The 69850-nt window shown below is 45.6% G+C and overlaps 1 protein-coding gene and 1 long non-coding RNA gene across 2 annotated transcripts; both read right to left on the bottom strand.

The window, feature by feature from the left end:
- Positions 1 to 29310: 29310 nt before the first annotated feature.
- On the bottom strand, positions 29311 to 30786 carry LOC141060224 (uncharacterized). The gene is made up of 3 exons (XR_012222681.1): positions 30611 to 30786; positions 30032 to 30146; positions 29311 to 29424 (listed from the first exon to the last, which is right to left on the bottom strand). It is a non-coding gene; the product is annotated as an uncharacterized lncRNA (long non-coding RNA).
- Positions 30787 to 37223: 6437 nt separating this feature from the next.
- On the bottom strand, positions 37224 to 56255 carry LOC141060288 (uncharacterized). The gene is made up of 4 exons (XM_073556504.1): positions 56243 to 56255; positions 55927 to 56024; positions 55638 to 55728; positions 37224 to 38305 (listed from the first exon to the last, which is right to left on the bottom strand). Exons 1-4 carry the CDS (start codon positions 56253 to 56255, stop codon positions 37284 to 37286), a joined length of 1224 nt encoding a protein of 407 aa, XP_073412605.1. The 3' UTR covers positions 37224 to 37283.
- Between the last annotated feature and the right edge of the window lie 13595 nt (positions 56256 to 69850).

Here is a 69850-nt window from a genome sequence, read left to right as displayed (position 1 = left end):
TTGGTCATTGTGATTGGTGGGAGTCAGACAGATTGGATCCCCATAGATCCAGAGAACAGGACTCTGAAATATCACGATGAACAGTTGTGGCCTCCATCACTCAGTTCTTTGCCTGGATCACAAAGTTATCATTCATGAACAAAAGTGTCTAAATGATAGCAGTATGCCACCTGCTTCAAGCTAACAGCGGCAAACCATGCAGCCATGATGGGACCCGTGAGTGTGTGGGGGGGGTGTCAAGCAACATTGCCCTCCCTGTGCTGGTGGCTAAATTTCACCAGTATCTGCATCCGAGGCCAATACAGTGGAATTCAATGGTAGAACTGTATTCAGTCTGTAGATCTGAGTGTCAGCACAGAAGGCACAATGATGAGACTAGATCGCGCCTGCACAGACGGGTGAAGGGCATTGGAGGAATTGGGCTGCGTGAGAACATTTTTAAACAATTTTGTCAGTCAATTCTTTTGGAATGGAGCCAGCATGCTGAGTAGGAGCAATGATACTGTGTGTGCTGTGGATGGAATTGTGGGGATCACCATACTGTGTACATAGTTATGGGGACATCATGCTATGTGTGGGGGCCTCAATTTTGTGTGAGGGGACTGTGTGGGTAATCAAACTGTGTAGGGAACTGTGGGGGAATCATACTTTATATTGGAGGCAGCTGGGACCATCATACGGTGTGTAAGACTTTGGGGGCCATCACATTGTGTATGGGGTACTGTGGGGGCCATCATACTGTTTTGTGGGGCTGTGGAGGCATCATACTGTGTGGGGGGATGTAGAAGATTCTTACAGTGTAGGGGCCTCATAATGTATGTGGGGGAAGACTGTTGGCATCATACGGTGTTGGGGGCACTGTGGGGACAACATACTGCGTTGGAGGGGGCTGTTGCAGTATCATAATGAATGGGGTGTGCAATGGTCACATCATACTGTGTTAGTGGTTGTGGGGGCATGATATTATGTTGTGGACACGGTTGCAGCATCATACTGTGTTAGTGGTTGTGGGGTCATGATACTATGTTGTGGACACGGTTGCAGCATCATACTGTGTTAGGGTCACTGTAGAGTCATCCTAGTGTGCACGTGTTGGGTATTGTAGGGGCACATTGTGTGAGGAGTTCACTGTGGGGGAATTGTACTGTGTGTGGGAGGGGGAATTTTTGAGGGAATCATACTCAATGAAGGCCATGGAAGGCATATTGTACGAGTGAGAACAATAAAGGGCTGACTGGCGGTATTACTAGCAGATCCTGTCATCACACGCACTGAGCAGTGTCCCATGCACAACCTCCATTTGCCAGCTCACCCCGTATATGCCATGCACAACCTCCATATGCCAGACCACCCTGTATATGCCACACACAGCCTCCATATACCAGCTCACCCCGTATATGCCACACACAACCTCCATATGCCAGCTCACCCCTGTATATGCCACACACAACCTCCATATGCCAGCTCCCCCTGTATATGCCCCGCACAACCTCCATTTGCCAGCTCACCCCGTATATGCCATGCACAACCTCCATATGCCAGACCACCCTGTATATGCCACACACAGCCTCCATATGCCAGCTCACCCCTGTATATGCCATGCACAACCTCCATATGCCAGCTCACCCCTGTATATGCCACGCACAACCTCCATATGCCAGCTCACCCCTGTATATGCCATGCACAACCTCCATATGCCAGCTCACCCCTGTATATGCCACGCACAACCTCCATATGCCAGCTCACCCCGTATATGCCACACACAACCTCCATATGCCAGCTCACCCCGTATATGCCATGCACAACCTCCATATGCCAGCTCACCCCTGTATATGCCATGCACAACCTCCATATGCCAGCTCACCCCTGTATATGCCACGCACAACCTCCATATGCCAGCTCACCCCTGTATATGCCACGCACAACCTCTATATGCCAGCTCACCCGGCATATGCCACACACAACCTCCATATGCCAGCTCCCCCTGTATATGCCACGCACAACCTCCATATGCCAGCTCACCCCTGTATATGCCATGCACAACCTCCATATGCCAGCTCCCCCTGTATATGCCACACACAACCTCCATATGCCAGCTCCCCCTGTATATGCCACACACAACCTCCATATGCCAGCTCACCCCTGCATATGCCACACACAACCTCCATATGCCAGCTCACCCCGTATATGCCACACACAACCTCCATATGCCAGCTCACCCTGTATATGCCACGCACAACCTCCATATGCCAGCTCACCCCGTATATGCCATGCACAACCTCCATATGCCAGCTCACCCTGCATATGCCACACACAACCTCCATATGCCAGCTCACCCCGTATATGCCATGCACAACCTCCATATGCCAGCTCCCCCTGTATATGCCACACACAACCTCCATATGCCAGCTCACCCCTGTATATGCCATGCACAACCTCCATATGCCTGCTCACCCCTGTATATGCCACGCACAACCTCCATATGCCTGCTCACCCCTGTATATGCCATGCACAACCTCCATATGCCAGCTCACCCCTGTAAATGCCACGCACAACCTCCATATGCCAGCTCACCCCTGCATATGCCACGCACAACCTCCATATGTCAGCTCACCCCTGTATATGCCATGCACAACCTCCATAAGCAAGCTCACCCCTGTATATGCCATACACAACCTCCATATGCCATCTCACCCCTGTATATGCCACACACAACCTCCATATGCCAGATCACCCCTGTATATGCCACGCACAACCTCCATATGCCATCTCACCCCTGTATATGCCACACACAACCTCCATATGCCAGATCACCCCTGTATATGCCACGCATAACCTCCATATGCCAGCTCACCCTGTATATGCCACACACAACCACCATATGCCAGCTCCCCCTGTATATGATACGCATAACCTCCATATGCCAGCTCCCCCTGTATATGCCACACACAACCTCCATATGCCAGCTCCCCCTGTATATGCCACACACAACCTCCATATGCCAGCTCACCCCTGTATATGCCACGCACAACCTCCATATGCCAGCTCACCCCTGTATATGCCACGCACAACCTCCATATGCCAGCTCACCCCTGCATATGCCACGCACAACCTCCATATGCCAGCTCACCCCTGCATATGCCACGCACAACCTCCATATGTCAGCTCACCCCTGTATATGCCATACACAACCTCCATATGCCAGCTCCCCCTGTATATGCCATGCACAACCTCCATATGCCAGCTCCCCCTGTATATGCCATGCACAACCTCCATAAGCAAGCTCACCCCTGTATATGCCATACACAACCTCCATATGCCAGCTCCCCCTGTATATGCCATGCACAACCTCCATATGCCAGCTCACCCCTGTATATGCCACGCACAACCTCCATATGCCAGCTCACCCGCCATATGCCACGCACCACCTCCATATGCCAGCTCACCCCTGTATATGCCATGCACAACCTCCATATGCCAGCTCACCCCTGTATATGCCACACACAACCTCCATATGCCAGCTCACCCCTGTATATGCCACGCACAACCACCATATGCCAGCTCCCCCTGTATATGATACGCATAACCTCCATATGCCAGCTCCCCCTGTATATGCCACACACAACCTCCATATGCCAGCTCCCCCTGTATATGCCACGCACAACCTCCATATGCCAGCTCCCCCTGTATATGCCACACACAACCTCCATATGCCAGCTCACCCTGTATATGCCACACACAACCACCATATGCCAGCTCCCCCTGTATATGATACGCATAACCTCCATATGCCAGCTCCCCCTGTATATGCCACACACAACCTCCATATGCCACGCACAACCTCCATATGCCAGCTCACCCTGTATATGCCATACACAGCCTCCATATGCCAGCTCACCCCTGTATATGCCACGCACAACCTCCATATGCCAGCTCACCCTGTATATGCCACGCACAACCTCCATATGCCAGATCACCCCTGTATATGCCACACACAACCTCCATATGCCAGCTCACCCCTGTATATGCCACGCACAACCTCCATATGCCAGCTCCCCCTGTATATGCCACACACAACCTCCATATGCCAGCTCCCCCTGTATATGCCACGCACAACCTCCATATGCCAGCTCCCCCTGTATATGCCACACACAACCTCCATATGCCAGCTCACCCTGTATATGCCACACACAACCACCATATGCCAGCTCCCCCTGTATATGATACGCATAACCTCCATATGCCAGCTCCCCCTGTATATGCCACACACAACCTCCATATGCCACGCACAACCTCCATATGCCAGCTCACCCTGTATATGCCATACACAGCCTCCATATGCCAGCTCACCCCTGTATATGCCACGCACAACCTCCATATGCCAGCTCACCCTGTATATGCCACACACAACCACCATATGCCAGCTCCCCCTGTATATGATACGCATAACCTCCATATGCCAGCTCCCCCTGTATATGCCACACACAACCTCCATATGCCAGCTCCCCCTGTATATGCCACACACAACCTCCATATGCCAGCTCACCCCTGTATATGCCACGCACAACCTCCATATGCCAGCTCACCCTGTATATGCCATACACAACCTCCATATGCCAGCTCACCCCTGTATATGCCACACACAACCTCCATATGCCAGATCACCCCTGTATATGCCACACACAACCACCATATGCCAGCTCACCCCTGCATATGCCACGCACAACCTCCATATGCCAGCTCACCCCTGCATATGCCACGCACAACCTCCATATGCCAGCTCACCCCTGTATATGCCACGCACAACCTCCATATGCCAGCTCACCCCTGTATATGCCACACACAACCTCCATATGCCAGATCACCCTGTATATGCCATGCACAACCTCCATATGCCAGCTCCCCCTGTATATGCCATGCATAACCTCCATATGCCAGATCACCCCTGTATATGCCACACACAACCTCCATATGCCAGCTCCCCCTGTATATGCCACGCACAACCTCCATATGCCAGCTCCCCCTGTATATGCCATGCACAACCTCCTTATGCCAGCTCCCCCTGTATATGATACGCACAACCTCCATATGCCAGCTCACCCCTGTATATGCCACGCACAACCTCCATATGCCAGCTCACCCCTGTATATGCCACACACAACCTCCATATGCCAGATCACCTCTGTATATGCCACACACAACCTCCATATGCCAGCTCCCCCTGTATATGCCATGCATAACCTCCATATGCCAGATCACCCCTGTATATGCCACACACAACCTCCATATGCCAGCTCCCCCTGTATATGCCATACACAACCTCCATATGCCATCTCACCCCTGTATATGCCACACACAACCTCCATATGCCAGCTCCCCCTGTATATGCCACACACAACCTCCATATGCCAGCTCACCCCTGTATATGCCACGCACAACCTCCATATGCCAGCTCACCCTGTATATGCCATACACAGCCTCCATATGCCAGCTCACCCCTGTATATGCCACACACAACCTCCATATGCCAGATCACCCCTGTATATGCCACACACAACCACCATATGCCAGCTCACCCCTGCATATGCCACGCACAACCTACATATGCCAGCTCACCCCTGCATATGCCACGCACAACCTCCATATGTCAGCTCACCCCTGTATATGCCATGCACAACCTGCATATGCCAGCTCCCCCTGTATATGCCATGCACAACCTCCATATGCCATCTCACCCCTGTATATGCCACGCACAACCTCCATATGCCAGCTCCCCCTGTATATGCCACGCACAACCTCCATATGCCAACTCACCCCTGTATATGCCACGCACAACCTCCATATGCCATCTCACCCCTGTATATGCCACACACAACCTCCATATGCCATCTCACCCCTGTATATGCCACACACAACCTCCATATGCCAGATCACCCCTGTATATGCCACACACAACCTCCATATGCCAGATCACCTCTGTATATGCCACACACAACCTCCATATGCCAGCTCCCCCTGTATATGCCATGCATAACCTCCATATGCCAGCTCCCCCCTGTATATGCCATACACAACCTCCATATGCCATCTCACCCCTGTATATGCCACACACAACCTCCATATGCCAGATCACCCCTGTATATGATACGCATAACCTCCATATGCCAGCTCCCCTGTATATGCCACGCACAACCTCCATATGCCAGCTCCCCCCGTATATGCCACGCACAACCTCCATATGCCAGCTCCCCCTGTATATGATACGCATAACCTCCATATGCCAGATCACCCTGTATATGCCATGCACAACCTCCTTATGCCAGCTCCCCCTGTATATGATACGCATAACTTCCATTTGCCAGCTCACCCCTGTATATGCCACGCACAACCTCCATATGCCAGATCACCCCTGTATATGCCACACACAACCTCCATATGCCAGCTCACCCCTGTATATGCCACACACAACCTCCATATGCCAGCTCACCCCTGTATATGCCACGCACAACCTCCATATGCCAGATCACCCCTGTATATGCCACACACAACCTCCATATGCCAGCTCCCCCTGTATATGCCACGCACAACCTCCATATGCCAGCTCCCCCTGTATATGCCATGCACAACCTCCATATGCCAGCTCACCCCTGTATATGCCACGCACAACCTCCATATGCCAGCTCACCCCTGTATATGCCACACACAACCTCCATATGCCAGATCACCCTGTATATGCCATGCACAACCTCCATATGCCAGCTCCCCCTGTATATGCCATGCATAACCTCCATATGCCAGATCACCCCTGTATATGCCACACACAACCTCCATATGCCAGCTCCCCCTGTATATGCCACGCACAACCTCCATATGCCAGCTCCCCCTGTATATGCCATGCACAACCTCCTTATGCCAGCTCCCCCTGTATATGATACGCACAACCTCCATATGCCAGCTCACCCCTGTATATGCCACGCACAACCTCCATATGCCAGCTCACCCCTGTATATGCCACACACAACCTCCATATGCCAGATCACCTCTGTATATGCCACACACAACCTCCATATGCCAGCTCCCCCTGTATATGCCATGCATAACCTCCATATGCCAGATCACCCCTGTATATGCCACACACAACCTCCATATGCCAGCTCCCCCTGTATATGCCATACACAACCTCCATATGCCATCTCACCCCTGTATATGCCACACACAACCTCCATATGCCAGCTCCCCCTGTATATGATACGCATAACCTCCATATGCCAGCTCACCCCTGTATATGCCACACACAACCTCCATATGCCAGCTCCCCCTGTATATGATACGCATAACCTCCATATGCCAGCTCACCTCTGTATATGCCACGCACAACCTCCATATGCCAGCTCCCCCTGTATATGCCACACACAACCTCCATATGCCAGCTCCCCCTGTATATGATACGCATAACCTCCATATGCCAGCTCCCCTGTATATGCCACGCACAACCTCCATATGCCAGCTCACCCTGTATATGCCACGCACAACCTCCATATGCCAGCTCCCCCCGTATATGCCACGCACAACCTCCATATGCCAGCTCCCCCTGTATATGCCATGCACAACCTCCTTATGCCAGCTCACCCTGTATATGCCACACACAACCTCCATATGCCAGCTCCCCCTGTATATGATACGCATAACTTCCATTTGCCAGATCACCCCTGTATATGCCACGCACAACCTCCATATGCCAGCTCCCCCTGTATATGATACGCATAACCTCCATATGCCAGCTCACCCCTGTATATGCCACGCACAACCTCCATATGCCAGATCACCCCTGTATATGCCATGCACAACCTCCATATGCCAGCTCACCCCTGTATATGCCACGCACAACCTCCATACGCCAGATCACCCCTGTATATGCCACACACAACCTCCATATGCCAGCTCCCCCTGTATATGCCACGCACAACCTCCATATGCCAGCTCCCCCTGTATATGCCATGCACAACCTCCTTATGCCAGCTCCCCCTGTATATGCCACGCACAACCTCCTTATGCCAGCTCACCCCTGTATATGCCACACACAACCTCCATATGCCAGATCACCCCTGTATATGCCACACACAACCTCCATATGCCAGCTCACCCTGTATATGCCACGCACAACCTCCATATGCCAGCTCCCCCTGTATATGCCACGCACAACCTCCATATGCCAGCTCCCCCTGTATATGATACGCATAACCTCCATATGCCAGCTCACCTCTGTATATGCCATCCACCACCACCATATGCCAGCTCACCTCTGTATATGCCATCCACCACCACCATATGCCAGCTCACCTCTGTATATGCCATCCACCACCACCATATGCTTCTTCCCCCCTGACACATATCATCAACCACTTCTCATATTTTTGCTTCTGTACAAAAAACAGTATTCCTGGCCCTTCACCTCTGCAGCCCTGATAGTTACCAATGGATGATGTCACCACCCCACTCCTGTCGTTGCTGCAGCACACCTGGTATACAGCAGGTTGTCTTGTCTCCAGCAGCTCATCGGGTCTCCAGCAGGCATCAGCTCGTCGGGTCTCCAGCAGGCAGCAGCTCGTCAGGTCTCCAGCAGGCAGCAGCTCGTCGGGTCTCCAGCAGGCAGCAGCTCGTCGGGTCTCCAGCAGGCAGCAGCTCGTCGGGTCTACAGCAGGCAGCAGCTCGTCTGGTCTCCAGCAGGCAGCAGCTCGTCGGGTCTACAGCAGGCAGCAGCTCGTCGGGTCTACAGCAGGCAGCAGCTCGTCGGGTCTACAGCAGGCAGCAGCTCATCAAGCCTCCAGGAGCTCGTCTGGTGTCCTGTCCTGATCTCCTGCAGCTCCTTCGGTAGGCGCAATGTGACCATCTAAGACCTGTTATGCTGGAAGTGAACAGTACAGCATCCGAAATAATAGGGCTGGCATTAGAGTGTAAATGGAGCTCAGCGGATAGCACTGGCCTCTAATAAAATGGCGCCTAGCCACAACTACAGCTGTGAATTGAGCAGCCCACAGAGGCATACCCAGTTCACAGCTGATGCGGCTGCAATGTTAGAGATAGGGTCGGCATCCGATCGCTGTCTCCTATGCCCAGGGACTGCCGTATTTGAGGATGGAAAGTGTCGTTCAGCAGCCATTACAGACCTGCAAGGTAAAATGGCAGCGCCCAGTGGCTGCACTAAAACAGTATAAAAAAACATAAACAGAACAGAGTCAAGCTTAGGTGAAAACATCTTTTTAGATAATCTTCATTTTTACGATAAATCAAAAATCACGGCACCTTCCCTTTAATCTCATTTCAACCTTGATAGTGACACTCTCAGGATACATGTTACTCTATGATAGCACTTTTGCACATAGCCACTAGATGGCGCTACATTTGCCTGAATTTTTATATCTACACATGGTTTACACAAATTATATTTTCTTGTGGTAACTCTATACTATTTACCATTAGAATCTGTGTATTTCTGTAATTATCTGTATGTATACATGATTGATTACAGCTTCTGTCTCTGTAAAAACAATCCCCTTTAACCCCTCCCTTTGATGTCGGCTCCAGCGCTGAGCCCACATCTTTTCTGGCACTTTCAGTAAGCGTGCCGGAAATCCCGCTCATCAGTTACCCCATCACATGATCATGGGTCAACGATGGGTTGGCATGACAACCAGAGGTCTCCAGCAGAAGTCTATGGTTGTCACTGCCGGGTTGCTATGAGCACCGCCCACTATCCGAAAATGCATGGACCAGGGATCGTCCCGCCGAACTGCCGCTCTCCTTTTAACATGGGCAAAATGCTACTCAGACAACACAGGGTGAGCGTAAAACAGTGTGGGCAATGCTTTATTGTACCACAAAACAGGCAGATAACACATAGAACAGTCCCAGCACAGGACCCAAGATGGAGCACATTACAGAGTCTCACCCTTCCACTGACTCACCGGGATAATAGCAGCTGTGACTACAGATCTTCCAGGGTCACTACCTCACCTGTGGCACACACAGAGAAGAGGTAACAACAAGTGTAGGAAGATGACAGTCCATACAAGGCCAGTTGATCCAATGATCACAATCTGGCTTCTCCAAACGTATCCATGGTTCAGTGATGGTCAGCTGAGCAGATCTGTATTCTTCCAACCGAGGCTGAAAACCCCTAGGTTGTTTCCTATACAATTATATATCCGTGTCCCTCGTAATGGAGCCATGATGTAAAATGGCTACTGTCCTGTCTCGGGTCCTTTTGGGATGTATGGATGTCTTGGCAGAATCTCTCGGGCTGTTTCTCTCTCTCTTTAGACAGAGGCATGTAACCTATTTTTAGACTTAACAAATGTCCCTCATTCAGTATTTACATAAAGGGTAAGAATGGAGATGAGATTATTATAGCATTACTTGATTATTTAAACTATTTGCATAGTTTTTCCCTCTCTGCTTTAGAAGTCAACAAACTGGCTCCATAACACAATGTATAATTAGCATATCAGCAAACATCACCAGTGATCAAGAATAAGCGCACAATAAAAGTCAATATTACTAGCTGACACAAACAAAAGTCTGTTTTCTTGACCAACTAGAAATCAACACTTAACTTTGAAAGTCAACATACAGATTACATAGTAACATAGTTATTAAAGTTGAAGGAAGACTTTAAGTCCATCTAGTTCACCCCATATCCTATCCTAACTTGCCCTAACATGTTGATCCAGAGGAAGACAAAAAAAAACCCATGTGGCAAACAGTAAGCTTCACATTGGGGAAAAAAATTCCTTCCCGACTCCACATACGGCAATCAGACTAGCTCCCTGGATCAACGCAATATTAAGGAAACTAGTGTATATACCCTGTAATATTATACTTTTCAAGAAAGGCATCCAGTCCCTTCTTAAATTTTAGTAGGGAATCACTCATTACAACATCATATGGCAGAGTTCCATAGTCTCACTGCTCTTACAGTAAAGAATCCGCGTCTGTGAGTGTGACGGGGTATTCGACAGAACGACAAGGGACAACATGCCGAAGGACGATCCAACGAGATTTATTAAGACAGGAAGCATACAACATCCAAATATCCGTAATGTTCTTAGAGTCCATGAGAAGTCCACAATAAGTCCGCACAAGAAAAACAAATCCGGGCACCTCACGATAGTCCTTGTGCCGGATGCGATAACAATAATCCTTGCAATAGTCCACAGGATTCCACACAATCCCACGGATGTCACGCGCTGGCCTCAACTCCGTTCATGACTCCTTCCTTGTCCGCACTCAAATCACACTGATCTTAAAACAAGAATGTATTGTCAGGGCTACTGGGATCAGCCCATCTGAAGGGGGGTAGAGGTCACACCTACTATTCAATGGTTTGGTCCATCAGAAGATTCTAGAAATGTAAAGGCTCCACTTAGTCTACAGGATGTGTATTGTAGGTTATCTTCTGCTTAGGAAAACAATAGCCAAAATCCCACTACCTGTTGACATAAGCCTAAATTAGATTATGGTCCAGGTACAATCCAAGACATTGCAAAGTATTGGGGGAAGGAGACATGGTTTACTTTTTCACAGTTAGAGTGATCAATGAGTAGAACAGGCTGCCACGAGAAGTTGTGAGTTCTCCTTCAATGGAAGTCTTCAAACAGAGGCTGGACAGACATCTGACTGGGATGATTTAGGGAATCCTGCTTTGAGCAGGGGGTTGGACCAGATGGCCCAGGAGGTCCCTTCCAACTCTACGATTCTATGGTTAATTTACAGCAAATACAACCAGAGAAAATTTAAATGACATATTATACAAAATATAGGACAAGGCAAAACTACAAATCATGACAATCCCTTCCCCTCCCAATTTGTGCACGTACTAGGGACCTCTACAGGTCGCTTGTTAAGTACACACAGGCATGGCTGACCAGACTCAGGGCTCCTCCTGCCTGGACAGTCCATCGGCATTCTGGTGTTGGCTGCCTCTTCTATACTGTATGGTAAAGTTATAGGGCTGCAGAGCCAGGCTCCATCGTAGTATGCGTCCATTGTCCCCAGAGACTCGGTTCAGCCAGGTGAGGGGATTGTGATCAGTAATGACAGTGAATTCTCGTCCATACAGATACGGCCTTAGTTTCCTAAGGGCCCACACTACAGCCAGACATTCTTTTTCAACAGTTGCATAGGCCACTTCTCGGTCCAGCAGTTTCTGGCTAATGTAGGCGATGGGGTGTTAGTCCCCAGCTGCATTCACCTGGCTGAGGACAGCTCCCAGTCCATAAGCAGAGGCATCCGTCTGCACGATGAATCTCCTCTTGTAATCTGGAGCAGCCAGAACAGGGTCGCAGACCAGGGCGTCTTTTAGCCAGTTAAAAGGCTCATCACAGGCTGGAGCCCAGATCACCAGCCGGGGCATCATTTTCTTGGTCAGGTCCGTAAGAGGCTTGGCCACAGTGCTGAAATGAGCAACAAATTTTCGGTAATAACTGGCAGTGCCGAAAAAAGCCATAACTTGTTTCTTAGTTTGGGGTACAGGCCAGTCTCTAATAGCCTGGATTTTGGCAGGTTCAGAACAGAGCTTCCCTCCTCCTACTCTATGCTCTAGGTACTGGACTTCACCCATCCCCAACTGGCATTTATCGTGTCGAATGGTTAGGCCGGCTGCAAGAATCAGGTCAAGAATAATAGCTACTTGATTCAGATGTTCCTCCCATGTCTGGTTGAAGATGGCGATATCATCCAAGTAGGCACAAGCAAAGTCACCACATCCCCGGAGGATCTGGTCCACCATTCTCTGGAAGGTTGCCGGGGCATTCTTCATTCCAAAAGGCATGCTTAGAAATTCATACAGACCAAAGAGGGTTATAAAAGCGGACCGTTCTCTCCCTTCCTCCGTGAGAGGGATTTGCCAGTATCCCTTACTGAGATCAAAGGTAGTGACATATCGGGACCCAGCCTGTCGGTCTAGAAGTTTGTCAATACGAGGCATTGGGTAAGGATCGCTGACGGTATGGTCGTTTAGTCGTCGATAGTCCACACAAAATCGAGTACTCCCATCCTTCTTGGGTACTAACACCACAGCAGAGGCCCAAGGGCTATGGGAGGCCTGGATGACCCCAAGCTGTAACATCTCCTCCAGTTCGTGCTGTATGGTGTTTCGAACAGATTCAGGTACCCGGTAAGGAGCCTGTTGTATGGGACGATAACCTGAGTGTCCACATGATGTTGGGTGATGGTGGTTCGACCTGGTTGGGATGAGAAAGCAGCCCATCTCTGTTGAAGCACTCCCAGCATCTGGCTTTTCTGCAAGGAATCCAGGTGATCTCCCAGAGGAACCTGTTCCACAGTGGATGAGGCTCTCGCTGCTTCCACGAGATCAGTTAGGGAGTCCTCATCCTCTTGACCGTCCTCTGAAGCTAGCCGACAGCTTGCTATCATTGGAAGGTTCCGGTCATGGTACTCCTTAATCATATTCACATGGACAGTTCTTTGCCTTAGCCCCTGATCATCTAAAGCAAGAAGATAATTGGTATCATTTAGTTTTCTGAGAACCCGGAAGGGACCCTCCCATGTTGTCTGCAGATTATTCTGCCGGTGAGGAACAATCATTAAGACCTGTTGTCCTTCTACAAACTCCCGATAGCGTGCTTTACAGTCATACCAGGTCTTCTGTCTGGTTTGAGCCATACGCACATGACTCTGGGCTAAACTAGCGAGTTGAGCCAGGGTTTCTCGCAGCTTTAGGACATAAGGGACAACAGGGGCTCCTGTATCTTCAACTTGTCCCTCCAAATATTCTTTTAGCAGGGTTAAGGGTCCTCGGACCTTTCTTCCATAGAGTAGTTCAAAGGGGGAAAACCCGGTGGACTCCTGGGGAACTTCCCGATAGGCAAACAAGAGATGGGGTAGGTACCCCTCCCAGTCTGAATTTCTGTCAGTGAAGGCCCTCAGCATATTCTTCAGAGTGCCACTGAATCGTTCACAAAAGTCCATTTGTTTGGGGATGATACGGGGTCGTTCGGATCGCTCGTACTCCACAGGTGCGCCACAGACACTGGACCAGCTCTGACATAAACTGGGAGCCTTGGTCTGACAAGATCTCACTGGGGAATCCTACTCTGGTGAAAATGGTAACCAGGGCCTCGGCCACCTTGGCTGCAGAAATACTTGACAAGGCCACAGCTTCTGATTATCGAGTGGCATAGTCCACAACAGTGAGAATGTACTGCTTTCCTGATTTACTTGGTTTAACCAGAGGTCCAATGATATTGACAGCCACTCTTTGAAAGGGTTCTTCTATTATAGGGAGTGGTTGCAGGGGTGCCTTTGGGTGATCTCCGGGTCGCCCTCTATGCTGACATATGTCGCAAGTTCGGCAGAAATGCGCTACGGCTTGGGAAATCCCAGGCCAACAGAAAGATTCAGTCAATCGTCTCTCAGTGCGGGTTTTGCCTTGATGGCCAGCAGTAGGAATGTCATGAGCAAGGTGTAATAGGGGAATTATGTATTTCTGAAGAACAATCAGCTGTTGGTTATAAGTCCAGGGCTTATCTAGGGAGTCAGCATTGGTAACTCAATACAGAAGTCCATTTTCTCTGATAATTCTTTCCCCGTTCTCCCCCGTTCTCCCCCAACTGCCCTATCTCAGCTCGAGTTCTGAAACTAGCTAGGGTGGGGTCAGTATCTACCTCTTGTCTAAACTGAACTTTATCCCAAGTAACACTCACATTGTCCTCACACGAAGAATCACTCACCGGCTGTGACGGCAGTTCTGTTGGCCTCATTTCCATGGTTGGGTTGTACATGTCCACATTTGCTGCTCTCTCGGCTTGACTTCTGGTTAAAGCACCGACAAAGTGGCAATGAAGATTTCCCACATCATTTCCTAGAAGAACATCTGCAGGGACTGAATTCAGCCCTTCTCCTGGTGAGGGTGTCTGTAGATAATGAACAGGCAAAGGCGCCTGTAGCTGTCCTGCCTCCGAACACCGGGACATTGAAATTGCAGATGCCCAGGCTGCCCACATCTATAACATCTGCGCTCTGGGATTCTTCCTCCACGTCGTAGTCCCGAAGGTGGAGCGGGAGTAATGCGAGGCATAGTCACGCGAAGGTCACCATGAGTTGATGGTCTAGTGGGGTGGTGAATATTGGAGGCCGAAGGACCAGGGGCCGCCAACGTTGGGGGGCTGGTAGTTTTTTTCTCACTGAGTAGTTGCTTTTTCTACTGAGGCTTGATGGTGAGAGCCTCATCAGCTAGAGCTGCAGCTTCCTCCACAGTGGCTGGTCTCCTTTCACGCACCCATTCCCGGATCTCAGCGGGGCACTTGAAGTAAAACTGCTCTTTTAGGATGACTTGGAGGAAGGTCTCCCAAGTTAAGGCCTCCTCTCCCTCCAGCCAGCGATGACATACTTGTTTGAGTCTGTGGGCATACATCTTGAAGGACACTTCCTCATCACAGGCTAAAGTACGGAACTGGGTCCTGTAAGTGTCTGGGGTCACAGCATAATGTTCCAGAATGGTCTGTTTAATCTCCGCATACTCACAGTTCCACCGAGGGTCCATAGCTCTATAGGCTGCGGCAGCTCCACCCCCTAAGAGCCCCACCAGATGTCGGACTCGCTCCCTTTCCGGGACTTCCATTAATCGTCACTGATGCTCAAAGTCTTGGAAGAAGCCCTCAATGTCACCTGAAGCCTCATTAAACAGCTTGAAGTCTTTGTGGGACACACTGGGGAGTTCCCTCATGGTGGGTGCTGGGGTTACAGTCTGACTGGAGCTTCTAGCTGCTTCCACAGCGAGCTGCCTCTCCAGCAATGCCCTCTCTTGAGCTCTATGAATGGCCTCCCTCTTATCTTCTATGGTAGCCTCTTCTCCCAGCAATGCCAACTCCTCCTCGTACCACACAACCCACTGACTTTTTTGGGTATTTACCTCCGGCTGCAGTCTTTCCTCCGTTTGCTGTGGGGATCCTTTCTCAGTGTCATCTTGCAGGCGAACTCCTTCCAAAGCCTCAATCAGCTGCTCCTTGGAGAGTCCCTTGTAGCTGACTCCCAGTTCACAGGCCTTTGTTTGTAGGTTCACCGCAGTCCAGTTCTTGCACTCTGCGGTGCTGTTTCCAGATTTTGATGGGCCGTTGTCCTCCATTCCTTCTGCTCTGATCACAGCGCTGCCAACCAGTTTGTGACGGGGTATACGACAGAGCGAGAAGGGACAACAGGCCGAGGGACGATCCAACGAGATTTATTAAGACAGGAAGCATACAACATCCAAATATCCGTAATGTTCTTAAGAGTCCATGAGAAGTCCACAATAAGTCCGCACAAGAAAAACAAATCCGGGCACCTCACGATAGTCCATGTGCCAGATACGATAACAATAATCCTTGCAATAGTCCACAGGATTCCACACAATCCCACGGACGTCACGCGCTGGCCTCAACTCAGTTCATGACTCCTTCCTCGTCCGCACTCAAATCACACTGATCTAAAAACAAGAATGTATTGTCAGGGCTCCTGGGATCAGCCCATCTGAAGGGGGGGTAGGGGTCACACCTACTATTCAATGGTATGGTCCATCAGAAGATTCTAGAAATGTAAAGGCTCCACTTAGTCTATAGGATGTGTATTGTAGGTTATCATAGAATCATAGAATCATCATAGAATCGTAGAGTTGGAAGGGACCTCCTGTGCCATCTGGTCCAACCCCCTGCTCAAAGCAGGATTCGCTAAATCATCCCAGTCAGATGTCTGTCCAGCCTCTGTTTGAAGACTTCCATTGAAGGAGAACTCACCACTTCTCGTGGCAGCCTGTTCCACTCATTGATCACTCTAACTGTCAAAAAGTTTTTTCTAATATCTAATCTGTGTCTCCTCCCATTCAGTTTCATCCCATTGCTTCTAGTCTTTCCTTGTGCAAATGAGAATAAAGTTGATCCTTCTACAATGTGACAGCCCTTTAGATATTTGTAGACAGCTATTAAGTCTCCTCTCAGTCTTCTCTTTTGAAAACTAAACATTCCCAAATCCTGCAACCTTTCCTCATAAGACAGGGTTTGCAGACCGGTCACCATTCTGGTCGCTCTTTTCTGAACTTGCTCCAGTTTGCTGATGTCTTTTTTAAAATGTGGTGCCCAAAACTGGACACAATATTCCAGATGAGGTCTGACCAAAGAGGAGTAGAGGGAAATAATGACTTCATGTGATCTAGACTGTATGCTTCTGTTAATACATCCTAGAATTGCATTTGCCTTTTTTGCTGCTGCATCACACTGTTGACTCATATTCAGTCTGTGATCTATTAGTATACCCAAGTCTTTTTCACATGTGCTGTCACTTAGCCCTATTCCTCCCATTCTATATATGCTTTTTTCATTTTTATTGCCCAGATGTAGTACTTTGCATTTCTCCCTGTTAAAAACCATTCTGTTAGTTGCTGCCCACTTCTCCAGTTTATTTAAATCTTTTTGAATCCTCTCTCTCTTCTCTAGTATTAGCTATCCCTCCTAGCTTTGTGTCATCAGCAAATTTAATCAGTTTACCCTCAATTCCTTCATCTAAATCGTTGATAAAGATGTTGAACAATACAGGGCCCAGGACAGAGCCCTGTGGTCCCCCACTTGAGACATTCTTCCAACTGGATGTGCAGCCATTTACGACCACTCTTTGGGTCCGATCACTAAGCCAGTTATGAATCCACCTAACAGTTGCCTTGTCCATTCCATACTTAGTCATTTTTTCAATAAGGATTGTATGAGAGACTTTGTCAAATGCTTTGCTGAAGTCAAGATATACTATATCTACAGCATTTCCTTGATCCACCCAATCAGTGATACCGTCATAGAAGGAAATTAAGTTAGTCTGACATGACTTATTAGTTACAAACCCATGCTGACTCTGTTTAATCACTTCATTCTTATCCAGGTATTGACATACATGTTGTTTAATAATTTGTTCAAAGATCTTTCCTGGTATATAAGTCAGACTCACCGGCCTATAGTTGCCTGGGTCCACCTTCTTCCCTTTTTGAAAATAGGAACAACATTTGCTCTTCTCCAGTCTTCTGGCACTTCTCCTGTTCTCCAAGAATTTTCAAAGATTATGGAGAGGAGTTCAAAAATTTCTTCTGCTATCTCCTTCAGTACTCTGGGGTGTAATTCATCTGGACCTGGAGACTTGAATTCATTTAGGTTAGCTAAGTGTTTCCTCACTATCTTTCTGTTTATAGATATCCTGGATTCTTCTATTCCCTTAATAGGACAGTGAAGAACAGTTGATGTTACATTTCCTTTCTGAGAGAAAACAGATGCAAAATAGAAGTTCAGCCTTCTCAACATCCTGTCTTACCATTTCATCATTTTCATCCTGTAAAAATTCTATAGCATCTTTGACTTTTCTTTTACTTTTGACATATCCCCAAAATCCTTTATTATTGCTTTTGACATCTCTTGCAAGCCTCAATTCATTTTCAGCTTTAGCTAATCTGATTTGTGCCCTGCAGGTTCTGCAGACAGCATTATATTCTTCTTTAGATATGCCTCCCTCTTTCCATTTTATAAACATTTTTTTCTTCCTTTTTAGCATGTGCTTAAGTTCTGTGTTCATCCATCCTGGTTTCCTTAAATGCTTCCTATTCTTCCCTCTTTTCGGAATTGTTAACAACTGTGCTTTGAGAATTTCATTTTTCAAGATTTCCCATCCTTCCTGGACATTTTTGTCTTTAAGGATATCCAGCCATTGGATCCCTCCAATTCTCTTTCTGAATCCCTTAAAATCTGCCTTTCTGAAATCTAACCTTGACGTCTGAGTCTTCACAGGTCTTCCTCCTCTAGTTATCCAAAATTCTAAAATAGCATGGTCGCTACCTCCTAGGGTCCCAGCCACTTTTACCTCCTCAACCATTTCCTCCCTGTTTATAATGATTAGATCCAATGTAGCAGTTCCCCTTGTTTTCTCCCTTACCTTTTGGAAGATAAAGTTGTCAGCAAGAGAGGATAAGAATTTCCTTGACCTGATAGTTTTGCCTGAGAGAGATTCCCAACAAATGTCTGGATAGTTGAAATCTCCCATGACAACTATGTCATATTTTTTGGAGAACTTGGCCATTTGATGCATAAAGAGTTCATCCATATCTTCAGCTTGCACAGGCGGCCTGTAGTAAATGCCTACAATGGTGTCCTTTCCATTGTTCTGTCCTTGTATTCTTACCCAAACAGTTTCCACAGAACTCCCAGTCTCTGAAGCTTCAATCTCTGTGCAGATATACGCGTTTCTAACATACAATGCGACACCCCCTCCTCGTTTATCAAGTCTGTTTCTTGCAAATAAGTTGTATCCTTCTAGTCTTGTATTCCAATCATGTGTATTATCCCACCAAGTTTCAGTGATTCCAATGACATCATATTTCTTTTCCGGTGTTAGTAGTTCCAATTCTCCTTGTTTGTTGCCCATGCTTTGTGCATTAGTATAGAAACATTTTAGTTTGTGATTGGTTTCTCTTTCTCCAATATTTTTATTAATTAGATTCTTTTGTCTTTGTTCTTCCTTTCCACTTCTAATAGCAGAGTTCTCAATAGCATTTGTCAGGTGTATGGCTTTTTCTGGTCTTTTGCTTCCCTTCCCATGTTGTTCTAGTTTAAAGCTCTCCTTACAAGTGTAGCAAGGCGACTTCCAAATACATGCTTTCCAGTCTTCGTAAGGTGCACCCCATCTCTAGCAAGTAGTCCATCGTATAAGTAGTTCAATCCGTGATCCAGAAATCCAAATCATTGCTGACGGCACCATCGACGTAGCCAGTTGTTCACCTGCAGAATCTTATTCCACCTCCTTGTTCCATGGCCATCCACTGGGAGGATGGAAGAGAAGACCACCTGCGCTCCCAGTTCTTTCACTTTCTTGCCTAAGTCTTCAAAGTCTCTGCAGATGGTTTCCAGGTCGTTTCTTGCGGTGTCATTTGTCCCCACATGTAGTAGCAGGAATGGGTAGTCATCTGTAGGTCTGAAGAGTCCTGATATCCTGTCAGACACATCTTTAATTCTTGCACCTGGAAGACAGCACATTTCTCTTGAAGTTACATCCGGTCTGCAGATAGCGGCCTCTGCTCCTCTCAACAGGGAATCCCCCATGACCACCACTCTCCGTTTCTTCTTCACAACATTTTTCTTTCTCCATCCAGGAGGACTCTGAAGGCGTACAAGGTTGCTGTTTGTTGGCAAATTCTTATCCTGATGTATTTCTTCATCGTTTTCCTGCATCTTCTGCTTAGGAAAACAATAGCCAAAATCCCACTAGCTGTTGACATAAGCCTAAATTAAATTATGGTCCAGGTACATCACAAGACATTGCAAAGTATTGGGGGAAGGAGACATGGTTAATTTACAGCGAATACAACCAGAGAAAATTAAAATGACATATTATACAAAATACAGGACAGGACAAAACTACAAATCATGACAGTGAGTATGCTTAAACCTTCTTTCCTCCAGACGTAGAGCATGCCCCCTAGTCCCCGTCACAGGTCTAAGAGTAAAAAGATCAGTAGAAAGGTCTTTGTATTGTCCCTGCATATATTTATACATTGTAATAAGATCACCCCTAAGCCTATTTTCTATTATTCTTCGTCTGCTAAAAATAGTCATCTGGTTAATTAAGATACAATGTGGTAAAAAATAAAAAAATAAATATATAAGTTCAAATTACCCCCTTTTCGCCCCATTGAAACTAAAACAAAACGCCACATAGGTTTTTTTGGTCACTGCAACATTGCATTAAAATGCAAGAACGGATGATCAAAAGATCGTATCTGCACCAAAATGGTATAATTAAAAACGTCAGCTCGGCACACAAAAAATAAGCCTTCACCCAACCCAAGATCATGAAAAATGGGGATGCGACGGGTATCGGAAAATGGTGCAATTCTTTCATACTTTACCTAATTAAGATGAGTTATTTTTACTGATAAATATTTGTTTTGGGTCATTTATTTTCTGTTTGTATTTGGTTTATTCTATAAAACTCCCATATAATATTCTCACCTTGAATTTATCCTATAAAACTCCCATATAATATTCTCACCTTGAATTTATCCTATAAAACTCCCGTATAATATTCTCACCTTGAATTTATTCTATAAAACTCCCATATAATATTCTCACCTTGAATTTATCCTATAAAACTCCCATATAATATTCTCACCTTGAATTTATCCTATAAAACTCCCATATAATATTCTCACCTTGAATTTATCCTATAAAACTCCCATATAATATTCTCACCTTGAATTTATTCTATAAATCTCCCATATAATATTCTCACCTTGAATTTATTCTACAAAACGCCCATTGTTATAATTTTATACTAAAGTTCTATGAAGCCCGATGATGTGGGTCAGAAATGAAGACAAACACGGTATATCACAGTTCAAGATGTAAATATCTATTGATAGAGATATGAACTTCCGGATAACAGATGCAAACTGCAATTTTACAGATAAGCAGGCAATAAGACAGTCTTTAGAGTAGGCAGATATAGTAGTACAGACCGAGGGTGTGAGTATGAGTCCAGCAATGCAGGCTCCAGGGCCCTGGGCCTGGAAGGCTCCTAATGGAGGGCAGACCGTAGCCGAGGTGGGTGCAGAGCCGGAGTAAAGCAACAGAGTCCTTTCGTGGTACATAGATCAAAGCGGGTGGGGTATCCCGAAGATTAGAAGAAGCAAGCAGGTTGCAGGTCCTTCCAGCTTGGCAGCAAGGTACAAGATACACAAGCAAGGCATAGTGTGCAGAGTTCCCTTATATATACAGCAGACAGGAAAACAAGGAGTATCAGACAGGAAACAAGATGGCCCCGGTGAAGCCAGCAACTCCATTTTGGTTAAGGGCAGAATCCAACCGAACTAAGGGCAAGAGCAGACACAACAAGTGCACAGTCCCAGTCCTTACATTACTCGCCTCTTTAAAGATGTCCTGTGGATGATCTTATATCTGGTTTATTGGGGTATCTGCTGTGGAACTGTCTGATCAGACGAGAAGCGTGAATATTCTCCAGAGGTTCCCAGGAATTCTCTTCAGACGAATACCCTTGCCATTTTACCAGATACTGGAGTCGTCCCCTATGAATCCATGAATCGATGATCCTCTCCACGATGAATTCCTCCTGCCCGTCAACGAGAATTCGATCAGGAGGAGCAGATGTGCGCCCGGAGAAAGGATTTGCCACTACCGGTTTAAGCAGGGAAACGTGAAAGACGGGCTGTATCTTTAAAGAACTAGGCAACTTGAGTCGACAGGCTACAGAACTCACTATCTTGCTGATTTTGTACGGACCAACATATTTCTGCCCCAGTTTAGATGTTGGGACCTTCAAGTTCTTTGTTGAAAGCCAAACCATGTATCCTACCTTGCATGTGGGTACTGGCTTGCGGAATCTGTCTGCTGCCTTTTTGTATCTCTCCTGTGCTGTGGCCAGCATCTGCTTCAGAACTTCCAGATTCTCCGGTAGAGATGAAATGCGGTCGGCTACTGCAGGCACAGACATGTCCATTGGAAGCCGAGGAAGAATACTGGGATGATATCCCTTATTAGCAAATAATGGAGACATTTTGGTGGATGCACTCTGATTTATTATAGGTGAATTCAGTCAACGGGATCAAACTCACCCAGTCATCTTTCAGGTGACACACATAGCAACGCAGATACTGCTCCAAGGTCTGGTTGGTCCGTTGCGTTTGGCCATTAGACTGCGGGTGGAAAGCAGATGACAAATTTACCTTGATGTCGAGAGCAGAACAAAAATTTTGCCAAAATTTAGAAGTAAATTGAACCCCTTGTCAGATATTACTTCATCCGGGACTATATGTAATCGAAAAATATTTTGTACAATGAGGTCCGCTGTCTGTTTGGCCATCGGTAACCTGGTACTCGGAATGAAATAAGTAGCTTTGGTTTGTCGGTCAACCACTACTAGAATCATGTTCTTTCCTTGGGATGTTGGCAACTCTACAATAAAATCCATTGAGATAGACCCCCAGGGATGAGAAGGAATAGGAAGAGGTTGCAATAGTGCAGTAGGTGAGGAGGGAGGGCCTTTTGATCTGGCACATACCGCACATGATGACATGTACAGTTGAACGTCTTTCCGGAAAGTCAGTCACCAAAAGAAACGAGACACAAACTCCTGAGTTTTCTGGATTCCTCTATGACCGTTGATCTTAGAGTAATGCATTAGTTTTAATACTCTTAATTTTATTGTTTCCGGGACATATAGAAGTTGTCTCTGAAACCAAAGGCCATTCTTCAAGGTTAAATTTACCTGAGTAGGTGGTTGAATCAGCAGTGAATCTGTGGCATAGGCCTCCTTAATATCCTTTAATAGGTCTTGATTGTGCAGCACACTTGTGAAGTTTCGTTCTCACAGTATGGTCCTTGGAGGTGAAGCCAAGGTTACATCATCCGAATGAATCCTGGACAGAGCGTAGGCTTTCCCATTGTGAGAACCTGGGAACCTGGTCTATAGGAAATAATGAAATCAAACTGATTAAGAAATAGATTCCCCCGAGCTTGTGTGGGTTTTAGACACCTTGCCGACCTCATGAATTCAAGATTTCGGTGATCTGTGAGCACAACAGTCTGTTGAAATGCCCCCTGTAGCAGGTGCCTTCATTCTTTAAGTGCAGTTATAATAGCCAACAAATCTATATTCCCAACATCGTAATTTTTTTCAACAGGTGACAACTTTTGGGAGAGAAAAGCACAGGGGTGTAGAAGATCTTTCTCACCTGTTCTTTGCTAGAGTATATCCCCTATAGCACAGTCTGAGGCATCCACTTCCACTATGAAGGCCCAACCTGAGTCCGGATACACGAGGATAGGGGCCGAAGTAAATTTAGCCTTCAATTTAGAGAATGCCAGTTGTGCCTGTGGTGACCAAACAAACGGCGTCTTCTTCTCTTGTATCCGGACCAGGGGAAGAGTCTTGAGGAGATCATTTGCATATTCCCAGTGCTTTCTGGGATAAGTGAAGAGTCTCCGCGAGCTCAACGATCACTGGGTTTTGGCCGTTGCAGCTGAAAAGAGGAAATCGGAAAACCAGGGGAAGAGTCTTGAGGAGATCATTTGCATATTTCCAGTGCTTTCTGGGATAAGTGAAGAGTCTCCGCGAGCTCAACGATCACTGGGTTTTGGCCGTTGCAGCTGAAAAGAGGAAATCGGAAAACCAGGGGAAGAGTCTTGAGGAGATCATTTGCATATTCCCAGTGCTTTCTGGGATAAGTGAAGAGTCTCCGCGAGCTCAACGATCACTGGGCTTTGGCCGTTGCAGCTGAAAAGAGGAAATCGGAAAACCACGCGCCTATCGGCGCGCAAATTTTGGCTCATCTTTCATCCTTTTTAAGAAATCTCAAGATGGAAGAGGCCAGGAGCCATTTGGTGAGCTGCATTTCTTGCTACATGTTCACAGACTTACCAGTGGAAAAGCCAAACTTCACATGCCACAAATGCAAGCTTGTGTCCCTGTTGGATGAAAAGTTGCAAAATCTCGAAGAGAGGTTAGCTACATTGAAGATCATTAAGGAAGGTGAAGAGTTCTTGGACAGAGCAGAATTATCTCTTCATGTTACAGAAAGAGAAGAAATTCGAAGTGCACCTGAAGAAACAGGGGAATGGAGACATGTGACCCAGAGAAGCAGGAGGATCAGGAGGCAGTCAGCACCCATACTGCTCAGGAACCAGTACCAGGCTCTCACGCAGGAAAACAATGAAGAAATACATCAGGATAAGACTTTGCCAACAAACAGCAACCTTGTACGCCCTCAGAGTCCTCCTGGATGGAGAAAGAAAAATGTTGTGAAGACGAAGCGGAGAGTGGTGGTCATGGGGGATTCCCTGTTGAGAGGAACAGAGGCCACTATCTGCAGACCGGATATAACTTCAAGAGAAACGTGCTGTCTTCCAGGTGCAAAAATTAAAGATGTGTCTGACAGGATATCAGGACTCTTCAGACCTACAGATGACTACCCATTCCTGCTACTATATGTGGGAACAAATGACACCGCAAGAAATGACCTGGAAACCATCTGCAGAGACTTTGAAGACTTAGGCAAGAAAGTGAAAGAACTGGGAGCGCAGGTGGTCTTCTCTTCCATCCTCCCAGTGGATGGCCATGGAACAAGGAGGTGGAATAAGATTCTGCAGGTGAACAACTGGCTACGTCGATGGTGCCGTCAGCAACGATTTGGATTTCTGGATCACGGAGTGAACTACTTATACGATGGACTACTTGCTAGAGATGGGGTGCACCTTACGAAGACTGGAAAGCAGGTATTTGGAAGTCGCCTTGCTACACTTGTAAGGAGAGCTTTAAACTAGAACAACATGGGAAGGGAAGCAAAAGACCAGAAAAAGCCATACACCTGAAAAATGCTATTGAGAACTCTGCTATTAGAAGTGGAAAGGAAGAACAAAGACAAAAGAATCTAATTAATAAAAATATTGGAGAAAGAGAAACCAATCACAAACTAAAATGTTTCTATACTAATGCACAAAGCATGGGCAACAAACAAGGAGAATTGGAACTACTAACACAGGAAAAGAAATATGATGTCATTGGAATCACTGAAACTTGGTGGGACAATACACATGATTGGAATACAAGACTAGAAGGATACAACTTATTTGCAAGAAACAGACTTGATAAACGAGGAGGAGGTGTCGCATTGTATGTTAGAAACGCGTATATCTGCACAGAGATTGAAGCTTCAGAGACTGGGAGTTCTGTAGAAACTGTTTGGGTAAGAATACAAGGACAGAACAATGGAAAGGACACCATTGTAGGCATTTACTACAGGCCGCCTGTGCAAGCTGAAGATATGGATGAACTCTTTATGCATCAAATGGCCAAGTTCTCCAAAAAATATGACATAGTTGTCATGGAAGATTTCAACTATCCAGACATTTGTTGGGAATCTCTCTCAGGCAAAACTAACAGGTCAAGGAAATTCTTATCCTCTCTTGCTGACAACTTTATCTTCCAAAAGGTAGGGGAGAAAACAAGGGGAACTGCTACCTTGGATCTAATCCTTATAAACAGGGAGGAAATGGTTGAGGAGGTAAAAGTGGCTGGGACCCTAGGAGGTAGCGACCATGCTATTTTAGAATTTTGGATAACTAGAGGAGGAAGACCTCTGAAGACTCAGACTTCAAGATTAGATTTCAGAAAGGCAGATTTTAAGGGATTCAGAAAGAGAATTGGAGGGATCCAATGGCTGGATATCCTTAAAGACAAAAATGTCCAGGAAGGATGGGAAATCTTGAAAAATGAAATTCTCAAAGCACAGTTGTTAACAATTCCGAAAAGAGGGAAGAATAGGAAGCATTTAAAGAAACCAGGATGGATGAACACAGAACTTAAGCACATGCTAAAAAGGAAGAAAAAAATGTTTATAAAATGGAAAGAGGGAGGCATATCTAAAGAAGAATATAATGCTGTCTGCAGAACTTGCAGGGCACAAATCAAATTATCTAAAGCTGAAAATGAATTGAGGCTTGCAAGAGATGTCAAAAGCAATAATAAAGGATTTTGGGGATATGTCAAAAGTAAAAGAAAAGTCAAAGATGCTATAGGATTTTTACAGGATGAAAATGATGAAATGGTAAGACAGGATGTTGAGAAGGCTGAACTTTTAACTTCCTATTTTGCATCTGTTTTCTCTCAGAAAGGAAATGTAACATCAACTGTTCTTCACTGTCCTATTAAGGGAATAGAAGAATCCAGGATATCTATAAACAGAAAGATAGTGAGGAAACACTTAGCTAACCTAAATGAATTCAAGTCTCCAGGTCCAGATGAATTACACCCCAGAGTACTGAAGGAGATAGCAGAAGAAATTTTTGAACCCCTCTCCATAATCTTTGAAAATTCTTGGAGAACAGGAGAAGTGCCAGAAGACCGGAGAAGAGCAAATGTTGTTCCTATCTTCAAAAAGGGGAAGCAGGTGGACCCAGGCAACTATAGGCCGGTGAGTCTGACTTCTATACCAGGAAAGATCTTTGAACAAATTATTAAACAACATGTATGTCAGTACCTGGATAAGAATGGAGTGATTAAGCAGAGTCAACATGGGTTTGTTACTAATAAGTCATGTCAGACTAACTTAATTTCCTTCTATGACGGAATCACTGATTGGGTGGATCAAGGAAATGCTGTAGATATAGTATATCTTGACTTCAGCAAAGCATTTGACAAAGTCTCTCATACAATCCTTATTGAAAAAATGATTAAGTATGGAATGGACAAGGCAACTGCTAGGTGGATTCATAACTGGCTTAGTGATCGGACCCAAAGAGTGGTCGTAAATGGCTGCACATCCAGTTGGAAGAATGTCTCAAGTGGGGTACCACAGGGCTCTGTCCTGGGCCCTGTATTGTTCAACATCTTTATCAACGATTTAGATGAAGGAATTGAGGGTAAACTGATTAAATTTGCTGATGACACAAAGCTAGGAGGGATAGCTAATACTAGAGAAGAGAGAGAGAGGATTCAAAAAGATATAAATAAACTGGAGAAGTGGGCAGCAACTAACAAAATGGTTTTTAACAGGGAGAAATGCAAAGTTCTACATCTGGGCAATAAAAATGAAAAAAGCATATACAGAATGGGAGGAATAGGGCTAAGTGACAGCACATGTGAAAAAGACTTGGGTATACTAATAGATCACAGACTGAATATGAGTCAACAGTGTGATGCAGCAGCAAAAAAGGCAAATTCAATTCTAGGATGTATTAACAGAAGCATACAGTCTAGATCACGTGAAGTCATTATTTCCCTCTACTCCTCTTTGGTCAGACCTCATCTGGAATATTGTGTCCAGTTTTGGGCACCTGTTGTGAGTTCATTTTCCCCTTCATTACTGAGGCCCGAGGAACTCCCTCTTCTGGTAAAGAAAGGTAGTGAGCCTGATTATCAAACACCTGAGGCTGATGATGACTGGCTGAGTGGAGTTACTGACTGGATATAAGGCTGCCGACGCCCTTCTGCCCTGCGGTTGATTTCTCTGTGGGATCCTTGGAGACCAGTCTGAATTCCTGCTCCTCTAAAGCTAAGTTTGCTGCTCGGCCTTTTGCTTTGGTGCTTTGACTTTGTTTTGCTTTGTTTTTCTGGATTTCTGCCATTCCCTGCTGGGGTGTGCTGAATTCATTTAGCTCTGTCTTCTGAAAATACCTGAGTGCTGATTTAGTTTTGAAGCCTAGCTGCTTCAGGGCCTTTTTCATATCAGCTTGTTGGTTTATGTCTTTGATAGGGTTTTGGCAGATTGCAGACAGCAGCCTTCCTGTCCTTTCCTATCTAGGTAGTTTTGGGCCCCGTCTTTGCTCAGTCTATCTTTCTGTCTGTGTTAGTATTTTCAACTTGCGTCACCGTCATTATATGTTGGGGGCTGCCTATTGCTTTGGGGTCTGCTCTGGGGCAGTTTAGATTTCCCCTTTCTTTCTTTAGGCCTATGTAATTCTCCGGCTGTGATCGAGGGGTCTAGGGCATCGTAGGAACCCCCCACGGCTACTGCTAGTTGTATTGATAGGTTCAGGGGTCTGCAATCTGATAGTTGCCAACTTCTCTGGTTTTCTGGACTTAGCTTGTATTTCTGCTTTTGTCTCCTACGGTGACTCATTCATAACAGGCACCACATTTTAAAAAAGACATCAACAAACTGGAGCAAGTTCAGAAAAGAGCGACCAGAATGGTGACCGGTCTGCAAACCCTGTCTTATGAGGAAAGGTTGCAGGATTTGGGAATGTTTAGTTTGCAAAAGAGAAGACTGAGAGGAGACTTAATAGCTGTCTACAAATATCTCAAGGGCTGTCACATTGTAGAAGGATCAACTTTATTCTCATTTGCACAAGGAAAGACTAGAAGCAATGGGATGAAACTGAATGGGAGGAGACACAGATTAGATATTAGAAAAAACTTTTTGACGGTTAGAGTGATCAATGAGTGGAACAGGCTGCCACGCGAAGTGGTGAGTTCTCCTTCAATGGAAGTCTTCAAACAGAGGCTGGACAGACACCTGACTGGGATGATTTAGTGAATCCTGCTTTGAGCAGGGGGTTGGACCAGATGGCCCAGGAGGTCCCTTCCAACTCTACGATTCTATGATTCTGGGTCAATTGAGTAATGGGTGCGATGATGTCTGAAAAGGTTTTAATGAACTGCCTGTAAAAATTGGCAAATCCAATGAATCGTTGAACCTCCTTCACAGACCTGGGAATTGGCCATTCTTAAATGGCTTGCGTCTTGCTCGCATCCATGCTGAGACTCTGAGAAATAACATACCCCAAAAATTGCATTTCCGTTTTGTGAAACTCACATTTCTCCAGTTTGATGTATAACTGATTTTGCCGTAAACGATCCAGAACCACGTGCTGCTGGTGCTCTTCTATATTGCTGGAAAAAATCAAAATGTCATCCAGATAAATCACAACAAAAATATTGAGTATATCCCTAAAAATATCCTTTGCCAGATGTTGGAATGTAGCTGGTGCATTGCGCAGGCCAAAAGACATAACAAGATACTCATAATGTCCATATCATGACCAAAAGGCTGTTTCCCACTCATTCCCGAGACGAATCCATACTAAATTGTAAGCACCACGGAGATCTAATTTTGTGAAGATCTTGGCGTGTCGCACCCTCTCGAGTATTTCAGGAATTAGCGGAAGCGGATAAGAGTTCCTGATCGTAACTTTGTTAAGTTCACGGTAATCGATACATGGTCGAAGAGAACCGTCCTTCTTTTTGACAAAGAAGACTGGAGCACCTGCTGGGGAGGAAGATGGTTGTATAAATCCCTTCGCTAAATTTTCGTCAATATACTCTTTGAGAGCTTTCAATTCTGGCCCAGACAAGGGATAAATATTCCCAAATGGAATCACAGCACCGGGAAGTAGTTCCACAGGGCAATCGCATGGCCGATGTGGTGGCAATTTGTCTGCTTTCTTTTTATCGCGTACATCCGCAAAATCTTGATATTCAATTAGTAATTCTAACTCACCTGTGATGGCTGACCTCAGAAGTTAATTCTCCAGATGGTGTCTGTTTACTTGGAAACTGCAATTCTTTCATCCTCCAATCGATAGTTGGATTTTGCTGTTGTAACCATGGTAACCCTAGAATTATAGGAAAGTGAGGGGAGGAAATTAGCAAAAATGATATTTTTTCAGAATGACCCTCCCCCATACGAATCTTCAGAGGTGTTGTTTGAAAGTCTATTGGTCCGGACACCAACGGGGACCCATCCATGGTTTCCATTAACACCGGTGAACGTCTCTTCTGCGAGTGTATACCATGTTTTTTAGCGAATGCAATGTCCATGCAATTGCCGCTAGCCCCAGAATCAATCATGGCCTTACTAGTAATCCAACAAGATTGCACCCAGATCTCAATGGGAATAGTATAAAGTGTGTCCTTTCTGACCTCACCGTAGCAGTACTTATTGGAAATACTACCCCACCCACAGGTGATGATGCTTCTGAACAAGAATCAGAGAAATCTGGGGTCTCGTCCAGCATCATTTCTCTGCAAGTATTTGACTGAGAGCAAACAGAAGATCGGAAAAGTCACATTCGATTACCGCAGCTGCGGACTTGCGATTTTTTTCCGGGACAGACCGAGATGTAGTGACCCGATCTTCTGCAGTAGAAACACAAATTTTCTCTGAAGCGATGTTCCTTGCGTGCGTCGATGTTACTCCTCCGAACCGCATCACTCATAGGTTCAGACTAAGCCGGAGAAGACGGCTTGTTTTAGGTTTCCCTGGTGGAAGATGGGAGGAATATGGGGTTATTATGATTGGCCTCCGCCCACCTCTCTTGCCGACGCTCCGTGAGACAAATATCTATCCGGATACAATGATTTATAAAGTCAGTTAAATTAGGAGGTGATTCACCCCGAGCCAGTTCATCTTTAAGGGTATGTGCACATAAAGTTTTTTGTCTCTGCGGATTTTGTAGAGAAAAATCGCAGGAATTCCGCAGGACAAAGTGCTGCGGTTTTTCTGCGGTATATCTGCGGTTTATCTGCGGTTTTACACCTCATAATGGATGAGGTGTAAAACTGCAGCGTTTCTGCACCAAACAATTGACATGCTGCGTTTTGAAAACCGCAGCAAAACCGCGCGGAAAAAAACGCAGCATGTGCACAGCTTTTTTTTATTTCCACAGGAAATAAAGGTACTGTACAACGCAGCAGAATCTGCTGCATTTCTGCAGAGCCAAAAACGCTGCGGAAACGCAGCAGAAACCGCAAAGTGTGCACATACCCTAATAGTAGCAGACAAACCCCTCCTGAACACTGCATATTTTGCTGAGTCACACCATGTAGTGTCCAGCACCCACCTCCGAAATTCCATAGCATATTCCACCACAGGACGCTTTCCTTGACGAAGTGTTAATAATGCAGCTTCTGCCGTGACATTACGGTTGGGATCATCGAACATCTGACACATGGCAGCAATAAAGTCATTTAGAGAATTCAAACATGCATCATTGGTTTCAATCAGCGGATTTGCCCAGGCTAAAGCTTTGCTTGTCAGCAGCATTATCATGGTTAACACCTTGTCCCGTTCGGTTGCGAACTGAGCCGTATGTGCAGAAAAATACAATTGACACTGGTTCAGAAACCCACGGAATTTCTCTCTTTCTCTACCAAACCTGAATGGTGGGAGTTTGGGAAAAACCGGACCTGGAGCTGGAACAGGGGCTGGAACCGCAGCTGCGGCTGTAGTCTCCACATTTGAGAGGCTATAGCCTGGATAGAAGTATCAGCCACAATTACATTGTGATTAGTTTGGGACTAATGCCCCCAGCATGGTCTTAATCGCCTGAAGCTCTCCATGCAGTCCTGTGACAAATGAGCACAGCTTTTTCACCCGTGTCTCCATTGTATCTGACCCAGTGAGCTCCATCTTTGAGGCTTGTGTATTCTGTTATAATTTTATACTAAAGTTCTATGAAGCCCAACGACGTGGGTCAGAAATGAAGACAAACACGGTATATCACAGTTCAAGATGTAAATATCTATTGGTAGAGATATGAACTTCCGGATAACAGATGCAAACTGCAACGTTACAGATAAGCAGGCAATAAGACAGTCTTTAGAGTGGGCAGATATAGTAGTACAGACCGAGGGTGCGAGTATGAGTACAGCAATGCAGGCTCCTAATGGAGGGCAGACCGTAGCCGGGGTGGGTGCAGAGCCGGAGGAAAGCAACAGAGTCCTTTCATGGTACGTAGATCAAAACAGGTGGGGTATCCTGAAGACTAGAAGAAGCAAGCAGGTTCCAGGTTCTTCCAGCTTGGCAGCAAGTAAGGTACAAGATACTCAAGCAAGGCATAGTGTGCAAAGTTCCCTTATATATACAGTAGACAGGAAAACAAGGAGTATCAGACAGGAAACAAGATGGCCCCTGTGAAGCCAGCAACTCCATTTTGGTTGAGGGCAGTATCCAACTGAACTAAGGTCAAGAGCAGACACAACAGGTACACAGTCCCAGTCCTTACACCCATATAATATTCTAACCTTGAATTTATTCTATAAAACTCCCATATAATATTCTCACCTTGACTTTATCCTATAAAACTCCCATATAATATTCTCACCTTGAATTTATCCTATAAAACTCCCATATAATATTCTCACCTTGAATTTATCCTATAAAACTCCCATATAATATTCTCTCCTTGAATTTATCCTATAAAACTCCCATATAATATTCTCACCTTGAATTTATCCTATAAAACTCCCATATAATATTCTCACCTAGAATTTATCCTATAAAACTCCCATATAATATTCTCACCTTGAATTTATCCTATAAAACTCCCATATAATATTCTCACCTTGAATTTATCCTATAAAACTCCCATATAATATTCTCACCTTGAATTTATCCTATAAAACTCCCATATAATATTCTCACCTTGAATTTATCCTATAAAACTCCCATATAATATTCTCACCTAGAATTTATCCTATAAAACTCCCATATAATATTCTCACCTTGAATTTATCCTATAAAACTCCCATATAATATTCTCTCCTTGAATTTATCCTATAAAACTCCCATATAATATTCTCACCTTGAATTTATCCTATAAAACTCCCATATAATATTCTCACCTAGAATTTATCCTATAAAACTCCCATATAATATTCTCACCTTGAATTTATCCTATAAAACTCCCATATAATATTCTCACCTTGAATTTATCCTATAAAACTCCCATATAATATTCTCACCTTGAATTTATCCTATAAAACTCCCATATAATATTCTCACCTTGAATTTATCCTATAAAACTCCCATATAATATTCTCACCTTGAATTTATTCTATAAAACTCCCATATAATATTCTCACCTTGAATTTATTCTATAAAACTCCCATATAATATTCTCACCTTGAATTTATCCTATAAAACTCCCATATAATATTCCATCCTTGAATTTATCCTATAAAACTCCCATATAATATTCTCACCTTGAATTTATCCTATAAAACTCCCATATAATATTCCATCCTTGAACGCACGCCGCGTGCATCATGTTTTTGTACAATTTGTGAATAATATATATAGGTTCTCCTCATCTGAGTTATTTTTCATTGTCAACAACATACGATTTTCCTGTAATTCATTTCTCGCACTCTCTGTATAATAATGACTTTTCCCTGTGTGGGATTTTTGATAAAAAGGTTGACAACTAGTTGGACAACCCCTTCTCATTCCTCATGTTTGGTCTTGTTAAAATAAAAACACTTACACAAACCTCCCATGCTGGCTCCGTTTCAGTGGTGTCGGCACTTGTGTTCTTCTGTCTCTTTTGAGGTTGTTACATCATGTGAGCCCTGTGCCCAATCAGCGCTGACGTCACTGTCCCCACCTTTGGACAAATCAAGCATCATGAGGCCGCCAGAGAGCAGCCGCAGCCCTGGCTTCATGTTGATGTCCAATACGTCCGAAGGCAGGAACAGTGAAGCTGCCGGTGATTGGGTGCAGGGCTCGTGTGATGTGAGAACCTCACATAAGCCCCAGGACAGTGAGTCTCAACACCACTGAAGTGGAGCTGGCACGCCAGCGGAGTATGAGTGTTTTTATTTTAATGAGGCCAAACATGAGGAATGAGTTCACTGAGAAAAACAAATATATATATATACCGTATTTTTTGGACTATAAGACACACCTAGGCTTTAGAGCAAGAAATTAGGAAAAAAAATTGAAGCAAAAAATGTAGTCAATTCTGTACTTAATATCCCCTATCCTGGTATGCATGGCCCCCTCATCCCTACCCTGGTATGCATGGCCCCCTCATCACTACCCTGGTATGCATGGCCCCCTCATCCCTACCCTGGTATACATGGCCCCCTCATCCCTACCCTTGTATGCATGGCCCCCTCATCCCTACCCTGGTATGCATGAATCCCTCATCCCTCCCTGTTGTGAATTCACTTTCTGGCCTACCTCTGATTACTAGTGAAGGTAGTGGAGCTGGTTCTCTTTCCGGGCTCCCTCTGGTGGCTACTGGAAGTAATGGAGCTGTACTAATTAACAGTGGCCTGCCACCTGATGATGAGGAGGATGACTGGATATCTGTAATTTCTGACTGGATTTAAGACAGCTGACTCCCTCTATCCCTGCTGGTGACTTTTTCCTGCCTCCTGAGGTCTTAGTTTCCAGCTCAGTCCCTGCATGCTCAGCTAAGTGCTCTTTTGCTATTGTTCACATTTGATTTGGTTTTGTCTATTTTAGGTTTGTGTGGTCAGCCAGCCCCGGTGGGGGCTGTGCTGAATTTCCATCCTTATGTTACTGTTTGTGCCAGTTTGTTTTTGTCCCTTATTAGATTGTCCTCTTTTTGCTCTGCTTTCAGAATATACCAGAGTGCTGATATAGTGGGCGAAGTCTAGTGACTTCAGTATTTTTCTATCAGACGTGTTGGGCATTTTTTGCAGGGTTTTTTGCATGATTGCAGACAGAGTCCTTTCCTGTCCTGTCTAGTTAGTGTGGGCCCCATCGTTTGCTCAGTCTATTTTCCTACCTGCGTTTGTGTTTTCATCTTGTCTCACCGACAATATATGTTTGGGGGCTATCTATTCCTTTGGGGTCTGCTCTGGGACAGTTTAGATTTCCCCTTTCTTGCTTTAGGCTTATTTAGTTCTCCGGCTGTGTCAAGGCGTCTAGTATCATCGTAGGTACGCTCCACGGCTACTGCTAGTTGTGTGGATAGGATCAGGGGGGTCTGCAATCCGCTTAGTTACCAACCTCTCTGGTTTTCTGTGGCTTGGTCTTGCTTTCCTCCTCGGTGACCCAATCACAACACCTACCCTGGTATGCATGGCTCTCTCATCCTTATCCTGGCATGCATGGATCCCTCATCCCTACCCTGGTATGCATGGATCCCTCATCCCTATCCTGGTATGCATGGCCCCCTCATCCCTATCCTGGTATTCATGGATCCCTTATCCCTACCCTGGAATGCATGCCCCCTCATCCCTACCCGTTATGCATGGCTCCCTCATCCCTACCCTGGTATGCGTGACCCCCTAATCTCTATCCTGGTATGCATGGCCCCCTCATCCCTATCCTGGTATGCATGGCTCCTCATCCCTACCCTGGTATGCATGGCCCATCAACCCTATCCTGGTATGCATGGCCCTTGATCCTTATCCTGGTATGCATGGCCCTTCATCCCTATCCTGGCAGGAATTATCACTCTCATCCCTATACTAGTATGCATGGCCCCATCCCTACCTGGTATACAGGGCCCCCATCTTATCCTGGTATGCAGGGCCCCATCCCTATTCTGGTATGATTGACCCCCATCTCAGTCCTGATATGCATGGCGCAATCCTTATAATTGGCCACCACCCCCATCCTGGTATGCATGGCCCCATCAGAAAACATTAAAAAAAAAACCACAAAATATTACACTTACCTACAGGCGCTCCCTCGCAGCGTCTGCTCCGGTGCCAGCAACTGCTTTATGCTTGTAAGCAGCACATGGCAGGGATGACATGCATTGCTCACAAGCAGAGCACAGCTGCCGGAGTACTCGCTGGGACTGTGCGCACAGAGAGCAGTGAGCATTCATTCCTCTTCAGTAGCGCGCAGTGTCAGCCACTGGCTTCCTGCTGCTACCGGTGGTCACGTGTGCCACTGCTTAAGAGAAATGAATATTCATTGGATTCATTCATTCATCAGAAGACTATTTATTATTGAACTATATTCAAGCGGGACTAGACGAAGAAAACCCTAAAATCATGTATCATGTTAACCGAAACAATCAGAAAACTAGCCACATATTGGCCGATCCCAGACCTCAAACTATATACTGTGTAAGTTTATAAGCCCCTCCAGTGTCAGGAATAGATAGTATGTGACAATACCGTATATACCACTCAGGGAACACTTACCTTTCAGAGATAATTTCCATATTCATACTAAATAATGGCACAGATCTCCCAGACATTATGATTGCACATATCCCTAGTCTTTACAACGATATTGCACTCATTCCCTGACAGACAGCAGCATGGCCATTAGTTAGAAGCTGCTAATGATCTTTGGAGCAGGTAAGTTTTCCCTGAGTGGTACATATTGGGCCGTCTGAAGACTGAGTTTAGTCTAGGACAATTTGTCTGCACTACTAATTATCAGCAGTTACATTACCAAACTAGGGCAGTCCCTATAGGAGAAAACACAAGAATTATACTGTATTGTCACATACTATCTATTCCTGACACTGGAGGGGCTTATATACTTATGAAGTATATAGTTTGAGGTCTGGGATCTGCCAATATGTGGCTAGTTTTCTGACTGCTTCGGATAACATGATTTTAGTTTTTTTTGGCCAGATTCTCGCTTGAATATAGGTCAATATTAAAGAGTCTCCTGATGAGTCGCCTTTGGTGAGGACGGTGAAACCCGTAGAAATGAGAGGCTTGGAGAGCGAGTGTTTATACGTCACCTCACCCTATATACTGAACTGTGGGGCACATGATTTATTTATTAGTCACCTACTGTCTTACCTTCAGGGGGTGAATTATGGGTATAGTTTTACATTTGGAATTAATAAAGTTTAGTTTTATCCTTTTGTCAGCAAACATGAGGAATGACAAGAGACAACCCATTTAAGAAGATTCAATTTTGGTTTAAACTATTCGAACATTATAAATATAAAAAAAGGCTTCTCCCCTATGTGACATCTCTGATATTTATTAACACTTGATAACCAAGTAAAATATTTCCCACATTAAGAAAATAAAAAAGGCTTCTCCTCTGTGTGACTGCTCTGATGTCTAACAAGAAGCGCTTTCTGGTTAAAACATTTCCCACATTCTGAACAGGAAAAAGGCTTCTCCCCTGTGTGAGTTCTCTGATGTCTAACAAGAGGCGCTTTCTGGTTAAAACATTTCCCACATTCTGAACAGGAAAAAGGCTTCTCCCCTGTGTGAGTTCTCTGGTGATTAACCAAATTTGATTTATGGTTAAAACATTTCCCACATTCTGAACATGAAAAAGGTTTCTTCCCTGTGTGGGTTATTTGGTGTTGCTTAAGAGTCCCTTTACGGTTAAAACATTTCCCACATTCTGAACATGAAAAAGGCTTCTCCCCTGTGTGAGTTCTCTGATGTCTAACAAGAAGCGCTTTCTGGTTAAAACATTTCCAACATTCTGAACATGAAAAAGGCTTCTCCCCTGTGTGAGTTCTCTGGTGATTAACCAAATATAATTTCTGGTTAAAACATTTCTCACATTCTGAACATGAAAAAGCCTTCTTCCCTATGTGGGTTATTTGATGTTGCTCAAGAGTCCCTTTATGGTTAAAACATTTCTCACATTCTGAACATGAAAAAGGCTTCTCCCCTGTGTGGGTTCTTTGGTGTTGCTCAAGATTCCCTTTACGGTTAAAACATTTCCCACATTCTGAACATGAAAAAGGCTTCTCCCCTGTGTGGGTTCTTTGGTGTAGCGTAAGATTCCCTTTATGGTAAAAACATTTCCCACATTCTGAACAGGAAAATTCCTCCATTGCTTTAGGAGCAGTTTGTATTTTAATGCCTCTTTTGTGAGTTTGATTTTCCTTAGTAGTCAGTAATGAATCAGAAGATGGGACCTGTTTCATAGGATCAGATGACAGATCTTTGCTGTGAATGGATGATGATATATCTGGAGTAATGGCATTCACTTCAGTTGTATCTTGTAGGATTTCAAGATCATCAGATTTAACAATTGAAGATGTCAGCTGTCCCTCTGATCTCCTGATACAGTCATCTGCTAAGATAAAAAACAATTATTATTTTGTATTAAAATATCCTTGAGTTTTATATTTTTGAACACTTCTACTTAAACTGTCCATAAAAATGGCAAGCTATGTAAAAACTTTAATTATTTACCAAGACAATGACAGTTCACAGTCTAATAGAAAACCTTGTTGGATGAGCCAGTAGTGTGTGGTGTTCAACTGTTTGTTCATTCTGCCTCCCAAATATCGAATAAAAAAGAAACCAATCAATGTTATGTAGGCGAAAAGAATACCAATTCTCATCTCACAAAAAACAAGTCCCCACTCAGGTCCATCATCTGTCAATGGAAAAACAGAGGTTCCCACACTATTAGTGGCTCAAAGGCTGCTGAAAAGCAACAAGGTTTCTATAAACCAATCCAGCAAAATCCGCTCTCACTTCGGAGTCTTGCAGTGTGCGCAAACAACATTTAGGATCCCTGTATTTAGCAATATTATAGAGAGAAGAACCCACTTAATTTGCGGTGTCTCCTGGAGCACAATCTGGGCACTATGTGCTGGGTAATAAAATGGCAGATGTGTAATTTTCCCTCTCCAACATCCACTGCGTGTTAATTTCTGGAAAGTGAATGTGGAGTCAAAATATTCACTCCTCCTACACATGTGGTCTAAATTGTTGGTACCCCTCGTTTAATGACAGAAAAACCCACAATGGTCACAGAAATAACTTGAATCTGATGAATGTAATAATAAATAAAAAATCTATGAAAATGAAGAAACGAAAGTCAGACATTGCTTTCCAACCAGGCTTCCACAGAATTAAAAAAATATAAACCTCATGAAATAGGCCTGGACAGAAATTATGGTACCCTTAACTTAACCGCTTCATGACTGCCAACGGTAGATAAACGTCGGTGCTAGCAGGGCTTTGTGCAATGCCGACGTTTGTCTATGGTCAGTGGTTTTGTGCTCATCAGGACCCCAACGTACCTTGTAACGAGGGGATTCCGCGGCACAATGCTTCCTGTGACCCCCGACCTATTGAGACCTGATTGCTTCAGGACCTGATGACGTCAGCGTCACACCAGCCAATGAGACAAGTCACTAGGAAAGTTTGTTGTAGCAGTGAACTTTCCCGGGTGATCTGCCTCATAAAACCGCTGTTTCTCCTCAGATCTCCTGTCAGAGAGAGATTAGAGGAGAAACAGTGTTACAAGTGCTGCTGACAGGTAAGGCTGGTTAGGGTTAGTGCTATAGTTAGGGTCAGTGTAGGGGCTAAAGTTAGAGTTACTGCTAGGCTAAAGTTAGAGTTACTGTTAGGCTAAAGTAAGGGTTACTATTAGGGTTAGGGTTGGGGTTAAAGTTAGGGTTACTGTTAGGGTTAATGTAGGGGCTAAAGTTAGGGTTACTGTTAGGCTAAAGTTAGGGTTGCTGTTAGGGTTACTGTTAGGCTAAAGTTAGGGTTACTGTTAGGGTTAGGGTTACTGTTAGGCTAAAGTTAGGGTTGCTGTTAGGGTTACTGTTAGGCTAAAGTTAGGGTTATGGTTACTGTTAGGCTGAAGTTAGGGTTACTGTTAAGCTAAAGTTAGGGTTTATTCTAAAGTTAGGGTTAGGCTAAAGAATTAGGCTTTTCTCAATTGTCTCCCCAATAATTTGGTCACGTCAGTCAGTCACTACACAGTTTTCTTTTTCCGGAAAAAAAAATAAAAAGGAATAAAATGGCCCGTCAGTATTATAGTGCAGAGGAGGCTGATGCACTTTTATGTTCTGACAGCGAAGAAAGTGCAGTGTCAGATGGTGATGTGGATTTCGAGGGCTTTAGTAGCAGCGACAGTGATGACTCAGAAATAAGCAATTCATCAGCCAGAATCCACGATCTTATTATGCTAGGTCAAATTTATGGAACCAACTAATATCCTAGAAATGAAAAATTTTTTAGAACTTACATTCCCTATGGGGAAAGCAAGCATTCGGTCCTATCGCCCTGTTCAAGCCACCCCTATGTTTTCTGCTGTTCTTCCTAGGACCCGTTATGAAATGCTCATGAGATTTTGGCATTTTAATGACAATAGTCAATGCCTGCCCAGAGATGCCCCAGAACATGACAGACTATTCAAAATCAGACCCATCATCACAGACATGACAGAAAAGTTCTTGTTCTTAAAGCTCTACACCCCAACAGAAAACATTTCCATTGATGAGTCCCTTGTAAAATTCAAAGGAAGACTGCACCTCAAGCAATTTATTCCTTCTAAGAGGGCAAGGTTCAGAATAAAGCTCTATAAAATGTGCGAGAGTTCAACTGGATACACATCAGCTTTTCACATTTATGAGGGGAAAGAGAGCCAACTAAACCCACCAGGAGGCCCTACTTATCTGGGAACATCTAGAAAAATCATTTGGGAGCTAATAACTCCATTTTTACAAAAAGGCTACAATCTGTATGTTGACAACTACTACACCAGCATACCTCTATTTAAAAGTCTGGTTGAACATAACATAGGGGCTTGTGGGACCATTTGCAAAAACCGTCAGGGGTTTCCACAATCATTGGCCAACAAAAAGTTCCGAAAGGGGCAGTCAGGGACTTTACGTAATGGAGAGCTGCTTGTCCTTAAGTATAAGGATAAAAAAGATATTTTTATCCTGCGCTCGATCCACACAGATGCCACAAGGGCCACTGCAGACCAACAGGGATCCACTACTCCAAAACCTGTGTCTGTCATTGACTACAACAAATATATGGGGGTGTGGACCTTGCAGATCAGGTTCTACAGCCATACCAGGTGTAACGGGGTCTACCAAGCTGGAGTACCTCTTTCAGTACCACCCCGTGTTTTCAGAGGTCCGCTCTGCGTTGGCTGGAGTCTGAATGAATGGCGCTGGCTGGAATTCCTCTGAGTGCATGGGCGCATATAAAAGATCACTGCTTCTCCATATATTTCCAGTCTGACAACACTTTACTCACAGGACACAGAATATATCACACAGATAAAGAGGGCCGGCCAATAGACAAGCGTCAGGCCAGACATGCATTACAAAAGCCGCAGGTGGCCGGAGCCTGCGGATATTTACTGTGTAAATTACAAAGGTGGGGGGAGGGCGGACACTGCTGATACATTAGGGACATGCATCTCACATGGAACCTATTATATATACATATAACTGCACAACATATTCTGGGTGCTGAGTGGTTCTGTAACACCAGTTATCAAGAAAATCATATATCTGGTATAAAAAGTTAGTAATTTAGTTGTTTCAGGTGGCCAAGTATAATTCTTTTGTCTTATACAAAAAAGCAGGAAATGCAGATACTTTCCTTGATTATCAGGAAAAGGTCACTGAAAATCTTCTTTGAAAATTTTGTCCCCGCCAATCCTTTAGAATCTGAAGATGTCAGAAGACTCACTGAGCGACATTTTATTGCACTCATCCCAGTAACTGAAACAAGAAAGAACCCCCAGAGAAGATGTCGTGTATGTTCCTAGAGAGGAATGAGGCATGATACCCACTATTATTACCCACAATGCCCATCACTGCCAGCCTTATGCCTCCATGACGGCTTTACAATCTTCCACACAGAACCACGTTTTTGAACTGTTTTGACAATCAAGCATTTGGATTGTTTAGTGACAGACACATTTGAGTAGAGCTGACTTAACAATTTCCGGGGGTAGGTGGGGGGAGGTCTCCAGAGACACAAGCTGGGCACAATATATTGGGCACTACAATGACATTTTTGCAATTTTTGCTTGAAACTTCCACTACGAGTTTCTGGAAATCATCCATGTAGTGAAAATGGTCACTATATCCATAGACGAATTCACAGAGTGGTGTCATTACGAAAATGGGGTCACTTGAGGGAGGATTCTGTTGTTCTGGCACTTAGCAGCTCTCCAAAGTGCCATAACGGCAGAATCCCTCCTGAAGTGACCCCAATTTTGGAAATGACACCCCTCTGCGAATTCATCTATGGGTGTAGTGACCATTTACCTATCTACCTATTTTCCAATGTAAAATCTGGAGATAAAACATTTTAGTGGTAAAAATATAATTGTTTTTTCTTCACTGCCCAATGGTATAATTTTCTATGGAACAGCAGTGGTGTCAGTATGCTCACTACACTAGAGTTCGTTCAGGGAAGTATTTGGTAAAATGCAGTCACTTTTGGGGGCTTATGCTGTTCTGGCACCTCAGGGGCTCTGACAATGTAACATGTCACCCACAAACAATTCCAGCATTCCAGCAAAATCTGCACTTCAATATAGCGCTCCTTCTCTTCCGAGCTCTGCCATGCGCATAAACAGTGGTTTACCCCCACATATGGGGTGTCAGAATACTCAGGACAAATTGCACAACAACTTTTGGAGTCCAATTTCTCCTGTTACCCTTTGGAAAAAAAAAATGGAGGGCGAAAAGATCTTTTTTTTTTTTTTGGGAAAAAATATGATTTTTTGTTTTCACGTTTCTACGTAATTAACTTCTGTGAAGCACTTGGGGGTTCAAAAAGCCCACTACACATCTAGATAAGTTGGGGGTCTAGTCTCCAAAATGTGGTCACTTATTGGGGGTTTCCACTGTTTAGGCACATCAGGGGCTCTCCAAACGCAACATTGCATCTGCTAATTATTACAGCATATTTTACATTCAAAAAATCAAATGGCGCGCCTTCCCTTCCGAGCCCTGCCATGCACCCTAACAGTAGTTATCCCCACATATGGGGTATCGGCATGCTCAGGAGAAATTGCAAAACAAAATGTATAGTCCATTTTCTCCTGTTACCCTAGCGAAAGTAAAAAAAATTAGGTCTAAATGAAAATTTTTGTGAAAGAAACACCAAGGTTACTTACCGGTAGCCGTTTTTTCCGGAGCCCATGACGGCACACATGAGAGAGGGGATCCGCCCAGTCAGGACAGGAACCCTACTGAAGATAAAAGGGCGGTACCTCTCCCTCGCTTCAGTTGGTTTACAGAGCATGAGAGGCCCCCCGGGTTAGTACACATGGTAAAACTATCACCACATTATATCTAACTAAAAAAACACCCAAACTATAGTGCACACCAAAGGAGTGAAAAGGGGGGAATATACAGGTGCCGTCATGGGCTCCGGAAAAACCGGCTACCGGTAAGTAACCTTGGTGTTTTCCCGTCTCCCATGACGGCACACATGAGACTTTTGTAGAATAAGACACCTTAGGGAGGGACCACCGCTTGCAGCACCCTTCTACCAAAGGTTAGGTCAGTAGAGGAAGTCAGATCAAGTCAGTAGTGCTTAAAAAAGGTGGAAGGTGAGGACCAAGTAGCGGCTTTACAAATTTGTTCAATTGATACCTCAGCCTTCTCTGCCCAGGAGGTAGCCACGGCTCTGGTGGAGTGAGCCTTGATGCCTTCTGGAACCGGAGCGCCACTTGCGGAGTAGGATAACATAATGGCCTCCCTGATCCATCTGGCAATGGTACTCTTAGCTACCCCGTGCCCTTTTCTACTACCCTGAAAGGCTACAGAAAGGGACTGATCTTTCCTCCACTGACTAGTTACTGACATATATTGTAATATGGCTCTTCTTACATCTAATGTATGGAACTTTTGCTCCCCAGGGTTTCTAGGATTGTTACAGAACGCTGGCAAGGAGATCTCCTGAGTCCTATGAAACTTTTGGACTACCTTGGGGAGATAGGCGGGGTCTGGTCTTAGAACCACTCGGTCCTCCAAGATCTGTGTATATGGAGGACATATAGACAGAGCTTGAAGGTCGCTGACTCTTCGGGCTGATGTTAAGGCTACCAGTAAGACAGTTTTAAGTGTAAGTAGCTTTGGTGACAGTTCTAGTAGTGGTTCAAAGGGGTCTTTGGTTAAGGCCTCTAAGACTAGGTTGAGGTCCCAGGGTGGTATCTTTGGGATAATGACCGGCCTTGACCTGCCACAGGACTTTATGAATCGAGACACCCACCTATTGGCTGCTAAGTTGCAGTTATATAGGGCCCCCAAAGCTGAGACTTGAACTTTGGGTGTGTTAGTGGCTAACCCCAGTTATAGCCCCGACTGTAAGAACTCTAGGATAGGTCCCACTGGCGCTACATCCCCCAAGGGTTCCCCAGGAAGTCTAGGAACTTTTTCCACGTTCTATCGTAGATTTGGGATGTTATAGGTTTCCTACTTTTCAACAGGGTGGAGACTAACCCTGGAGAGAATCCCTGGCGACTCAGTAGCACCCTCTCAAATTCCAGGCTGCTAGATGGAAGCCCTTCACCTGAGAGTGGACCACTGGTCCCTGGGAGAGCAGGTCTGGAATCTCCGGTAGTATCCATGGATCTGTCACTGACATGAGCTTCAGAAGGGAGAACCAAGGCCTTCTCGGCCAAAACGGAGCTATAAGAATTATTCTCGCTCGATCCTCCCTGATTTTCCTGACCACTACTGGGATCATTGTTATCGGGGGAAATGCATAGGCCAGGATGAACTTCCAGGGTATTTGTAGGGCATCTACTGCAAAGGGGTTTTCCCTTGGGTTTAGTGAGAACTTCCTGACCTTCCGGTTGTGTGCGGTAGCGAACAGGTCTATTTCTGGTTTGCCCCAGGCCTGAACTATTTGTTGGAAGACTTGGGGGTTTAGGGACCATTCCCCTTGTCTTAGGTGCCTGCGACTCAGGAAGTCTGCCTGTATATTTTCCGCCCCCTTTATGTGCAGTGCTGTGATGGATAACAGATGTTGTTCTGCTAGCTGGAAGAGTAGATCTGATATTTGCATGAGGCCCCGAGATCTCATTCCCCCTGGTGATTGATGTAGGCTACTACTGCTTGATTGTCCGTCATGACCCGGGTGTGGCGGCCCCGAAGTAAGGGAAGGGAATGTTTCACGGCTTTTTCCACTGCCCATAGTTCTTTTACATTTGAACCATGATCCCTTTCTAGCGAGGACCAGGTCCCCTGTATTGAGTGGGATCTCAGGTGTGCTCCCCATCCTGTGGCACTCGCGTCTGTTGTAATGATGTCCTCGACTGTTTTTTGCCACAGGACACCGGCTGTTAGATTCTTTTCTACAGTCCACCAGAGCAGGGAATCTCTTACAGCCACTGAGAGACATAGTTTGCCTTCTAAATGCCCTTTTAATTGTTTCTGTGCTGACAGAACTTCCCACTGTAGTTGCCTTAAGTGGTACTGCGCCCATGCTACTGCGGGTATGCATGATGTCAACGAGCCTAAAAGGGACATTGCGTTCCTCAGTGTCATATTTGGCCTTTGTATTGCTGTGCGAACTAGGCCCTTTATCTTGGTCACTTTGCTCTCTGGTAGGAAGCAGCGTTGTTGCTCGGAGTCCAATATCAACCCTAGGAAGGATTGCTCTTTTACTGGGGTTATCCTTGACTTGGGGATGTTTACTATCCATCCTAATCCTACTAGAATTGCTATCACTTCCTTCACTTGATGTGTGCAGTGGGACTCCGACCTCCCTATTACCAGAAAGTTGTCTAGGTATGGGACGATCACTATGTCCCTGGAAGGCAGAAAAGACATTACTTCGGCCATTACTTTAGTGAATACTCTGGGGGCTGTAGACAGGCCAAATGGAAGGGCTGCGTACTGGTAGTGCTTCACCTGCCCCTGGACATAGAGCACTACTCTCAAATATTTTTGATACTCCCGAAGAATTGGGATGTGATAGTAGGCATCTTTTAAGTCTATCACTGCCATGAGGCAATGCTGGAACGGGATCTTTGTGGCCGTGTTGATTGACTCCATTTTGAAGGAGCAATTGTCTACCCACTGATTGAGTCTCCTCAGGTTGACAATGGTTCTCCAAGAGCCGTCTGTTTTTTGTATTAAGAAGAGGGGGGAGTAGAACCCCCTTCCTTCTTCTTGCACTGGGACTTCCTGTAGGACTTGTTTTTTCACTAGTCCCAAGACTTCAGTCTCCAGGGCCAGCTGTTGCTCTTGGGCTTTCCTTCTGCGTGTCATTATGAAGGTATGCCTGGGCGGACGGATGAATTTTATTTTTAAGCCATCCTTGATTATATTTAGGACCCATGTACTGGGGGAGATATTTGCCCAGGCGGAAAGAAAGAGAGAAAGCCTTCTCCCTACCTCCGGCCCAACGTCATTGGGTAGATTTTTTTGGAGGAAGTGGAGGGCCCTTTAAACATATAGCCTGATCCTCTTCTTTCTTTAAAGTCCCAGCTTTTTCTATCTCCCGGGGGACGACCCCTGTTAAATCTCCTCCTCCGAAAGGGCTGCTTTTTATGTTCTCCTGGAAATCGGGGAAAGCTTTTCTTCCTATCCCCCGCATGTTCCAAAATCTCTTCTAGTTTTTTCCCAAAGAGGAATTGGCCATCGCATGGAATGGAACATAACCTATGCTTTGATGGCAAATCTCCCGGACACCCTTTAAGCCACATGGCTCGTCTTGCCGCGTTTGACAGGCTTGCTGCTCTAGCTGTTAATCTTGTGGAGTCTGCAGAGGAATCTGCTAGGAAAGCCGCTGCTCCGTGCACCAGTGTCAAATTAGACAGAATTTCGTCCCTAGGAACTCTATCCTTGATCTGGTCCTCTATTTGTTGCAGCCAGACCATGAGGGCACGAGCGGTACAGGTACCAGCTATCGCTGGTTTCAATCCACCTGCTGAAGCTTCCCAGATGTGCTTCAGGAAACCGTCTGCTTTTTTGTCATGCGGGTCTTTCAACACGCCAGAGTCCTCTAATGGTAGGGATACCTTTTTTGAGGATCTGGCTATGGCCCCATCAATTTTTGGGACTTTTTCCCAGGCTTCTGAATCCTTCTGCTCAAAAGGATACCTCCTCTTTGATGCGGAAGGTAAGCCCCCTGACCTCTCCGTTTTTTTCCATTCCCTGTCAATTAGTGCTTTTATTTTATCATTTACAGGGAAGGTACGTTTTCGTTTTTTCTTCAGTCCTCCAAACATTACATCCTCTAATGATTTGGGAGCTTTTTCCTTTTTAAGTAGTAGCCCTAATCGCTCTGACCAGTTTTTCCACATCCTCTGTTAGGAAACATGGACGGCCGCCTAGATCGCTGTCCGAGGAGGATTCTGAGGACTGAGTAGAGGAAGAGGAGGTGGAGGGGGACAAGGATCTTTCCCGCCCCTTCTGCCTTGGCGAGGCCTCTGAATCGGAGCTTCTTCTACGATTTCTTTTATCTTTCTTTTTAAGGGCTGCCTTTAAGGAACCTTTCACCTCCTGTTGAATTAACTGTTTAAGGCTAGTCACCAAATCAGGGGTCTCCTCCTGTATAGTTTTATTTATACAGTCAGCGCAGAGGTCTTTCTGCCACTGATCTGCCAGCGGGTGTTTACATAGGGCGCATTCTCTATTTTTGGTTTTGCTGCTGGCCTTCCTCGACCCCTAGTGATCAAACAGAGAAAATGGAACCCCGTTACCATAAGGGTGACAATCACGTAGATCACTCACCACCGCTGTCAATTAGGGGTACCGATCTCGGAGGCTCCTCACATGCACTCGTGACGTTTCTCCTGGACGTCTGAGTCATGCCGATTGCGTTTATGACTGCCGCTCCCACCACTTGAGCGACTGCTCCTGGTATGTTGGCGGCTCGGCCTGGCATCTGGCGAGAGGTCTTGCTGCTGCTGACGCTGCTGCTGACGCTGCTCGTCTTGCCCCACTTCCATCATGAAGCCTTGGGCATGAGTGCGTCTTCTGTGGTCATCCCCCTTTTGTAAGGGGGATCCACTGCACTCTCCGCCTCCTCCGGTTATCCCACAGCCCCTCCCCCCGCCATGCCGCCGGGATCTCCTTTCGCCGGCCGGCGTTATTTTCTATGGGCGCCGCCATCTTGGATTGCCGGCGCCGCCTCCCGACGTCACGCAGGCACGCCCCCTCCCAGCGTGCCCTGCGTGTGACGTCAGGGGAGCGCGATCCGGAAGTGGCCGTTCCCTGACGCTCCTGGATGCGGCAGAGGGGGAGAGGGTCGGCGCGGCTCCACGGCAGAGCCCCAGGACCCCAGGCCGTGCTGCTTCTGCACCCGCTCGGATGCTGAGCCCCCTGGGGACCCGCGGACGGTGCTTCCCTCCCCCGACGCATGGCGCCCAGGACCCTGCCTGTTCTTCCACGCCGGCACAAGAGAGGGGCAGGTACGTGTTCCTTCAGTACACGGGTCCCTGTCAGGACAGGAAACCCAACTGAAGCGAGGGAGAGGTACCGCCCTTTTATCTTCAGTAGGGTTCCTGTCCTGACTGGGCGGATCCCCTCTCTCATGTGTGCCGTCATGGGAGACAGGAAAAAGTAAATGTTTATTTTTTTCCTTCCACATTCCATTCATTCCTGTGAAACACCTGAAGGGTTAATAAACTTTTTGAATGTGGTTTTGAGCACCTTGAGGGGTGCAACTTTTAGAATGGTGTCACTTTTGGGTATTTTCTGTCATATTGACCCCTCAAATTCACTTCAAATGTGAAGTGGTCCATAAAAAATGGCTTTGTGAATTTTGTAAAAATGAGAAATCGCTGGTCAACTTTTAACCCTTATATCTTCCTACCAAAAAAAATTCTGTTTCCAAAACAATCTCAGAATCACCAAGATACGTTGAAACCTTTTAGAGTTATGATCTCATAAAGTGACACTGGTCAGAATTGAAAAAATTGGACCGGTCACGAAGGCAAAAACAGGCTCTGGCGCGAAATGTTTAATATTTTGTTGCACAACCTTTTGAGGCAATCACTGCAATCAAACAATTCCTGTAACTGTCAATGAGACTTCTGCACCTCTCGACAGGTATTTTGGCCACTCCTCAAGAGCAACTGCTCCAGTTGTCTCGTGTTTGAAGGTTGCCTTTTCCAGACGACACGTTTCAGCTCTTTCCAAAGTTGCTCAATAGGATTTAGGTCAGGGCTCATAGAAGGCCACTTCAGAATAGTCCAATGTTTTCCTCTTATCCATTCTTGGGTGTTTTTAGCTGTGTGCTTTTTGTCTTTATCCTGTTACAAGACCCATGACCTGCGACTGAGACCAAGCTTTCTAACACTGGGCAGCACATTTCTCTCTAGAATCCCTTGAGAGTCTTCAGATTTCATTGTACCCTGCACAGATTCTAGAAACCCTGCGCCAGACGCAGCAAAGCAGCCCCAGAGCATAACAGTGCCTCCTGCATGTTTCACAGTAGGGACAGTGTTCTTTACTTGACATGCTGAGCTGATGTGCCTTGCCAAAAAGTTCCATTTTTGTCTCATCTGTCCATAGGACATTCTCCCAGAAGCTTTGTGGTTTGTCAACATGTAGTTTGGCATAATCCATAAATTGGCTTATGACATTTCGCTGACCCCTCATTGACCTGCCCCTATTATTACATAATGCATATAATAGCACTGATATTATTGTTGATAATGCCTATAATATTGTGGCTATAGTGAGGCTTAGAAAAAAAATTACATCCAGCAAATTGTCACCGGCGATGGCGGCGCCTGCGCAGTAGCATATATAAAAAAACAAAAAACAAATCTGAACTGAGAAAAGTAAGTTAATGTGTATGCACAATGTAAGTGCATATTAACACATGACCATTAACCAGAGAAAACGAAAAGCAAAAAACACAAATATCCTGCACTAAAAGTAAAAAATATACTGCAAATAATACATAAAGGTAATAATAATGAGGGTATTTAGTAAACATAATTTTGATCAAAATAATGTACAAGCCATCCCGCCACGTCACGGCAACCCTTGTGGGACAGTCCCTACTCTAGTATTCAGTATTTGTGCATTCAGTGCATATATGGGTGTGACCGCCCTCTTTCTGAGCTGGGAAAGCCATCCAGTCTGGCCTAAGCTGTTACTAGTGGTTCAGCCGCTCGACCCTTATTCACATTCACGTCACTTGGCAAGTGAAAAGGTATTAAATACTAGAGTAGGGACTGTCCCACAAGGGTTGCCGTGACGTGGCGGGATGGCTTGTACATTATTTTGATCAAAATTATGTTTACTAAATACCCTTATTATTATTACCTTTATGTATTATTTGCAGTATATTTTTTACTTTTAGTTCAGGATATTTGTGTTTTTTGCTTTCAGTAGCGTCTATAAGTAAGAGATAGAGGCTACTGGACAGACGCCGCCGGTGACATTTTGCTGGATGTAATTTTTTTTCTAAGCCTCACAATAGCCACAATATTATAGGAATTATCAACAATAATATCAATGCTATTATATGCATTATGTAATAATGGGGGCAGGTCAGTGAGGGGTCAGCGACCTGTCATAAGCCAATACAGATGAATATGTAATCAGAGCACCACATAAAGCCCCGCCCACAGCCCCGCCCCAGAGCACAAGAATCTCTTTAACTGAAAACTACAAATAAAGATTAACCCCTTAAGGACCAAGCCATTTTGTAGGTTGATGACAGGCCTTAATTTTGAAATCGGACCACTGTCACTTTATGTGGCTATAACTCTGGAACGCTTCAACAGATCCCACTGATTCTGACAATGTTTTTTTCGGGACATTTTGTACTTCATGTTAGTGGTAAAATTTATTCGATATAATGCGTTTATTTATGAAAATGTCACAAAGGAGGAAGAAAAAGACCGGGTTTTTTTCAATGTATCCACGCTGACCACACAAGGACAGAAAAATTCTTCATAGCTGTATTGTGCTGACGCGTTTCGTGGCAGATCTGCCACTTCCTCAGGGCCAAAGAATTACAGTATCTGGTTACAGCAGCAGTTTTAAACAAAATCTTCATGACATCACAATTACATGCAAAAAGACATCACTTCCTGTGGAAACGCCCTGAGGAAGTGGCAGATCTGCCACGAAACGCGTCAGCACAATAAAGCTATGAAGAATTTTTCTGTCCTTGTGTGGTCAGCGCGGATACATTGAAAAACTCGGTCTTTTTCTTCCTCCTTTGTGACATTGGTATCTACAGGAGTCTGCAGCGACCACTGGTTCCTTTCACATTCTGCAAGGGGTTGTGACTGTTCACAACCTGTAACGGTGAGTGCACTAACCATGTATTGTCACCCAAAAAATTACTTTTATCGCCCTATGGGCGCTTTCTTTCCTTAATTTTTTATTTATGAAATTAAAAATAATGGAGATTTGTCAAAAATTTTGAAAATTTTGCAATTCCTAAAACATTTCATTTTTATGCCCTTAAATCAGAGAGTGATGTCACACAAAATAGTTAATAAATAACATTTCCCACATGTCTACTTTACATCAGCACAATTTTGGAAACATAATTTCTTTTTGTTAGGAAGTTATAAGGGTTAAAAGTTGACCAGCGATTTCTCATTTTTCTAACAAAATTTACAAACCCATTTTTTTAGGGGCCACCTCAAATTTGAAGTGAGTTTGAGGGGTCTATATGGCAGAAAATACCCAAAAGTGACACCATTCTAAAATCTGCACCCCTCAACGTGCTCAACACCACATTCAAGAAATTTATTAACCCTTCAGGTGTTTCACAATAATTGAAGCAACGTGGAAGGAAAAAATGAACATTTAACTCTTTTTCCCAAAGATTTTAATTCAAACACAATTTTTTTTTATTTTGTCAAGGGCATCAAGAGAAAATGAACCACAATATGTGTTGTGTAATTTCTCCTGAGTATATCAATATCCCATGTGTGGAGGAAGACCAATCTTTAGGCGCACGGCAGAAGGGAAGGAGCATCATTTGGGGTTTTGAATGTCAAATTGGCTGGAATCGAGAGGGGATGCCATGTCACGCGTGGAGAGCCCCTGATGTACCTCAACAGTGGAAACTCCCCTTAATTGACCCCATTTTGGAAACTAGACCCCCCAAAGAACTTATCTAGATGTGTGGTGAGCACTTTGAACCCCCAAGGGCTTCACAGAAGTTTATAACAAAGAGCCTTAAAATTAAAAAATCATATTTTTTCCAAAAAAAAAATCTTTTCACCCCCAATTTTTATTTTCCTAACTGTAACAGGACCCCAAAAGTTATTGAGCGATTTGTCCTGAGTACGCTGATACCTGATATGTGGGGGTAAACCACTGTTTGGGCGCATGACAGAGCTCAGAAGGGAAGGAGCACCATTTGACTTTTTCAATGCAAAATTGGCTGGAATTCAGATCGGACGCCATGTTGCGTTTGGAAAGCCCCTGATGTGCCCAAACAGTGGAAACCCCCCACAAGTGACCCCATTTTGGAAACTAGACCCCCCAAAGAGCTTATCTAGATGTGTGGTGACACTGGTGAGCACTTTGAACCCCCAAGGGCTTCACAGAAGTTTATAACGTAAAATTAAAAATCATATTTTTTTTAACACAAAAATGATCTTTTTGCCCCTAAATTTTTATTTTCCCAAGGTTAACAGGGGAAATAGAATCCCAAAAGTTATTGTGCAATTAGTCCTGAGTACGCTGATACTCCATATGTGGGGTAAACCACTGTGATCGCCTTACTGCGATCTTTGGGAGGCAGAATGAACAAATCCACAAATGGTGAAGAATTGGCTGTATTTTCACGCCGTTCCTCATCCTTTTTCATGTTTAACTTCTGTCACTCACTAAGAGACGCTTTTTTTGTAAATAGTTTTTGAATCACTGTATTTTGAGGGTTATAATTTTCCCATATTTTGGACCACAGAGTTATGTGAGGGCTTGCTTTTTGCGGGGTGACGGTTTTATTGGTACCATTTTCGGGCACATGATGTTTTTTGATCGCTTTCTATTCTGATTTATGTATTAGGGGATTTTTTTTAAATTATTTTATTATTTTTTTTAAAAAATTTTTTTTACCTTGTCCCTTTATGGGACTTTCACTTTTTTTTTAATTTGGCTGCAGGTATAATACATTGTACTGCTCCAGCATTGCAATGTATTATACCTATGGAGAAAGCTTCTGAGACCATGCTGTGAGTCATCACGGCAGAGATCGGGCCCTGCGATTACATCGTGGGGCTGCCGACCTGAAGGCAGAGGGAGCCCCCGACACGGATGCTGCTCCTGGCAGTTAGTGCAGGAAGCTCAGCCACCGGCAGTGCTGAGCTCCTGCACTGACTGGGTGGTAGATGTTAAAATTTCAGCATCTTCTGCCTGATCAAGCTGTGATTGGTCAGTCAGACTGACTGACCAATCACAGCGTTCTGGGTGCGGGGACTTATGGCATGGTTCCCTGCACCTCTGCCCATGCTTGTCAGCTGTCTGTTTTTACATGCAGTGACAGTTTAAATGCAGGACGGACACAGTCTGCCATGGTGTGGGAACTGACATCCTGCCATGATGGACTGTGTGCATCCTTGGACGTTAAGGGGTTAAACAACAGTAAACCCGAGTGGCCCTCATTTATGGTGGACCATTGGAGCTACTATGGATCCTGACCAGAAGATTAGAGAAAATAATATTGCTCCCCATTTCAGGAGAGATTGTGCAGTAATCTGAATTCCTTAGGATTGAAGACAATGTAATTTATGACGTGGAGAGAATCCATGACACCAGGGCTGGAGCCAACACATCTCCTGCAGGCGGGAATAAATGTATATTACAGCCCTCAGCCACGCACAGCTTAGAGATCTATCAGGGCACAGGTGGAATGTTTGTCCTGGAGATTATCACAATCCTCCTTGAAGTTAGTTGATTTTAATACAACTTTGAAAAGTCAGGATAAAGGGAAACTCTGCTGTTATTGGACAGAAATTCACACTTGGCCTCACAGCACATTTACTGTTGTCGATCATAAAAGGGAAGTTTGGCCAGAAAGACTGGACCTGGTCTTGTAGGGACCATGAGACATTCAGCAGCACAGAAGGGAGAGAAGATTCATCCGATAAGATCTCAGGGATCTAGGAAGCCACCAGCATCATTACCCTCCGCTTTCTCTTACAGGCCCAGCATAAGATTTTTCTACAAGTGATTTTCTATCTTGTCAGCACATTCTACGTACGCTGTCATTTGGCTTTATAGTTACAGATCTGGGCAGGTGACGGTCAGCGTCTCCTAATGTGAAGGAGAGAATGGCTAATGAAATCAATTATTAAACCTTATACAAGTCAGTTCAGATATGGTGTACCAAGATGGCGTCTGTGTCTTCAGACAACACCCTGGAAGGAATCCTTAGAATGCAGAAGCTGAGATACCATATATGGAAGTGAAGCTGAAATGGACCTATCATAGACTGACACTGGCTACTCAGAAGATGGTGTGACACCCATTTCCTGTCTCTTTGTCTTGAGAATAAACTTTAGTTGTGTGCAAGCCTTTACTGAGAAAGGAGTAGACATCTAACTCTGTACTCAGTGTGACTCTTTAAGCGCGCACTCAGCCTATATTGGGTCAGGTACAAGCAATCATATAGATCTCGCTTTAAGGGATCAACCTCACACTAATCCCAGGAGGTAGGTGGATCCTCCAGGTCGTAAGTTCTATTGAAAAGGGCTTTCAATCTTTCAATACGCAAAGTCATTTGAACAGTTTTGGGTGGAGGAGAATGTTGTGGTCTAGAGGCAAAATGGTGATCATGGTAATATGGCCCGACAGTTATGAATGAGTCACCGTAGGAGGCAAAAACAGAAATACTAGCTAAGTCCAGAAACCGAGAGAAGTTGGCAGCTATCGGATTGCAGACCCCTGAACCTATCAACAACAACTAGCAGTAGCCGTGGGGGGTTCCTACGGTGCCCTAGACCCCTCGATCACAGCCGGAGAACTAAATAGCCTAAAGACAGAAAGGGAAATCTAAACTGCCCCAGAGCAGACCCCAAAGCAATAGGCAGCCCCCAACATATAATGAAGGTGAAGCAAGATGAAAAAACACTAACACAGATAGAAAGATAGGCTGAGTAAATGATGGGGCCCAAGCTAACTAAATAGGACAGGATAGAAAAGCTGCTGTCTGCAATCCGCAAAAACCCTATAAAAACAAGAGCCAACAGACTGATAGGGAAAAAAGCCCTGAAGACGCTAGGCTTCAAAAAGACTATATCAGTACTCAGGTATTTTCTGAAGACAGAGCAAAAAGACAAAAAGGAATTCAGCTCACCCCAGCAGGGAATGGCAGAAATCCAGAAAAACAAGGCAAAACAAAACCAAAACACAAAAGCAAAAAGCAGAGCAGAAAACTTAGCTTTTGAGGAGCAGGAATCAGACTGGTCTCCTAGAATCCCTCAGGGAAATCACAGCAAGGCAGAAGGGAGTCGGCTGCCTTATATCCAGTCAGCAATTCCTGTCACCCAGTCATCATCTACCTGCTCAGGTGCTTGGTAATCAGCCTCACTACCTTCCTTCACCAGAAGAGGGAGTTCATCAGACCTCAATGGTGAAGGGGAAAATGAACTCACAACACCCGACTACACCACCGATAAAGCAGCCACAGCCGGTGACTGAGAGGAATCTGTGACGTCTCTGCATTTAGTGGTTACTACTCACCTGGGTAGTCATATGTGGGAATCTCCTCTTTACACCACTCATCACCCCTCACATATGTCTCTGTAGTATTAATATGGGTCAGATCTTCAACCTGAAACAAATATTGTAAAAGTCACCGACAGATGGAGAAGTCCCATCTATGATCAGCTCTAATCCTGCCATCTCCACCGTTCTCATTACACAAGAATAAAACATATAATACTGGTGGATAAAACAAGACTGAGCACAAGACCTTCACAGCCGTCTACACATCATAGGGGAGATCTCCTGACACCTTCTCTCCATCTACCTGATGATCCTGAGGAACACTGGGATCTTCTTGGTTACAGTCCTGTGGAAGAAGAGGACGGGGACATCTCTCTGGTGTTGTCCTCTTACTGGATAGATCTGGAGGAAACACATACAGGGACTGAATTCATTCTCTACATACAGATAATTATAGACCGTGTGTATTTAGTCCTGTCTATTACCTGGAGATGTGAGGGGCTGGGGAACCTCCATTATGACGTTCTTGTACTGATCTCTGTGTCCTTCTAAATACTCCCACTCCTCCATGGAGAAATAGACAGCGACATCCTGACACCTTATAGGAACCTGACACATACAATGATACGTCATCCACCCGTTCTCTTCATAGTGTTACTGTATAATGTCCCAGCATTCCCAGCAGTGTCACCTCTCCAGCCAGCAGCTCAATCATCTTGTAGGTGAGTTCTAGGATCTTCTGGTCATTGATGTCCTCATGGATCAGGGGGTGAGGTGGAGCCCCCGTGATTGGGCTCAGGGGTCTTCCACATCCCTCAGACACAGGGTCCTGACAGCGATCACTAGAGGTCTTCTTCACCACTGTGTAATCCTGGTTATGGAGAGACACATTAATAAATCTCACTACAGACATTTCCAGAGTCCTCACCTCTCCAGTTCTGTCCATCTGTTATTCCCATAGATGAGAATGATGTAATTTGAGGTCATCAGAATCTCTCACCTCTCCAGTGAGACGGAAGAGGATCTCTAGAGTCAGATGTAATATCCTCTCCGCCATCTTGTCTCTGTCCATATCCATCCTTGATGGGTAAATCAGGAAAATTCTCTTTTGTAGAAGATCTTCACTGAGAGGATCCGATATTGTAGAGACCTGAATGAGAAGAAGATGATCCAATGTAACATCATAAGAATCCTGTGTAATAATACAATTACTGGAGATAATAAGGGAAACATATGAGGAGATTTATTATCTTACAGGGTTTAGTTTTCTTCCCTGACATCTACTAATAAAACCTATATATTTAGGCCACAGACAACAAGCAGTTTCCTCCTCGGAGTCGGCAGCTGAACACGTTCCTCATAGACTCATCTTCCATAACGCTAATTCTCGTCTCATTACCGACACTGGAATCGGCATTAGCAATACTGCAGGAGATATTCATTACACGCGACATGAGAAATAACTCCTTCATGATGAGGACGACATCTTCATCTTCTACTACGGCTCTAGAGACAGATTTGGCCAGAGTCGGTCACTGACTCCATCCCCACCGGCCGTCTATATGAAGGTTTCCCGTCTTCCCCGCACTGGAATCTTCTATCATGTTAGATCTCAGCTCTGAGTCACACACAGAAGTTTGAGGCTTTTAGAAAAGATTTTTTGTTTCGACAAACACAACGGACAGAAATGATCTGATCCCAAAGTCTCCATGTACAGTGATTTATGGGGTTTATTTCTGGCCTTAGGCTTTCCTATATTACAAGAAAAACTCCAGAAAAAGCCGATATTAAAATGTTTCTAAAGAAAATTGGCTCCAACAATTCTTGTAAGAAGAAAAAAATATGTAAAAAGCAAAACACATTTTATAATTGTTAACATGTTAAACATTTATTAAAAAGAAATTAATCTTTTTGTACCCCAGAACATAGATGTACACCGCAGGGACGGCACAGATGAGGCTTCTCCACAAACCCTGACAGTTTAACCCCTTGCTGCTGTGGAAAGCAAGCATGACATCTAAGAAGGTGTGACAGAGTTCGGCTGAATGCCCCCCGCCTCCAAGTACTCGATAGTATGGGGCGGCCTAGTTACTCCGATACTTGCATGCCTAATAATAGGGTCTGGGCTGCAATGTATGAAGGTCTATTAGGCCGGGCCAGAGGCAGCGTCCAATAAACATAGTGTTTGACGAGTGTGACCAACTTTTTACTATTGAGGCTGCCTATGCTGCATCAATAGTAAAAGATAGAATGTAAAAAATAATAATAAAAAAAAATATTGTTATTCTCACCTTCCCGCCTCTCTTCACGCTCCCGGTTCCAGTAATCCTTTGCGACAATTACCGAGATGATGTCCGTTCTCGCGGGATCGCGACGTCTCACGGTCATTCGTGATGACTTCGCGCGAATGACCGCGAGACTTCGCGATCCCGCGAGAACGGACGTCATCGCTCGCAAAGTATTACTGGGAACGGGAGCGTGGAGAGAGGAGGGAAGGCTGCGCGGGACGTCGGAAGGTGAGAATAACAATATTTTTTATTTTAAATTCTATTTTTTACAGGGATATGGTACCCAGAGCCTGGAGGACAGTCTCCTCTCCTCCGGACTGTGGGTACCATCCCCAAATGTTCTGCTTACTTTTCGCATGGTGTGCACAGCCACATGTGGAAAGTAAGCAGAACAATGCATTCCTATGGGTGCGGGATTGCCGCGATTCCACAAAATTAATGAGCATGCTGCGGTTTTTACCGCGAAGCGATTCCGCCGCGATAAAAACCGCAGCATTAGCACAGCATTGCGGAATCCCATAGGAATGCATGGGATGCTTATTTTTCGTGGCAAAATCGTGCGGGTAAAACCGCCGCGGAAACACGAAAAAACCGCCACGTGTGAACTCAGCCTAAAAGTGGAAAAAATATCACAGTTTCAGCAACAAGAAATATCCATCACTAAAAGGAAAGCAGAGTCACTGCACAATGTTAGTTACGTCACGTCCATAACTACTTTATTATACGCTATTATCCTGTACACAGTGGAGTAGATAGAAATCACAGATCCCACAGCAATAGCTGGAATTGGACCCTCCAACGTAAAGAAAAAAAAAATCTATCTATATACACGGTTAAAAAAAATAAAGGGAACACTTAAACAACAGAATATAACTCCAAGTAAATCAAACTTCTGTGAAATCAAACTGTCCACTTATTTGAATGTTGTTTGTGCTTTCATACTCGTGGTAACATGAGACGGACTCTACAACCCACACAAGTGGCTCAGGTAGTGCAGCTCATCCAGGATGGCACATCAATGCGAGGTGTGGCAAGAAGGTTTGCTGTGTCTGTCAGCGTAGTGTCCAGAGGCTGGAGGCGTTACCAGGAGACAGGCCAGTACACCAGGAAATATGGAGGGGGCCGTATGAGGGCCAGTACACTAGGAGATGTGGAGGGGGTCGTATGAAGGCATCAGCCTAGCAGCAGGACCGCTACCTCCACCTTTATGCAAGGAGGAACAGGAGGAGCACTGCCAGAGACCTGCAAAATAACCTCCAGCAGGCCACAAATGTGCATGTGTCTGCACAAACGGTAAGAAACCGACTCCATGAGGATGGTCTGAGGTCACGACATCCACAGATGGGGTTGTGCTCACAGCCCAACACCGTACAGGACGCTTGGCATTTGCCACAGAACACCAGGATTGGCAAATTCACCACTGGCGCCTTGTGCTCTTCACAGATGGAAGCAGGTTCTCACTGAGCACATGTGACAGATGTGACAGAGTCTGGAGACGCCATGGAGAGCGATCTGCTGCCTGCAGCATCCTTCAGCATGACCGGTTTGGCAGTGGTCAGTAATGGTGCGGGGTGGCATTTCTTTGGAGGCCGCACGATGTTGGGCTGTGAGCACAACCCCCATGGAGACACAATTGTGCCTTTACCTGGAGATAAATTCCCAGTGGGGGCAATTTCCAAAATGTAATAACTTAAGTGGGGAATTCAGCTCTTTTCACACTTAAGGGATCTGTATATGGAGTCTACAAACTACAGTGGGGAAAATAAGGATTTGTTACGCTGCCAATTTTGGGGTAAAGTCACATTTTTGTAAGGAAAAAAAGTAAAATTGTCATTTTTTCCTTCCACATTGCTTATATTCCCGTCACAGTATCCGAATTCAGATATTGTCCTGTCAGAAAGGAGAAAACAGGGAGCAAAAGGGTTAATAGGACTCACGGGAGGAACCGGCCCAGAAAGCAGAAGATCCAGGAGTGTCCGCCACATATATGACTGCTCTGTGCACAGGACCTGTGATGAGGTCACAGGAGGGGAGGAGTCAGGGGTCACATGATCAGGGGCCTCAGTGTGTGCAGGACTCAGTGTGCTGGAGCGCTCCCGATAATCAGCTGCGTGTGTCGCGCTGTGTGATAGTCACAGCACCTGCATGGAGGGCGACACATGCAGCTGATTATCGGGAGCGCTCCAGGGATCCGGGGTCCCGATGCAGCTATTCGGTAAGAGATATTAGCCAATAACAACTTCTCCGACGATATTCGCTCATCTCTAGTAATAACAGCTCAAAGAAATTCACCGAACTTTTCATTAAGCTTAATAGCGAGACCCTATTAAATATTGAGCACCAGCGGGATGAAGCATTGACAGCGGCATGTAAAAGTGTGGGCGCCCCTGGTCAAAATGACCGTTATTGTGAGCAGTAGTAAGATGAAGATGAAATGATCTCTAAAAGGCCGAACCTCTAAGATGGCACATGGCCTTTGTATTTTCGGCAAAAATAATAATAAATAATAAAACATTATATATATATGACTTTTTTACAATTTCATAATTGCAAAAAGGAGAAAGGGCGATGCAAAACTTTGGGCACCTTTAGAGATTTGTGCACTGAGATAATTTTGATCAAGATTTCACACCTTAATTAGCTTTTTAGGGTTATGGTGAGATCACATGGTGACCAGGAGCTACAGTCTGAGGAAAGGGCTAAAAAGCCTTCACTAGACCCCTGTACAGCTGTATAATGAGGCCCAGGCTTTATAGTGAAGGGACAGGAGTGAGGGTCTGTGCCCAGGAGCTACAGTCTGAGGAAAGGGCTAAAAAGCCTTCACTAGACCCCTGTACAGCTGTATAATGAGGTCCAGGCTTTATAGTGAAGGGACAGGAGTGAGGGCCTGTACCCAGGAGCTACAGTCTGAGGAAAGGGCTAAAAAGCCTTCACTAGACCCCTGTACAGCTGTATAATGAGGCCCAGACTTTATAGTGAAGGGACAGGAGTGAGGGCCTGTTCCCAGGAGCTACAGTCTGAGGAAAGGGCTAAAAAGCCTTCACTAGACCCCTGTACAGCTGTATAATGAGGCCCAGGCTTTATAGTGAAGGGACAGGAGTGAGGGCCTGTGCCCAGGAGCTACAGTCTGAGGAAAGGGCTAAAAAGCCTTCACTAGACCCCTGTACAGCTGTATAATGAGGCCAGGCTTTATAGTGAAGGGACAGGAGTGAGGGCCTGTGCTCAGGAGCTACAGTCTGAGGAAAGGGCTAAAAAGCCTTCACTAGACCCCTGTACAGCTGTATAATGAGGACCAGGCTTTATAGTGAAGGGACAGGAGTGAGGGCCTGTGCCCAGGAGCTACAGACTGAGGAAAGGGCTAAAAAGCCTTCACTAGACCCCTGTACAGCTGTATAATGAGGCCTAGGCTTTATAGTGAAGGGACAGGAGTGAGGGCCTGTTCCCAGGAGCTACAGACTGAGGAAAGGGCTAAAAAGCCTTCACTAGACCCCTGTACAGCTGTATAATGAGGCCCAGGCTCTATAGTGAAGGGACAGGAGGGAGAAAAGTGGGGGAAGGAGCCAGAAGAGCCGGACTGCCCATCACTAACCTGCAGAGCCGCACTCCACATATATGGCTGCTCTGTGCACAGGACCTGTGATGAGGTCACAGGAGGGGAGGAGTCAGGGGTCACATGATCTCCGGAGTGCAGACCTCCATGGAGGCTTCTCCTCAGTCAGTGACATTCCCGCCATTATTTGCCCCTCACTACTGGCACAATTACCCCGCGCCGCCTTCTCTACACAGTGTTATGTGTGGAATGTAACGTGTGGTTTCTCTGGAGGGAAATAGACCCCACACATGAGGGAATTCTCCCCAGTTACCGGCCGTCTACTATATGGCGGCATATGATTGTGCTATCGACTCCACACCAGGAGCCAAAATGCCCAAATCTCTAATGTAACCGCTATAAGAGAAGATATAACAAATTTCCCCTAAACTCACACAGCGGAGGAGGCCTCACTTGGAGCAATGTGACTCGCGCACAGAAAATCTATTCCCGGTTCTGTGATAAGTTATCGGCCGACAGGAAGAAGAAAGGTCTGAATTACAGCCCAGACTGGAGGAGAAACTGCAGGAGTTAGAATTGGCCAATCAGCGCTCTTCACCCCTATACTTATCTACACAAATACAAGATATGAAATGACAATTAGACGCCATTCTCACCACCAGAACGGAGAGGCGCTAACTTGGAGTAAAGCCGCGTTTTATCACCATGCCAATAAGCCTAATAAGATGCCGCTCGTAAGCTCAGAATGAGAGAGTCACTGCATATAATCTCCTCTATAAAAGACCCTAAGGGTCAGATCTCAGCCCACCCCGATGTCATGTATAGCACTTATAATGAATACCCCCAGAGTTTGTATTCGCCCCACAATCACCCCCCTCACTACTGGAGTCATTCCTTCACACACTACATCTACCTAACCTGACTGAGTCCGCGGCACAACAACTCCATTTACACATCTCTGAGGAGGAAATAGTTTCAACAACCAAAAAACTAAAAAGAGGAAAGGCCCCGGGGCCGGATGGTCTTACAGCAATATATTATAAAAAATGCAGCGATGTGCTGACACCACCTATAAAAACCTCTGTAATTCACTACTAAATGGCTCACAGCTGCCCCCTGAGCTCTACGTGGCGCATGTAACCGTAATCCCTAATCCTAAGAAAGATCATCTCACAACAAATTATAGACCTATATCCCTCTTATACATTGACTTCAAAATCTTTACATCCATTGTGACTAACAGGACCAATAAAATCCTCCCTCACCTCATCCATCGGGATCAGGTTGGTTTTATACCTGCGCGACAGGCCCCAGATAATATTAGGAGAGCGTTAAATATTATTCATACAACTAACCTACAGCGAAAGCGACTTCTCCTGCTTGCATTAGATACTGAGAGGGCTTTCGATTCGGTGTCCTGGACGTATCTTTTTACGGTTCTATCGGAAGTCGGATTCTCCCCTAAACTTATAAAGTGCCTCCAATTGTTATATGACAGCCCTATCGATTATGTAAAACTCCCGTCACCACATCCCCCTCCAATTAATATTCAGAGGGTACCAGGCAGGGCTGTCCTCTATCTCCGGATCTTTTTGCACTTGCAATGGAACCCATTGTGGAAGCAATAAGGAGAGATCAGAATATCCTGGGCCCTGAGAATATGGGAGACCAATATAAAGTCAGCCTCTTTGCGGATGATCTCCTGCTAATATTAATAAGTCCCCACACTACACTCCCTCACGTGTTTTCCCTCCTTCACGAATTTGAGAAGATCTCAGGGTTAAAGATTAACATTGATAAATCCGAAGCATTATTTGTAAATTTTCCTAAGAGCAAACTAATATAGCCTCCCATTTTGGGTTTATAGACAAAGAACATTATCTAACATATCTGGGTTTTAACTTAACAGCCAACAGGTCACCTCTGCTTAGGTGTCACGCGGGGCTTAGGTCAACTAAGGCTGAAATACCCGGGGCTCCTGTGGTGTCCCTTTAACTAGGGGAAACCCTGTCTGACCCTCAACCCAGGGTTTTTGCTAATGGTGCAAATGCCTGAGCCTCCAACCTTTCCTTATCTCCTGCTCAGCCCTAAGCTTAACCCTCCACCCTCCACCCAGTGAGGAGACAAACCACCAAAGCCCCACACAATAATGACAGACAGGGAGAACTCAAACTGCACCGCGCCGCATACACACAGGACTATACAGTAATGTGAACAGGGCACAACAAAACACAAATATGGGAAGGCGAAAAGGTAACAACGGATCATACGCCACCAGATACGAATCTCTCTCTCTCCAACACCTCCATTCCAGACCGGAACCACTTGGTATGAAACACAAGCTATAATCGGCGACGCCCATAGGCCAGCATGACTATTTAAAGACCGTGGGCGTGACCAAACATCCAACCTGATCTCCAGCTAGATTAACCCCCGATAGCCTGAGAAAATCAAGCCGGCGCCACTGAGGCTATAGTGGACGGAGGTGGAACTACCTCTGCCTGCCGGACGCTGTGGTGTGAATAGCGTCCGACATGACAAGTGGACGGAGGTGAAACTACCTCTGCCTGCCGGATGCTGTGGTGTGAATAGTGTCCGACATGACAGTACCCCGTCTTCTACGAGGGACCCCAGGGCCCTCAAGACTCATAGGACCCGGCTTGTCCGGATGACGACGGTGAAAAGAACTGACCAGCCGATCCGCATGTATGTCCGAGGCTGGTACCCAAGACCTCTCCTCCGGACCATACCCCCGCCAGTGTACCAAATACTGAAGAGTACGGCGCACTACTCGAGAGTCCACTACCTTGGAGACCTCAAACTCTAAATCGCCATCCACCATGACCGGAGGTGGCATCGGCGTCGTGTCCACAGAGCCTACCACCTTTTTCAATAAAGCCCTGTGAAACACGCTGTGTATCTTGTATACCGCAGGAAGTTCCAACCGATAAGCAACTGGGTTAATGATGGCAGCAATCTTAAAAGGCCCAATAAACCTTGGACCCAATTTTAAAGATGGAATTTTGAGTTTTATGTTTTTAGTCGCTAACCACACCCATTCACCCACACACAGGTCCGGACCTGGCACGCGTCTACTGTCAGCCACCCGTTTGTACCTCGCACTCATGCTCAACAATCGCTGTTTCACCCTCCTCCAGACCGATGATAATTGAGCTCCTAGCTGGTCCTCCTCCGGGACGCCCCCCGAGTCATCCTGACGTAAGGTACAAAATTGAGGATGTTGACTGTAAACACAAAAGAACGGAGACTCTCCCGATGACTCTTGGCGGTGATTATTTAACGCGAACTCGGCCAGAGGAAGGAAAGTAGACCACTCCTCTTGGTTGTCGGACACAAAGCATCGTAAATACTACTCCAGATTTTGGTTCATGCCCTCAGTTTGACCATTTGACTGTGGATGAAACGCCGATGAATGTGACAACTTGATCCCCAAACTTGAGCAAAAAGCTTTCCAAAACCTCGCCACAAATTGAGTTCCCCTATCAGATACTATGTCCGATGGAACTCCGTGGAGTCTGACCACCTCCTGCACAAACACCTGAGCCAACGTCTTTGCATTGGGCAAGGAAGGCAACGACACAAAATGCGCCATCTTTGAAAATCGGTCAACCACCACCAGGATGACTGTGTTCCCCGCCGAGGCTGGCAAGTCAGTGATAAAATCCATGGAGATTTCTGTCCATGGCCTATTAGGTACCCCCAGAGGCTGTAGCGTGCCAGCAGGACGGGCTCGGGGCGACTTGGCCCTAGTGCTTGTGATGCAAGCTGCCACGTACGAGACCACGTCCTGCCGGATTTTGGGCCACCAGAAACGACGCGATACCAGATCTAAGGTGCCCTTAACCCCTGGATGACCAGCCAGTACTGAGTCATGGTGTTCCCTCAACACCTTAAGACGAAGATGAAGGGGTACAAATGATTTGTTGGCGGGAAGTCCTGGCGGTACCTCCTCTTGGGCCTCGGCAATCTCCGCCTCTACCTCACTCGTGAGAGCCGAGACCACTACACCTTCCTGGAGGATGGGTACTGGCTCTTCCCGAGGTTCTCCCCCCGGAAAACACCTGGACAAGGCATCCGCCTTGGTGTTTTTAGCCCCGGGACGGTAAGTCACCAGAAAATTGAAACGTGTAAAAAACAATGCCCAGCGAGCCTGCCTAGGAGACAGACGCTTGGCCGACTCCAGATAGAGCAGGTTCTTATGGTCGGTGATGACTGTGACCTGGTGAGCCGCCCCCTCCAAGAAGTGTCGCCATTCCTCAAAAGCCAATTTGATGGCCAACAACTCCCTGTTGCCGATATCATAATTCCGTTCGACCGGCGACAGCTTCTTGGAGAAGTAGGCGCATGGATGCATATCGCTCAAGGACAAGCCCTGTGACAGTACTGCCCCCACTCCCACCTCAGACGCATCAACCTCCACCACAAAAGGTTTAGACACGTCCGGTTGCACCAGAATGGGGGCTGAAGCAAAACTGTTCTTCAGACGCTCAAATGCACGTATCGCCACCTCAGACCAGCTAGCCAGATCGGTACCTTTTTTTGTCATGTCCGTGAGCGGTTTGGCTATAGTAGAAAAGTGTTTTATAAATTTCTTATAATAATTAGCAAACCCAAGGAACCGCTGGAGCGCTTTCAGATTATCAGGCCTTTCCCATTGCAGCACCGCTTGCACCTTCGCGGTGTCCATTTTAAACCCTGCGGCGGACACAATATATCCCAAAAAAGGCAACTCCTGAACAAAAAATAAGCATTTTTCCAGCTTAGCATAGAGCTTATTCTCCCGGAGCAACTGTAACACCTGCCTGACATGCTCTAAATGAGTGTCCCGGTCGCTTGAATAAATGAGGATATCATCCAGGTATACAATCACAAATCTCCCCAGGACATGAGCAAATACATCATCAATAAAATGTTGGAAAACAGCAGGCGCGGTTGTCAACCCAAATGGCATAACCAGGCTCTCAAAATGACCCTCAGGAGTGTTAAACGCCGTCTTCCACTCATCCCCCTGACGGACCCTTATGAGGTTATACGCCCCCCTGAGGTCAAGCTTGGAAAACCACTTCGCCCCCGCCACCTGGTTGAACAAATCAGGGATCAAAGGCATCGGGTAGGGATCACGGATCGTAATCTGGTTTAACTCCCGGAAATCCAGACCCGGGCGTAACCCCCCATCTTTCTTCTTAATGAAGAAAAACCCCGCTGCTACAGGCGAGGACAAAGGCCGGATGTGTCCTTTGCTCAGACTCTCCGCGATGTAGTCTTTCAGAGCTTGTCTCTCTGGACCAGAAATATTAAACATCCTGGCCTTAGGTAATTTGGCCCCGGGTTTTAACCTAATCACACAGTCATAGGCTCGATGTGGAGGCAGTTCTGAGCAACTCTTCTCAGAGAATACATCCGCGAAATCCTGCAAAGCCTCCGGAAGGCTGGGCGTCACGGCGGACACACATGTGGCCAAGCAATTGTCCTGGCAGAAACCACTCCATTGGACTATGTCCTGAGTTTTCCAATCAATCACCGGGTTGTGCCTGGACAACCATGGAAAACCCAGGACCATTTGTGCTGGGAGATTACGGAGGACCCTACATGTAACCCACTCAGAATGTAGGACCCCAATGTGGAGTTTCACCTCAGCCACAAACTCCATAATCTCCCCTTGTGGGAGGAGAGCGGCATTAATGGTAACCACCTGAATGGGATGAGGGAGTTTTTCGGTCTTAAACCCGGCAGTGCGTGCAAACTCCTCATCTATGAGATTGGTGGCGGAACCGCTATCCACAAACACTGATATTGGTAGCTCTCTACCCGCGATAATAATCTTGGCAGGGAGCATACATTGAGATACCATCATGGAGGATATGCATACGCTCAGTTGGGCCTCCTCCATACCCTCTGAGCCTAACAGTTTTCCGCCGGTGTGACCTTCTTCGGTAGCACAGGACAAGCGTTAACATAATGATTCCTTTTACCACAGTAAAAACATGCTCCGGGCTTCCTGAACCCAGGAACGCGACGCTTAACCTGTGACACCCCCACAATTTGCATAGGTTCAGTGGGCTCACCTGCAGCAACCACACTTGCACCTCTGCTTTCCCCCAGGGGTAGCGTCTCCTGTGCCCCCTGACGCAAACGGCGATCAATACGTATAACCAAACTCATGGCAGACTCCAACGATGCAGGAGTCTCATACATCAGGAGGGCCTGTTTAACGTTCCCTGATACCCCATGAATAAACTGACTCCGCAGCGCTGGGTCGTTCCACTGTGTGTCTACTGCCCAACGGCGAAATTCCGAACAATAGTCCTCCGCCAAGCGCTCCCCCTGGTGGAGGGCGCGGATTTTAGATTCCGCTAGAACCAATCTGTCAGGATCATCATAAATGAGCCCGAGTGCAGAAAAAACATTATCGACAGAATGAAATGTAGCAGAGTCAGCTGGTAAGGAAAACGCCCATGCTTGGGGGTCCCCACTCAGTAATGATAACACCAGACCCACCTGCTGAGCCTCATTACCTGAGGAGATAGGGCGCATGCGGTAGTATAACTTGCAGGCCTCCCGAAATATGACAAATTTCCCCTGAGAATCGTTCTGGCAGCGGGATCTTCGGCTCTGCACCGATACCTGCAGATGCCGTTTGCACCTTCGATACTACCAGGCCCTGCTGCTGAACTGCCCCTTTCAACTCGGAGACCTGTAAGGACAGCGCCGCCAACTGGCGGGTTATGGAATCCATGGGATCCATGGACTCCTGAAAAATGTAGGCCGATTATAATGTCACGCGAGGCTTAGGTCAACTAAGGCTGAAATACCCGGGGCCTCTGTGGTGTCCCTTTAACTAGGGGAAACCCTGTCTGACCCTCAACCCAGGGTTTTTGCTAATGGTGCAAATGCCTGAGCCTCCAACCTTTCCTTATCTCCTGCTCAGCCCTAAGCTTAACCCTCCACCCTCCACCCAGTGAGGAGACAAACCATCAAAGCCCCACACAATGACAGACAGGGAGAACTTAAACTGCACCGCGCCACATACACACAGGACTATACAGTAATGTGAACAGGGCACAACAAAACACAAATATGGGAAGGCGAAAAGGTAACAACGGATCATACGCCACCAGATACGAATCTCTCTCTCTCCAACACCTCCACTCCAGACCGGAACCACTTGGTATGAAACACAAGCTATAATCGGCGACGCCCATAGGCCAGCACGACTATTTAAAGACCGTGGGCGTGACCAAACATCCAACCTGATCTCCAGCTAGATTAACCCCCGATAGCCTGAGAAAATCAAGCCGGCGCCACTGAGGCTATAGTGGACGGAGGTGGAACTACCTCTGCCTGCCGGACGCTGTGGTGTGAATAGCGTCCGACATGACAAGTGGACGGAGGTGAAACTACCTCTGCCTGCCGGACGCTGTGGTGTGAATAGCGTCCGACATGACATTAGGTGGAATTACACTCCACTGATCCAAAACTTCCAGAGGGACATGGATAGATGGGCTTCCTTAAAGTTATCCTGGCCCGGCAGAATATATGCATTAAAAATGGTGTCACTGCCTCGCTTCTTCTATTTAGGTCCCTCCCAATTATGGTATCAGCCAGAACGTTCACTCATTTACACTCTATGATGTCTAAGTTTCTTTGGCTCGGAAAACAACCCAGAATTGTGTAAAAACTTATGTTCCGTCACAGAAAAAAAGGGGGTTTATCCCTCCCTAATTTTACACTTTATTACAAGTCGGCACAGATTGCTCCATTAATAAGTGCGTGTTCATATCCCAATAGTCCGAGATGGGTTATTCTGGAATCATTTCTCTCCAAACCATTCTCTTTATCAGGCCTAATGTGGACCACAGACTGACTTCCACGGGGGTTAATGAATGTGGCTCCTTTTACAGTCCACTCGTTGCTTCTTTGGAGGAAAGTTTAAATATAACTTACAATCAAGCCCTTCTCCCCTGACAGCTATATTACAAAACCCCATGTTCCCACCAGGCCTTGAGCCTCAAATTTTTTCTTGGTGGAAGCTGAAAGGTATTCATATACTTAAACATTTGTGATCCCCATTTAATATCTTACTTGACAGATATGAATTTGTTCAAAAATTTGAACCTCCAGCTAGCGAGGTAATGCGATTGAACCAGATCTTCCACTTTGCAAAGCAGATCCTCCCGAGCGGTACTACTCTCAGGGCAACGAGTTTTGAAAAATAATGTCTAAATGACCCTTTGGGCAGGGGAACGATCTCATTGATCTACTATGCTAGAAATTCTCCACAAAATGATAAAAAATTTGAAGTATATGTTACAGTGGGAGGAGGATTTGGAGTTTGAACAGTCAATTGATGAATGGTATCGTAACTGTGA

The sequence above is a fragment of the Dendrobates tinctorius genome, unplaced genomic scaffold (assembly GCF_039654945.1).
Source record: "Dendrobates tinctorius isolate UK_male_01 unplaced genomic scaffold, ASM3965494v1 ptg000233l, whole genome shotgun sequence".
Classification (NCBI taxonomy): Eukaryota; Metazoa; Chordata; class Amphibia; order Anura; family Dendrobatidae; genus Dendrobates; species Dendrobates tinctorius.
Note: the sequence above shows the minus strand (reverse complement) of the source record. Positions and strands in the feature narration are given on the sequence as shown.

What these genes read in the sequence shown, in the direction of transcription:
- LOC141060288 (XM_073556504.1), bottom strand. An exon ending in GTGTTCCTCAGGATCATCAG is followed by an intron (nt 55,729 to 55,926) that starts GTAGATGGAGAG and finishes TATTTGTTTCAG; the next exon opens with GTTGAAGATCTGACCCATAT. An exon ending in TCCCACATATGACTACCCAG is followed by an intron (nt 38,306 to 55,637) that starts GTGAGTAGTAAC and finishes TTATCTTAGCAG; the next exon opens with ATGACTGTATCAGGAGATCA.